This window comes from Electrona antarctica (genome assembly GCF_951216825.1).
Source record: "Electrona antarctica genome assembly, chromosome: 21".
NCBI classification, from domain to species: domain Eukaryota; kingdom Metazoa; phylum Chordata; class Actinopteri; order Myctophiformes; family Myctophidae; genus Electrona; species Electrona antarctica.
Genome location: NC_136802.1, coordinates 25,465,657 through 25,537,745, shown reverse-complemented (window position 1 = coordinate 25,537,745; position 72,089 = coordinate 25,465,657). Strand labels below are relative to the sequence as shown.

The following is a 72,089-nucleotide window of genomic DNA, read 5'->3' as shown; positions in this document are numbered from 1 at the left end:
GTGAAAGTGACTTTTTGATGTGCCATTATCTGCCATTGAGCCCCATTATAAATGTCTCAAATTTGAAAGCACTATATTTCTAAAACTATGAAACTTTTCAGAGATTCCTTTTCAGGCAAACATGTCCACCGTAGGATGAACCTAAATAGGTTTGAATGGGGTTTCTAGGTGTAAGTATGTAGGACTAATAGCATGCCAAAGTTTGTGCTATTGCCATAGAGAATGCATTGAGCGTTTAAGTTAAATAACTCAGAAACTACAAAACATTTCAAAGTAAAAAGTTCCAGCATGTGTCTCCACAGTAAGCTGAATTATAAAAAGTGTGAATGGAGTTTCTAGGTGAAAGTGACCTTTTGATGTTCCATTATCTGCCATTGAGCCCCATTATAAATATCCCAAATTTGAAAGCACTATATTTCTAAAACTATGAAACATTTCAGAGTTTCCTTTTCAGGCAAACATGTCCACCGTAGGATGAACCTAAATAGGTTTGAATGGGGTTTCTAGGTGTAAGTATGTAGGACTAATAGCATGCCAAAGTTTGTGCTATTGCCATAGAGAATGCATTGAGCGTTTAAGTTAAATAACTCAGAAACTACAAAACATTTCAAATCAAAAAGTTCCAGCATGTGTCTCCACAGTAAGCTGAATTTTAAAAAGTGTGAATGGAGTTTCTAGGTGAAAGTGACTTTTTGACGTGCCATTATCTGCCATTGAGCCACATTATAAATGTCTCAAATTTGAAAGCACTATATTTCTAAAACTATGAAACATTTCAGAGATTCCTTTTCAGGCAAACATGTCCACCGTAGGATGAACCTAAATAGGTTTGAATGGGGTTTCTAGGTGTAAGTATGTAGGACTAATAGCATGCCAAAGTTTGTGCTATTGCCATAGAGAATGCATTGAGCGTTTAAGTTAAATAACTCAGAAACTACAAAACATTTCAAAGCAAAAAGTTCCAGCATGTGTCTCCACAGTAAGCTGAATTATAAAAAGTGTGAATGGAGTTTCTAGGTGAAAGTGACTTTTTGACGTGCCATTATCTGCCATTGAGCCCCATTATAAATGTCTCAAATTTGAAAGCACTATATTTCTAAAACTATGAAACATTTCAGAGATTCCTTTTCAGGCAAACATGTCCACTGTAGGATGAACCTAAATAGGTTTGAATGGGGTTTCTAGGTGTAAGTATGTAGGACTAATAGCATGCCAAAGTTTGTGCTATTGCCATAGAGAATGCATTGAGCGTTTAAGTTAAATAACTCAGAAACTACAAAACATTTCAAATCAAAAAGTTCCAGCATGTGTCTCCACAGTAAGCTGAATTATAAAAAGTGTGAATGGAGTTTCTAGGTGAAAGTGACTTTTTGACGTGCCATTATCTGCCATTGAGCCACATTATAAATGTCTCAAATTTGAAAGCACTATATTTCTAAAACTATGAAACATTTCAGAGATTCCTTTTCAGGCAAACATGTCCACCGTAGGATGAACCTAAATAGGTTTGAATGGGGTTTCTAGGTGTAAGTATGTAGGACTAATAGCATGCCAAAGTTTGTGCTATTGCCATAGAGAATGCATTGAGCGTTTAAGTTAAATAACTCAGAAACTACAAAACATTTCAAAGCAAAAAGTTCCAGCATGTGTCTCCACAGTAAGCTGAATTATAAAAAGTGTGAATGGAGTTTCTAGGTGAAAGTGACTTTTTGACGTGCCATTATCTGCCATTGAGCCCCATTATAAATGTCTCAAATTTGAAAGCACTATATTTCTAAAACTATGAAACATTTCAGAGATTCCTTTTCAGGCAAACATGTCCACCGTAGGATGAACCTAAATAGGTTTGAATGGGGTTTCTAGGTGTAAGTATGTAGGACTAATAGCATGCCAAAGTTTGTGCTATTGCCATAGAGAATGCATTGAGCGTTTAAGTTAAATAACTCAGAAACTACAAAACATTTCAAAGCCAAAAGTTCCAGCATGTGTCTCCACAGTAAGCTGAATTATAAAAAAGTGTGAATGGAGTTTCTAGGTGAAAGTGACTTTTTGATGTGCCATTATCTGCCATTGAGCCCCATTATAAATGTCTCAAATTTGAAAGCACTATATTTCTAAAACTATGAAACTTTTCAGAGATTCCTTTTCAGGCAAACATGTCCACCGTAGGATGAACCTAAATAGGTTTGAATGGGGTTTCTAGGTGTAAGTATGTAGGACTAATAGCATGCCAAAGTTTGTGCTATTGCCATAGAGAATGCATTGAGCGTTTAAGTTAAATAACTCAGAAACTACAAAACATTTCAAAGTAAAAAGTTCCAGCATGTGTCTCCACAGTAAGCTGAATTATAAAAAGTGTGAATGGAGTTTCTAGGTGAAAGTGACTTTTTGATGTGCCATTATCTGCCATTGAGCCCCATTATAAATGTCCCAAATTTGAAAGCACTATATTTCTAAAACTATGAAACATTTCAGAGTTTCCTTTTCAGGCAAACATGTCCACCGTAGGATGAACCTAAATAGGTTTGAATGGGGTTTCTAGGTGTAAGTATGTAGGACTAATAGCATGCCAAAGTTTGTGCTATTGCCATAGAGAATGCATTGAGCGTTTAAGTTAAATAACTCAGAAACTACAAAACATTTCAAAGCCAAAAGTTCCAGCATGTGTCTCCACAGTAAGCTGAATTATAAAAAGTGTGAATGGAGTTTCTAGGTGAAAGTGACTTTTTGACGTGCCATTATCTGCCATTGAGCCCCATTATAAATGTCTCAAATTTGAAAGCACTATATTTCTAAAACTATGAAACATTTCAGAGATTCCTTTTCAGGCAAACATGTCCACCGTAGGATGAACCTAAATAGGTTTGAATGGGGTTTCTAGGTGTAAGTATGTAGGACTAATAGCATGCCAAAGTTTGTGCTATTGCCATAGAGAATGCATTGAGCGTTTAAGTTAAATAACTCAGAAACTACAAAACATTTCAAAGCAAAAAGTTCCAGCATGTGTCTCCATAGTAAGCTGAATTATAAAAAGTGTGAATGGAGTTTCTAGGTGAAAGTGACTTTTTGACGTGCCATTATCTGCCATTGAGCCCCATTATAAATGTCTCAAATTTGAAAGCACTATATTTCTAAAACTATGAAACATTTCAGAGATTCCTTTTCAGGCAAACATGTCCACCGTAGGATGAACCTAAATAGGTTTGAATGGGGTTTCTAGGTGTAAGTATGTAGGACTAATAGCATGCCAAAGTTTGTGCTATTGCCATAGAGAATGCATTGAGCGTTTAAGTTAAATAACTCAGAAACTACAAAACATTTCAAAGCCAAAAGTTCCAGCATGTGTCTCCACAGTAAGCTGAATTATAAAAAGTGTGAATGGAGTTTCTAGGTGAAAGTGACTTTTTGACGTGCCATTATCTGCCATTGAGCCCCATTATAAATGTCTCAAATTTGAAAGCACTATATTTCTAAAACTATGAAACATTTCAGAGATTCCTTTTCAGGCAAACATGTCCACCGTAGGATGAACCTAAATAGGTTTGAATGGGGTTTCTAGGTGTAAGTATGTAGGACTAATAGCATGCCAAAGTTTGTGCTATTGCCATAGAGAATGCATTGAGCGTTTAAGTTAAATAACTCAGAAACTACAAAACATTTCAAAGCCAAAAGTTCCAGCATGTGTCTCCACAGTAAGCTGAATTATAAAAAGTGTGAATGGAGTTTCTAGGTGAAAGTGACTTTTTGACGTGCCATTATCTGCCATTGAGCCCCATTATAAATGTCTCAAATTTGAAAGCACTATATTTCTAAAACTATGAAACATTTCAGAGATTCCTTTTCAGGCAAACATGTCCACCGTAGGATGAACCTAAATAGGTTTGAATGGGGTTTCTAGGTGTAAGTATGTAGGACTAATAGCATGCCAAAGTTTGTGCTATTGCCATAGAGAATGCATTGAGCGTTTAAGTTAAATAACTCAGAAACTACAAAACATTTCAAAGCAAAAAGTTCCAGCATGTGTCTCCACAGTAAGCTGAATTATAAAAAGTGTGAATGGAGTTTCTAGGTGAAAGTGACTTTTTGACGTGCCATTATCTGCCATTGAGCCCCATTATAAATGTCTCAAATTTGAAAGCACTATATTTCTAAAACTATGAAACATTTCAGAGATTCCTTTTCAGGCAAACATGTCCACCGTAGGATGAACCTAAATAGGTTTGAATGGGGTTTCTAGGTGTAAGTATGTAGGACTAATAGCATGCCAAAGTTTGTGCTATTGCCATAGAGAATGCATTGAGCGTTTAAGTTAAATAACTCAGAAACTACAAAACATTTCAAAGCCAAAAGTTCCAGCATGTGTCTCCACAGTAAGCTGAATTATAAAAAGTGTGAATGGAGTTTCTAGGTGAAAGTGACTTTTTGACGTGCCATTATCTGCCATTGAGCCCCATTATAAATGTCTCAAATTTGAAAGCACTATATTTCTAAAACTATGAAACATTTCAGAGATTCCTTTTCAGGCAAACATGTCCACCGTAGGATGAACCTAAATAGGTTTGAATGGGGTTTCTAGGTGTAAGTATGTAGGACTAATAGCATGCCAAAGTTTGTGCTATTGCCATAGAGAATGCATTGAGCGTTTAAGTTAAATAACTCAGAAACTACAAAACATTTCAAAGCAAAAAGTTCCAGCATGTGTCTCCACAGTAAGCTGAATTATAAAAAGTGTGAATGGAGTTTCTAGGTGAAAGTGACTTTTTGACGTGCCATTATCTGCCATTGAGCCCCATTATAAATGTCTCAAATTTGAAAGCACTATATTTCTAAAACTATGAAACTTTTCAGAGATTCCTTTTCAGGCAAACATGTCCACCGTAGGATGAACCTAAATAGGTTTGAATGGGGTTTCTAGGTGTAAGTATGTAGGACTAATAGCATGCCAAAGTTTGTGCTATTGCCATAGAGAATGCATTGAGCGTTTAAGTTAAATAACTCAGAAACTACAAAACATTTCAAAGTAAAAAGTTCCAGCATGTGTCTCCACAGTAAGCTGAATTATAAAAAGTGTGAATGGAGTTTCTAGGTGAAAGTGACCTTTTGATGTGCCATTATCTGCCATTGAGCCCCATTATAAATGTCCCAAATTTGAAAGCACTATATTTCTAAAACTATGAAACATTTCAGAGTTTCCTTTTCAGGCAAACATGTCCACCGTAGGATGAACCTAAATAGGTTTGAATGGGGTTTCTAGGTGTAAGTATGTAGGACTAATAGCATGCCAAAGTTTGTGCTATTGCCATAGAGAATGCATTGAGCGTTTAAGTTAAATAACTCAGAAACTACAAAACATTTCAAAGCCAAAAGTTCCAGCATGTGTCTCCACAGTAAGCTGAATTATAAAAAAGTGTGAATGGAGTTTCTAGGTGAAAGTGACTTTTTGATGTGCCATTATCTGCCATTGAGCCCCATTATAAATGTCTCAAATTTGAAAGCACTATATTTCTAAAACTATGAAACTTTTCAGAGATTCCTTTTCAGGCAAACATGTCCACCGTAGGATGAACCTAAATAGGTTTGAATGGGGTTTCTAGGTGTAAGTATGTAGGACTAATAGCATGCCAAAGTTTGTGCTATTGCCATAGAGAATGCATTGAGCGTTTAAGTTAAATAACTCAGAAACTACAAAACATTTCAAAGTAAAAAGTTCCAGCATGTGTCTCCACAGTAAGCTGAATTATAAAAAGTGTGAATGGAGTTTCTAGGTGAAAGTGACCTTTTGATGTTCCATTATCTGCCATTGAGCCCCATTATAAATATCCCAAATTTGAAAGCACTATATTTCTAAAACTATGAAACATTTCAGAGTTTCCTTTTCAGGCAAACATGTCCACCGTAGGATGAACCTAAATAGGTTTGAATGGGGTTTCTAGGTGTAAGTATGTAGGACTAATAGCATGCCAAAGTTTGTGCTATTGCCATAGAGAATGCATTGAGCGTTTAAGTTAAATAACTCAGAAACTACAAAACATTTCAAATCAAAAAGTTCCAGCATGTGTCTCCACAGTAAGCTGAATTTTAAAAAGTGTGAATGGAGTTTCTAGGTGAAAGTGACTTTTTGACGTGCCATTATCTGCCATTGAGCCACATTATAAATGTCTCAAATTTGAAAGCACTATATTTCTAAAACTATGAAACATTTCAGAGATTCCTTTTCAGGCAAACATGTCCACCGTAGGATGAACCTAAATAGGTTTGAATGGGGTTTCTAGGTGTAAGTATGTAGGACTAATAGCATGCCAAAGTTTGTGCTATTGCCATAGAGAATGCATTGAGCGTTTAAGTTAAATAACTCAGAAACTACAAAACATTTCAAAGCAAAAAGTTCCAGCATGTGTCTCCACAGTAAGCTGAATTATAAAAAGTGTGAATGGAGTTTCTAGGTGAAAGTGACTTTTTGACGTGCCATTATCTGCCATTGAGCCCCATTATAAATGTCTCAAATTTGAAAGCACTATATTTCTAAAACTATGAAACATTTCAGAGATTCCTTTTCAGGCAAACATGTCCACTGTAGGATGAACCTAAATAGGTTTGAATGGGGTTTCTAGGTGTAAGTATGTAGGACTAATAGCATGCCAAAGTTTGTGCTATTGCCATAGAGAATGCATTGAGCGTTTAAGTTAAATAACTCAGAAACTACAAAACATTTCAAATCAAAAAGTTCCAGCATGTGTCTCCACAGTAAGCTGAATTATAAAAAGTGTGAATGGAGTTTCTAGGTGAAAGTGACTTTTTGACGTGCCATTATCTGCCATTGAGCCACATTATAAATGTCTCAAATTTGAAAGCACTATATTTCTAAAACTATGAAACATTTCAGAGATTCCTTTTCAGGCAAACATGTCCACCGTAGGATGAACCTAAATAGGTTTGAATGGGGTTTCTAGGTGTAAGTATGTAGGACTAATAGCATGCCAAAGTTTGTGCTATTGCCATAGAGAATGCATTGAGCGTTTAAGTTAAATAACTCAGAAACTACAAAACATTTCAAAGCAAAAAGTTCCAGCATGTGTCTCCACAGTAAGCTGAATTATAAAAAGTGTGAATGGAGTTTCTAGGTGAAAGTGACTTTTTGACGTGCCATTATCTGCCATTGAGCCCCATTATAAATGTCTCAAATTTGAAAGCACTATATTTCTAAAACTATGAAACATTTCAGAGATTCCTTTTCAGGCAAACATGTCCACCGTAGGATGAACCTAAATAGGTTTGAATGGGGTTTCTAGGTGTAAGTATGTAGGACTAATAGCATGCCAAAGTTTGTGCTATTGCCATAGAGAATGCATTGAGCGTTTAAGTTAAATAACTCAGAAACTACAAAACATTTCAAAGCCAAAAGTTCCAGCATGTGTCTCCACAGTAAGCTGAATTATAAAAAAGTGTGAATGGAGTTTCTAGGTGAAAGTGACTTTTTGATGTGCCATTATCTGCCATTGAGCCCCATTATAAATGTCTCAAATTTGAAAGCACTATATTTCTAAAACTATGAAACTTTTCAGAGATTCCTTTTCAGGCAAACATGTCCACCGTAGGATGAACCTAAATAGGTTTGAATGGGGTTTCTAGGTGTAAGTATGTAGGACTAATAGCATGCCAAAGTTTGTGCTATTGCCATAGAGAATGCATTGAGCGTTTAAGTTAAATAACTCAGAAACTACAAAACATTTCAAAGTAAAAAGTTCCAGCATGTGTCTCCACAGTAAGCTGAATTATAAAAAGTGTGAATGGAGTTTCTAGGTGAAAGTGACTTTTTGATGTGCCATTATCTGCCATTGAGCCCCATTATAAATGTCCCAAATTTGAAAGCACTATATTTCTAAAACTATGAAACATTTCAGAGTTTCCTTTTCAGGCAAACATGTCCACCGTAGGATGAACCTAAATAGGTTTGAATGGGGTTTCTAGGTGTAAGTATGTAGGACTAATAGCATGCCAAAGTTTGTGCTATTGCCATAGAGAATGCATTGAGCGTTTAAGTTAAATAACTCAGAAACTACAAAACATTTCAAAGCCAAAAGTTCCAGCATGTGTCTCCACAGTAAGCTGAATTATAAAAAGTGTGAATGGAGTTTCTAGGTGAAAGTGACTTTTTGACGTGCCATTATCTGCCATTGAGCCCCATTATAAATGTCTCAAATTTGAAAGCACTATATTTCTAAAACTATGAAACATTTCAGAGATTCCTTTTCAGGCAAACATGTCCACCGTAGGATGAACCTAAATAGGTTTGAATGGGGTTTCTAGGTGTAAGTATGTAGGACTAATAGCATGCCAAAGTTTGTGCTATTGCCATAGAGAATGCATTGAGCGTTTAAGTTAAATAACTCAGAAACTACAAAACATTTCAAAGCAAAAAGTTCCAGCATGTGTCTCCACAGTAAGCTGAATTATAAAAAGTGTGAATGGAGTTTCTAGGTGAAAGTGACTTTTTGACGTGCCATTATCTGCCATTGAGCCCCATTATAAATGTCTCAAATTTGAAAGCACTATATTTCTAAAACTATGAAACATTTCAGAGATTCCTTTTCAGGCAAACATGTCCACCGTAGGATGAACCTAAATAGGTTTGAATGGGGTTTCTAGGTGTAAGTATGTAGGACTAATAGCATGCCAAAGTTTGTGCTATTGCCATAGAGAATGCATTGAGCGTTTAAGTTAAATAACTCAGAAACTACAAAACATTTCAAAGCCAAAAGTTCCAGCATGTGTCTCCACAGTAAGCTGAATTATAAAAAGTGTGAATGGAGTTTCTAGGTGAAAGTGACTTTTTGACGTGCCATTATCTGCCATTGAGCCCCATTATAAATGTCTCAAATTTGAAAGCACTATATTTCTAAAACTATGAAACATTTCAGAGATTCCTTTTCAGGCAAACATGTCCACCGTAGGATGAACCTAAATAGGTTTGAATGGGGTTTCTAGGTGTAAGTATGTAGGACTAATAGCATGCCAAAGTTTGTGCTATTGCCATAGAGAATGCATTGAGCGTTTAAGTTAAATAACTCAGAAACTACAAAACATTTCAAAGCAAAAAGTTCCAGCATGTGTCTCCACAGTAAGCTGAATTATAAAAAGTGTGAATGGAGTTTCTAGGTGAAAGTGACTTTTTGACGTGCCATTATCTGCCATTGAGCCCCATTATAAATGTCTCAAATTTGAAAGCACTATATTTCTAAAACTATGAAACTTTTCAGAGATTCCTTTTCAGGCAAACATGTCCACCGTAGGATGAACCTAAATAGGTTTGAATGGGGTTTCTAGGTGTAAGTATGTAGGACTAATAGCATGCCAAAGTTTGTGCTATTGCCATAGAGAATGCATTGAGCGTTTAAGTTAAATAACTCAGAAACTACAAAACATTTCAAAGTAAAAAGTTCCAGCATGTGTCTCCACAGTAAGCTGAATTATAAAAAGTGTGAATGGAGTTTCTAGGTGAAAGTGACCTTTTGATGTGCCATTATCTGCCATTGAGCCCCATTATAAATGTCCCAAATTTGAAAGCACTATATTTCTAAAACTATGAAACATTTCAGAGTTTCCTTTTCAGGCAAACATGTCCACCGTAGGATGAACCTAAATAGGTTTGAATGGGGTTTCTAGGTGTAAGTATGTAGGACTAATAGCATGCCAAAGTTTGTGCTATTGCCATAGAGAATGCATTGAGCGTTTAAGTTAAATAACTCAGAAACTACAAAACATTTCAAAGCCAAAAGTTCCAGCATGTGTCTCCACAGTAAGCTGAATTATAAAAAAGTGTGAATGGAGTTTCTAGGTGAAAGTGACTTTTTGATGTGCCATTATCTGCCATTGAGCCCCATTATAAATGTCTCAAATTTGAAAGCACTATATTTCTAAAACTATGAAACTTTTCAGAGATTCCTTTTCAGGCAAACATGTCCACCGTAGGATGAACCTAAATAGGTTTGAATGGGGTTTCTAGGTGTAAGTATGTAGGACTAATAGCATGCCAAAGTTTGTGCTATTGCCATAGAGAATGCATTGAGCGTTTAAGTTAAATAACTCAGAAACTACAAAACATTTCAAAGTAAAAAGTTCCAGCATGTGTCTCCACAGTAAGCTGAATTATAAAAAGTGTGAATGGAGTTTCTAGGTGAAAGTGACCTTTTGATGTTCCATTATCTGCCATTGAGCCCCATTATAAATATCCCAAATTTGAAAGCACTATATTTCTAAAACTATGAAACATTTCAGAGTTTCCTTTTCAGGCAAACATGTCCACCGTAGGATGAACCTAAATAGGTTTGAATGGGGTTTCTAGGTGTAAGTATGTAGGACTAATAGCATGCCAAAGTTTGTGCTATTGCCATAGAGAATGCATTGAGCGTTTAAGTTAAATAACTCAGAAACTACAAAACATTTCAAAGCCAAAAGTTCCAGCATGTGTCTCCACAGTAAGCTGAATTATAAAAAGTGTGAATGGAGTTTCTAGGTGAAAGTGACTTTTTGATGTGCCATTATCTGCCATTGAGCCCCATTATAAATGTCCCAAATTTGAAAGCACTATATTTCTAAAACTATGAAACATTTCAGAGTTTCCTTTTCAGGCAAACATGTCCACCGTAGGATGAACCTAAATAGGTTTGAATGGGGTTTCTAGGTGTAAGTATGTAGGACTAATAGCATGCCAAAGTTTGTGCTATTGCCATAGAGAATGCATTGAGCGTTTAAGTTAAATAACTCAGAAACTACAAAACATTTCAAAGCCAAAAGTTCCAGCATGTGTCTCCACAGTAAGCTGAATTATAAAAAGTGTGAATGGAGTTTCTAGGTGAAAGTGACTTTTTGACGTGCCATTATCTGCCATTGAGCCCCATTATAAATGTCTCAAATTTGAAAGCACTATATTTCTAAAACTATGAAACATTTCAGAGATTCCTTTTCAGGCAAACATGTCCACTGTAGGATGAACCTAAATAGGTTTGAATGGGGTTTCTAGGTGTAAGTATGTAGGACTAATAGCATGCCAAAGTTTGTGCTATTGCCATAGAGAATGCATTGAGCGTTTAAGTTAAATAACTCAGAAACTACAAAACATTTCAAATCAAAAAGTTCCAGCATGTGTCTCCACAGTAAGCTGAATTATAAAAAGTGTGAATGGAGTTTCTAGGTGAAAGTGACTTTTTGACGTGCCATTATCTGCCATTGAGCCACATTATAAATGTCTCAAATTTGAAAGCACTATATTTCTAAAACTATGAAACATTTCAGAGATTCCTTTTCAGGCAAACATGTCCACCGTAGGATGAACCTAAATAGGTTTGAATGGGGTTTCTAGGTGTAAGTATGTAGGACTAATAGCATGCCAAAGTTTGTGCTATTGCCATAGAGAATGCATTGAGCGTTTAAGTTAAATAACTCAGAAACTACAAAACATTTCAAAGCAAAAAGTTCCAGCATGTGTCTCCACAGTAAGCTGAATTATAAAAAGTGTGAATGGAGTTTCTAGGTGAAAGTGACTTTTTGACGTGCCATTATCTGCCATTGAGCCCCATTATAAATGTCTCAAATTTGAAAGCACTATATTTCTAAAACTATGAAACATTTCAGAGTTTCCTTTTCAGGCAAACATGTCCACCGTAGGATGAACCTAAATAGGTTTGAATGGGGTTTCTAGGTGTAAGTATGTAGGACTAATAGCATGCCAAAGTTTGTGCTATTGCCATAGAGAATGCATTGAGCGTTTAAGTTAAATAACTCAGAAACTACAAAACATTTCAAAGCCAAAAGTTCCAGCATGTGTCTCCACAGTAAGCTGAATTATAAAAAGTGTGAATGGAGTTTCTAGGTGAAAGTGACTTTTTGATGTGCCATTATCTGCCATTGAGCCCCATTATAAATGTCCCAAATTTGAAAGCACTATATTTCTAAAACTATGAAACATTTCAGAGTTTCCTTTTCAGGCAAACATGTCCACCGTAGGATGAACCTAAATAGGTTTGAATGGGGTTTCTAGGTGTAAGTATGTAGGACTAATAGCATGCCAAAGTTTGTGCTATTGCCATAGAGAATGCATTGAGCGTTTAAGTTAAATAACTCAGAAACTACAAAACATTTCAAAGCCAAAAGTTCCAGCATGTGTCTCCACAGTAAGCTGAATTATAAAAAGTGTGAATGGAGTTTCTAGGTGAAAGTGACTTTTTGACGTGCCATTATCTGCCATTGAGCCCCATTATAAATGTCTCAAATTTGAAAGCACTATATTTCTAAAACTATGAAACATTTCAGAGATTCCTTTTCAGGCAAACATGTCCACTGTAGGATGAACCTAAATAGGTTTGAATGGGGTTTCTAGGTGTAAGTATGTAGGACTAATAGCATGCCAAAGTTTGTGCTATTGCCATAGAGAATGCATTGAGCGTTTAAGTTAAATAACTCAGAAACTACAAAACATTTCAAATCAAAAAGTTCCAGCATGTGTCTCCACAGTAAGCTGAATTATAAAAAGTGTGAATGGAGTTTCTAGGTGAAAGTGACTTTTTGACGTGCCATTATCTGCCATTGAGCCACATTATAAATGTCTCAAATTTGAAAGCACTATATTTCTAAAACTATGAAACATTTCAGAGATTCCTTTTCAGGCAAACATGTCCACCGTAGGATGAACCTAAATAGGTTTGAATGGGGTTTCTAGGTGTAAGTATGTAGGACTAATAGCATGCCAAAGTTTGTGCTATTGCCATAGAGAATGCATTGAGCGTTTAAGTTAAATAACTCAGAAACTACAAAACATTTCAAAGCAAAAAGTTCCAGCATGTGTCTCCACAGTAAGCTGAATTATAAAAAGTGTGAATGGAGTTTCTAGGTGAAAGTGACTTTTTGACGTGCCATTATCTGCCATTGAGCCCCATTATAAATGTCTCAAATTTGAAAGCACTATATTTCTAAAACTATGAAACATTTCAGAGATTCCTTTTCAGGCAAACATGTCCACTGTAGGATGAACCTAAATAGGTTTGAATGGGGTTTCTAGGTGTAAGTATGTAGGACTAATAGCATGCCAAAGTTTGTGCTATTGCCATAGAGAATGCATTGAGCGTTTAAGTTAAATAACTCAGAAACTACAAAACATTTCAAATCAAAAAGTTCCAGCATGTGTCTCCACAGTAAGCTGAATTATAAAAAGTGTGAATGGAGTTTCTAGGTGAAAGTGACTTTTTGACGTGCCATTATCTGCCATTGAGCCACATTATAAATGTCTCAAATTTGAAAGCACTATATTTCTAAAACTATGAAACATTTCAGAGATTCCTTTTCAGGCAAACATGTCCACCGTAGGATGAACCTAAATAGGTTTGAATGGGGTTTCTAGGTGTAAGTATGTAGGACTAATAGCATGCCAAAGTTTGTGCTATTGCCATAGAGAATGCATTGAGCGTTTAAGTTAAATAACTCAGAAACTACAAAACATTTCAAAGCAAAAAGTTCCAGCATGTGTCTCCACAGTAAGCTGAATTATAAAAAGTGTGAATGGAGTTTCTAGGTGAAAGTGACTTTTTGACGTGCCATTATCTGCCATTGAGCCCCATTATAAATGTCTCAAATTTGAAAGCACTATATTTCTAAAACTATGAAACATTTCAGAGATTCCTTTTCAGGCAAACATGTCCACCGTAGGATGAACCTAAATAGGTTTGAATGGGGTTTCTAGGTGTAAGTATGTAGGACTAATAGCATGCCAAAGTTTGTGCTATTGCCATAGAGAATGCATTGAGCGTTTAAGTTAAATAACTCAGAAACTACAAAACATTTCAAATCAAAAAGTTCCAGCATGTGTCTCCACAGTAAGCTGAATTATAAAAAGTGTGAATGGAGTTTCTAGGTGAAAGTGACTTTTTGACGTGCCATTATCTGCCATTAAGCCACATTATAAATGTCTCAAATTTGAAAGCACTATATTTCTAAAACTATGAAACATTTCAGAGATTCCTTTTCAGGCAAACATGTCCACCGTAGGATGAACCTAAATAGGTTTGAATGGGGTTTCTAGGTGTAAGTATGTAGGACTAATAGCATGCCAAAGTTTGTGCTATTGCCATAGAGAATGCATTGAGCGTTTAAGTTAAATAACTCAGAAACTACAAAACATTTCAAAGCAAAAAGTTCCAGCATGTGTCTCCACAGTAAGCTGAATTATAAAAAGTGTGAATGGAGTTTCTAGGTGAAAGTGACTTTTTGACGTGCCATTATCTGCCATTGAGCCCCATTATAAATGTCTCAAATTTGAAAGCACTATATTTCTAAAACTATGAAACATTTCAGAGATTCCTTTTCAGGCAAACATGTCCACTGTAGGATGAACCTAAATAGGTTTGAATGGGGTTTCTAGGTGTAAGTATGTAGGACTAATAGCATGCCAAAGTTTGTGCTATTGCCATAGAGAATGCATTGAGCGTTTAAGTTAAATAACTCAGAAACTACAAAACATTTCAAATCAAAAAGTTCCAGCATGTGTCTCCACAGTAAGCTGAATTATAAAAAGTGTGAATGGAGTTTCTAGGTGAAAGTGACTTTTTGACGTGCCATTATCTGCCATTGAGCCACATTATAAATGTCTCAAATTTGAAAGCACTATATTTCTAAAACTATGAAACATTTCAGAGATTCCTTTTCAGGCAAACATGTCCACCGTAGGATGAACCTAAATAGGTTTGAATGGGGTTTCTAGGTGTAAGTATGTAGGACTAATAGCATGCCAAAGTTTGTGCTATTGCCATAGAGAATGCATTGAGCGTTTAAGTTAAATAACTCAGAAACTACAAAACATTTCAAAGCAAAAAGTTCCAGCATGTGTCTCCACAGTAAGCTGAATTATAAAAAGTGTGAATGGAGTTTCTAGGTGAAAGTGACTTTTTGACGTGCCATTATCTGCCATTGAGCCCCATTATAAATGTCTCAAATTTGAAAGCACTATATTTCTAAAACTATGAAACATTTCAGAGATTCCTTTTCAGGCAAACATGTCCACCGTAGGATGAACCTAAATAGGTTTGAATGGGGTTTCTAGGTGTAAGTATGTAGGACTAATAGCATGCCAAAGTTTGTGCTATTGCCATAGAGAATGCATTGAGCGTTTAAGTTAAATAACTCAGAAACTACAAAACATTTCAAAGCCAAAAGTTCCAGCATGTGTCTCCACAGTAAGCTGAATTATAAAAAGTGTGAATGGAGTTTCTAGGTGAAAGTGACTTTTTGACGTGCCATTATCTGCCATTGAGCCCCATTATAAATGTCTCAAATTTGAAAGCACTATATTTCTAAAACTATGAAACATTTCAGAGATTCCTTTTCAGGCAAACATGTCCACCGTAGGATGAACCTAAATAGGTTTGAATGGGGTTTCTAGGTGTAAGTATGTAGGACTAATAGCATGCCAAAGTTTGTGCTATTGCCATAGAGAATGCATTGAGCGTTTAAGTTAAATAACTCAGAAACTACAAAACATTTCAAAGCAAAAAGTTCCAGCATGTGTCTCCACAGTAAGCTGAATTATAAAAAGTGTGAATGGAGTTTCTAGGTGAAAGTGACTTTTTGACGTGCCATTATCTGCCATTGAGCCCCATTATAAATGTCTCAAATTTGAAAGCACTATATTTCTAAAACTATGAAACATTTCAGAGATTCCTTTTCAGGCAAACATGTCCACCGTAGGATGAACCTAAATAGGTTTGAATGGGGTTTCTAGGTGTAAGTATGTAGGACTAATAGCATGCCAAAGTTTGTGCTATTGCCATAGAGAATGCATTGAGCGTTTAAGTTAAATAACTCAGAAACTACAAAACATTTCAAAGCCAAAAGTTCCAGCATGTGTCTCCACAGTAAGCTGAATTATAAAAAGTGTGAATGGAGTTTCTAGGTGAAAGTGACTTTTTGACGTGCCATTATCTGCCATTGAGCCCCATTATAAATGTCTCAAATTTGAAAGCACTATATTTCTAAAACTATGAAACATTTCAGAGATTCCTTTTCAGGCAAACATGTCCACCGTAGGATGAACCTAAATAGGTTTGAATGGGGTTTCTAGGTGTAAGTATGTAGGACTAATAGCATGCCAAAGTTTGTGCTATTGCCATAGAGAATGCATTGAGCGTTTAAGTTAAATAACTCAGAAACTACAAAACATTTCAAAGCAAAAAGTTCCAGCATGTGTCTCCACAGTAAGCTGAATTATAAAAAGTGTGAATGGAGTTTCTAGGTGAAAGTGACTTTTTGACGTGCCATTATCTGCCATTGAGCCCCATTATAAATGTCTCAAATTTGAAAGCACTATATTTCTAAAACTATGAAACATTTCAGAGATTCCTTTTCAGGCAAACATGTCCACTGTAGGATGAACCTAAATAGGTTTGAATGGGGTTTCTAGGTGTAAGTATGTAGGACTAATAGCATGCCAAAGTTTGTGCTATTGCCATAGAGAATGCATTGAGCGTTTAAGTTAAATAACTCAGAAACTACAAAACATTTCAAATCAAAAAGTTCCACCATGTGTCTCCACAGTAAGCTGAATTATAAAAAGTGTGAATGGAGTTTCTAGGTGAAAGTGACTTTTTGACGTGCCATTATCTGCCATTGAGCCCCATTATAAATGTCTCAAATTTGAAAGCACTATATTTCTAAAACTATGAAACATTTCAGAGATTCCTTTTCAGGCAAACATGTCCACCGTAGGATGAACCTAAATAGGTTTGAATGGGGTTTCTAGGTGTAAGTATGTAGGACTAATAGCATGCCAAAGTTTGTGCTATTGTCATAGAGAATGCATTGAGCGTTTAAGTTAAATAACTCAGAAACTACAAAACATTTCAAATCAAAAAGTTCCAGCATGTGTCTCCACAGTAAGCTGAATTATAAAAAGTGTGAATGGAGTTTCTAGGTGAAAGTGACTTTTTGACGTGCCATTATCTGCCATTGAGCCCCATTATAAATGTCTCAAATTTGAAAGCACTATATTTCTTAAACTATGAAACATTTCAGAGATTCCTTTTCAGGCAAACATGTCCACCGTAGGATGAACCTAAATAGGTTTGAATGGGGTTTCTAGGTGTACGTATGTAGGACTAATAGCATGCCAAAGTTTGTGCTATTGCCATAGAGAATGCATTGAGCGTTTAAGTTAAATAACTCAGAAACTACAAAACATTTCAAAGCCAAAAGTTCCAGCATGTGTCTCCACAGTAAGCTGAATTATAAAAAGTGTGAATGGAGTTTCTAGGTGAAAGTGACTTTTTGACGTGCCATTGTCTGCCATTGAGCCCCATTATAAATGTCTCAAATTTGAAAGCACTATATTTCTAAAACTATGAAACATTTCAGAGATTCCTTTTCAGGCAAACATGTCCACCGTAGGATGAACCTAAATAGGTTTGAATGGGGTTTCTAGGTGTAAGTATGCAGGACTAATAGCATGCCAAAGTTTGTGCTATTGCCATAGAGAATGCATTGAGCGTTTAAGTTAAATAACTCAGAAACTACAAAACATTTCAAAGCAAAAAGTTCCAGCATGTGTCTCCACAGTAAGCTGAATTATAAAAAGTGTGAATGGAGTTTCTAGGTGAAAGTGATTGTTTGACGTGCCATTATCTGCCCCCATTATACATGTCTCAAATCAAAAAGCACTATATTTCTAAAACTATGAAACATTTCAGAGATTCCTTTCAGGCAAACATTTCCACCGTAGGATGAACCTAAATAGGTTTGAGTGGGGTATAGGTGTAAGTAGTAGGCGTTTAAATTAAATATATCAGAAACTACGAAACATTTCAAAGTAAAAGGTTCCAGCCTGTGTGTCCACAGTGAGCTGAATTATAAAAAGTGTTTTTTAGGTGCCATTGAACTCCATTATAATTTTCTCAACTTTTGAAGGATTATATTTCGAAAACTATGAAACATTTCAAAGATTCATTTTCAGGCAAAATGTCAACAGTAGGATGAACATTTAAAAGTTTGAATGGGGTTTCTAGGGGTGTAAGTATGTAGGACTATAGTAGCGTGCCAAAATTTGTGCTATTGCCATTGACAATGCATTAGGCGCTTAAAGTTTCTAGGTGAATTTTCTTTTTTTTCTTTTTGTCATTTGTTTTCTGGGGTGCCAAATATTCAATTGGGTTCTATTATATTTTTCTCAACTTTTAAATGGATATATTTCTGAAACTATGAAACATTTCAAAGATTAATTTTCAGGCAAACCTTTAAGTGCATTATCAAAGGCATTTTGAGTTGCCCGTGTTTATTTCTGCCTTACTCCTGTACTTCATTGAACTACGAGAGGACGGGGATTTTAAACCTGGAACCTGGAAAGTCAGATCATTAGCCCACAACGCTATCTCTAGTTTAGAGCACAATGGAAACAGACCTCTGGCTTTTGGTGAATCCATTTGGTTTCTGATGAGTTACAAGTTCAATAGCTCACTGTGTAAACTTAGTCTACATCCACAGTTCATAGGTTAAAATCCAACAATTAGCTAATTTTGAAGAATCTTCGCCAGCTACCCAATTAAATTGTATACAAAACATAAATATTATGATCAGCATCTACAGTATGCATCTATGTAAACATTTCTATAAGAAAACAGAAGTTCAGGTGAGGTGATTTGAGCCATCAGCTTCTTGAAGTGAAAAAAAGTGAATTTGTTAACTTATGTGACCATTCGATTGAGTGAGAACATTTCAGGTAAACATACAGCAGGACAATGGTGAAACAGCCAGTGGGCACCGCAGGGAGTTGAACCCTGTCCCAGTAAACCAGGAGTACCTACTACCAGAGCCTTTTTTAGCTTTTTGACACCATGTCTTTTACTGTAAAGGATGAATAACCAGTGTTGCAGGGACTTGTTAAAGAACCGTCACAGCTCTCCTTCAGTTTTTACTGATGGACCTGTAATCAAAGCTTACAACAGCAGTTCTCTAGCCTGAATCGCTGCGTTCCGTGAATCAGTTTTGTCACTTCGCTACTCAGTCTGGAAAGGGTCCTATCTCCAAGGTAGGCGGGAAATGTAAACATCCAACATACATATTTTGTTTTTGTACTACTGAATCTAACATAGTGGACTACTGAATCAAACTAGAAATGCACTCTGTCGAGGTGCCAACTTGCGCCTTGCACACAAGTAGGCCATACATGGCATACTTGTGCGCAAGTACTGCTACTCACTAATGTCTCAACTGCTGTTCTAAATCCTTTACAATTTTATTTATACATTTTCAGGTTTAAAGACAAGACATACTTTACAAACATTCACATACACATACACACCCCATTCAAAGGAAAGAAAAAGGAAAAATAATACACTTCTAGCAGTGCAGAAACAAAAACAAAACGTACACAAATGAAAATAATACAATAGATCACAGTTAAGAGTTTTAGAAAATAAAAAATAAAATACTCATGTGCATACATACTTCAGTCTGTTTGTTCTAAATCCTTTAGACCCGTTATTGACCTTATACCAACCTTGAAACGTACCTTAGTTACGTCACCATCATCACCACCATCATCATTCTTACCCCGACATACATACATACCCAGCCGATCACCAAATGTACCTTAGTTACATCATCAAGAATGGTGGTCCCTTATTGGCCAGTGACAACACCGACAGCGGTGGCCGAACGGATAGCGGCGCGGTCTAGATACCGGAAGGTTCCCAGTTCGAATCAGCCGTCCGACACGTTAAAATTACCACCGCTGAAATGCCCTTGAACAAGGCATCAACCACTACGATGAAATGTGTTCTATGAGCAGGGCCTGGCTGGAAACAAGTTCTTGAGCTTAGCCCAGATACCCTGGGTAAATATAGATTTCATTTCATTTCATTTCATTTCATTTCATTTCATTTCATTTCACATACATACATACTTATTGGCCGGTGGACAACACCGACATACATTCATACTTACCCTCCCAGTTGATTTCGTCGAGTAAAACTAGGAAGAAAAATGTTCGCCGACTACCTTTTGTCACTGACGAAAACTAACTAAAACCATGACTAAATATATTGACAATTTCACCAACAGATAAAAACTACAGTAGACTAAAATGTTAATATGTAATACAAGTCATTTCATGTTTAGTTATGCTCGGGTGTTGTGCTCTGAAAAGAGCAGATCTACAAGCTCACGTGTTGCACTGCGACGCGTTGTGAGCTTGTATATCGCTTTTTTCAGCATGTGTAAAATAAAATCAGCCATTATTTACAATATCAAGGCATGAAGGCAGGGGAGGCTTTAGCCCCCTCTTGTGGAGGCTCCCCACAAACAGAATTGACTGACTCCTATGACTTCTATGTAAACCTAAATGCAGTGGTTCTCAACCTGTGGGTTTTTTGGGTTCCCCAGATGACAGTGAAGTGTCATCATGCTTGGGCATTGCTTGTGGAGTCCCCCAGGGGTCGGTATTGGGTCCTAAACTGTTTATTATGTATATAAATGTATATAAATGATATGTGTGATGTGTCTAATATATTGAAAATGGTAGTTTTCGCAGATGACACTAACATTTTTTGTTCCGGAAAAAATCTACATGAGCTATTGGACCTGGTCACTTCAGAATTATGCAAGTTAAAAAGGTGGTTTGATAAGAATAAATTGTCACTAAATCTGGCTAAAACAAAACTAATGATATTCAGTAATTACAAAATAGATAATCAAGTAAATATAAAGATAGATGGTGTTGAAATTGAGAGAGTTTCTGAGAACAAATTTCTTGGTGTAATAATTGATGATAGAATTAACTGGAAGTCTCATATTAAATATATATATAATAAATTATCTAGAAGTCTTTCAGTTTTAAATAAAGCAAAGCACCTTTTGAACTATAAGTCACTACGTATGCTATACTGTTCCCTGGTTTTGCCGTACCTAAACTACTGTACAGAGGTTTGGGGGAATACTTATAAAACTTCACTTAATGCAATAACTATACTTCAAAAACGAGCTATAAGAATTATACATAATGCTGGATATAGAGATCACACTAATATATTATTTTTAAACTCATATCTTTTAAAATTCATGGATATAATAGAATATAAAACTGCCCTTATAATGTACAAAGCAAGGAATAATCAACTCCCTGGAAATATTCAGGTGATGTTCTCTGATAGAGAGGGGGGCTATAATTTAAGGGGGGAACTAAATCTAAAAACCAGAGTGGCTCGGACAACACTAAAATCATTTTGTATTTCAATATGTGGAGTAAAACTATGGAACAGTATGCATGTGGAACTCAAGCAATGCCCAAGTGTGAACCAGTTAAAAAAAAGATATAAAGAATGCATTATTATGAGGTATAGAGATGAAGAGTTACAATGACACAGATAATTATAATATATAGATAATATATAATATATAGATATAATTTAGATAATTGTACTTGTATATATATATATAAGAATATATATATGATGTGCCGAATGTATGTATTATATGGAATATATAGAGTATTTTGTATTGATAATGTTATATAGAATTGAATACCTATTTGATTTAGTTTATACCATGTTGGTATTTATGTAATGACGTCAATGACGCTGAATTTAAGTTATCAAGGGGTAGGGTTTTATAAGTTTTCTAACTTCTCCCTACTCCTTTCCGAACATATATAAAAGTAAAAAAAATAAATAATAATAATAATAATTATACTTGCAGCCAGTGAGGCTTGGTTTTTTGTTGTTGTTGTTTTTTTTGGAATATTATTTTATTTGTTCTATATTGAACTTATTTTAATTCTTTGACTTTTGTCAATTTTTTTATAATGTTCGGAATAAAGTTTTTCATTCATTCATTCATTCATTCATTCATTCATTCATTCAAAAACTAGGCTAAACCAAGTGATAGGCTAAATAAAAAGAAATCACTGAAAACAACCACGTCTGTCTCTGGGGGCATTGTGATTTGTTGTCCCTCTGCAGAGCCTGAGCAGGTGGTGAAGGCCAGTTCTGCAGCGGATGTGGTCTGTGCAGTGGGACTGACTATGGGCACTCTGGCCGCAGCAGGGGGAATGTTCCTCCTGGTCAAGAATGGCTGTGTGTGTCTGTCCAGCATCAGAGGTGCTGTGATGTGGAATGGTGCATTTTGAGCTTGTAGGTCTGCTATTGTCAGCACACAACACCATCATACAACAGAGCATAAATTACACATTTTGAACGTTTATGAAGAAGAATCACAGCGGCCTGCATTATCCCTAAAATACTTTAGTACTGACTGGTATGACAATCTCAGTGTCGCACTGCACTTTCCAGTCAGATTACAGAAAATGGTAAGACAAACAAAACATAGGATTTATAATAAAGGGTCTTATCTACAAGGGTGTTCTACCCCTTGAAGAAACGGTTGTTGCAGTGATGTTTCTCTGTGCTGGAGCTGGAATATTCTTGTTTCTATAACTTCTACCAACTACCTGCCACTTGATGATAGGACTACAGGAGCAGAGGGGCTGTACAGTAGGGTACCTAAACAATCAATGCAATCAATCAATCCTTTGTAATTGCCACACTCAGAATGCCCCATCACACCAGTGTACACAATCATCTATGACCCATATATTGTAAATCTGTATGGAACTTGGTATTACTACGGCAGTTACTAGTATTACAAGAAAGAATATTTCTACACTGGGAAAACTATGAAAATTGCTTGTACGATTGCAAGTAGTATTCATAAAAATAAATAAAAACTTGCATTACCAGTATTGCTAATAAATTATATATATTGATTATATACTATATTGAAATAAATGAATACAGACAGAGTTTTATTAGATTTTCTCCATCTAGCCTGTCAGTACTAAAAAGTACCTCTAGACTCTAGAGCCTTTAATATTGCTAACAGTAAAAGCCAATACTAACAATATTACACTGTAAATTATAATATTAAAAGCAATAGAGATAATAGTATATAATTATAAGACATTGTTATTATAATCATCGTTTTCATAATGATAATAAATAATAATGGATTCAGGTTTGTTTAGAGTGACCCCATGGACATTCCTGATTCTCCTTCCAGCTCGCACCATCGTCCTCGTATACCTCCTGCACACACACACACACACACACACACACACACACACACACACACACACACACACACACACACACACACACACACACACACACACACACACACACACACACACACACACACACACACACACACACACACACACACACACACACACACACACACACACACACACGTGTAGAAAACACATTACTACTATTATACTATTTACTGTACATTAATACAACCACTGACTGTTGTACTACTATAACTACCATAGTTAGTAGTGATCTTCTTAGTAATTACTCTGTTATCAATTACTTTATTGATTAACCAAGATTCTATTTATTTTACATTTTTTACACAAATTGCCCCTCAAACTTCTACAGAAATTGATCATTGTTTTTGCACTGTCAATAGTGTCATAGTGTAAATCGCTGATCTTCAATATTCTTTTAAGCAAAATCAATTAACTCAAATCTTTGCTTTTGGGGGTCCCGCAACAACATCTTTTGAGATGGGGGTCGGCGACCAAATACATATATTTTGAGGGGCCCAAGAAGGTGTGAGCACCACTGATAATAGAAACATGAGGTGTTTCAGAAAACTGTTAGGATTTAGAAGACATTTCAGGTACTAATTTACTAAACTAGTACACCTAGTGTACATTACTACTAAACTAGTAGAGTATGAATCACTGTACTCCTAGTACACCTGTACATTACTACTAAACTAGTAGAGTATGAATCACTGTTCTCCTAGTACACCTGTACATTACTACTAAACTAGTAGAGTATGAATCACTGTTCTCCTAGTACACCTGTACATTACTACTAAACTAGTAGAGTATGACTCACTGTTCTCCTAGTACACCTGTACATTACTACTAAACTAGTAGAGTATGAATCACTGTTCTCCTAGTACACTTGTACATTACTACTAAACTAGTAGAGTATGAATCACTGTTCTCCTAGTACACCTGTACATTACTACTAAACTAGTAGAGTATGAATCACTGTTCTCCTAATACACCTGTACATTACTACTAAACTAGTAGAGTATGAATCACTGTTCTCCTAGTACACCTGTACATTACTACTAAACTAGTAGAGTATGAATCACTGTTCTCCTAGTACACCTGTACATTACTACTAAACTAGTAGAGTATGAATCACTGTTCTCCTAGTACACCTGTACATTACTACTAAACTAGTAGAGTATGAATCACTGTTCTCCTAGTACACCTGTACATTACTACTAAACTAGTAGAGTATGAATCACTGTTCTCCTAGTACACCTGTACATTACTACTAAACTAGTAGAGTATGAATCACTGTTCTCCTAGTACACCTGTACATTACTACTAAACTAGTAGAGTATGAATCACTGTTCTCCTAGTACACCTGTACATTACTACTAAACTAGTAGAGTATGACTCACTGTTCTCCTAGTACACCTGTACATTACTACTAAACTAGTAGAGTATGACTCACTGTTCTCCTAGTACACCTGTACATTACTACTAAACTAGTAGAGTATGAATCACTGTTCTCCTAATACACCTGTACATTACTACTAAACTAGTAGAGTATGAATCACTGTTCTCCTAGTACACCTGTACATTACTACTAAACTAGTAGAGTATGAATCACTGTTCTCCTAGTACACCTGTACATTACTACTAAACTAGTAGAGTATGAATCACTGTTCTCCTAGTACACCTGTACATTACTACTAAACTAGTAGAGTATGAATCACTGTTCTCCTAGTACACCTGTACATTACTACTAAACTAGTAGAGTATGAATCACTGTTCTCCTAGTACACCTGTACATTACTACTAAACTAGTAGAGTATGACTCACTGTTCTCCTAGTACACCTGTACATTACTACTAAACTAGTAGAGTATGAATCACTGTTCTCCTAGTACACTTGTACATTACTACTAAACTAGTAGAGTATGAATCACTGTTCTCCTAGTACACCTGTACATTACTACTAAACTAGTAGAGTATGAATCACTGTTCTCCTAATACACCTGTACATTACTACTAAACTAGTAGAGTATGAATCACTGTTCTCCTAGTACACCTGTACATTACTACTAAACTAGTAGAGTATGAATCACTGTTCTCCTAGTACACCTGTACATTACTACTAAACTAGTAGAGTATGAATCACTGTTCTCCTAGTACACCTGTACATTACTACTAAACTAGTAGAGTATGAATCACTGTTCTCCTAGTACACCTGTACATTACTACTAAACTAGTAGAGTATGAATCACTGTTCTCCTAGTACACCTGTACATTACTACTAAACTAGTAGAGTATGAATCACTGTTCTCCTAGTACACCTGTACATTACTACTAAACTAGTAGAGTATGAATCACTGTTCTCCTAGTACACCTGTACATTACTACTAAACTAGTAGAGTATGAATCACTGTTCTCCTAGTACACCTGTACATTACTACTAAACTAGTAGAGTATGAATCACTGTTCTCCTAGTACACCTGTACATTACTACTAAACTAGTAGAGTATGAATCACTGTTCTCCTAGTACACCTGTACATTACTACTAAACTAGTAGAGTATGACTCACTGTTCTCCTAGTACACCTGTACATTACTACTAAACTAGTAGAGTATGACTCACTGTTCTCCTAGTACACCTGTACATTACTACTAAACTAGTAGAGTATGAATCACTGTTCTCCTAGTACACCTGTACATTACTACTAAACTAGTAGAGTATGAATCACTGTTCTCCTAATACACCTGTACATTACTACTAAACTAGTAGAGTATGAATCACTGTTCTCCTAGTACACCTGTACATTACTACTAAACTAGTAGAGTATGAATCACTGTTCTCCTAGTACATGCACCTGTACATTACTACTAAACTAGTAGAGTATGAATCACTGTACTCCTAAACTAGTAGTACCTTTTTCCAGATGGGGACAGTAGATTTCAGAGTATTGATGCAGTACTGGACAGCCTGAAGGGAGTCTTGACGATGGGGTGACGATATCGCTATGACAACACTGGCCTCGCCCACTGGCACGATGCTGGACACACACACACACACACACACACGCATATAGTATATATATCGTTTCTACCCGCCAGTGACGATACGATAGCTAATATAATCAATCAATACCCCAGTCTGTGATGGATGCAGATGTGTCTCACGCCTGGCCACGCCTCCCTGGCGCCTCGGCAGACCTTCCTTAGCTCCGATTGGGCCATGGCCTCATATGCCTCATACTCCAGGCGAATCACACGCCTCCCCTCGAATGTGTCCCTCGTCGTGCCTGGAAGTGACTAAAATGTGACTAAAACCAAATTAAGTTTCATTCCAAAGACTATGACTAAACTAAAATAGAAATGTGCTACCAAAAACAACACCGCACACACACACACACTCCGACACTGACACACACACACACACACACACACACACACACACACTTTGTGCAGTACCTATAAACATAGCGATGGCTCCACAGCCTTCGTCGCCGACGAGGCGTGTGGCGTCGTCCACCGATAGCAGCTCGCTCGTCAGTTTCAGCCAATCGCTGCCCTTCCTCTCCTCCATCGCTTGTTCTGCACCTCCGTTCTCATCCCTTCGCTTGGCGTTCTTCTCCTCCTCCACCTCCTCGGCTGAGCTCATCAGCAATAATGATGATATTCTGATCGGTGTTCATTTTCACAGTAATATTTTATTTAGTTTCAGTCATATTTTCGTTTTAGTTGATTAGATCTAGTTGCTTTAGTCGACTAAAATGTATTTTGATTGGCTGTGATGACCAAAAACCATTTCTTATATAAGTATAGCATTATATCTAATCTTTGTATATTTAAGGTATTTGTCATACCTGCCCTGTGCAATATTTGATTATGAAGCCTTCAAAGGCAGACAGAAAATACATTTGTATTCATATGTTCCAATGTTCAATGCCAAAACCACAATTAAATCGTTAAAACCCTTTTTACCTTTTTACTTTTGGAAAGCCCAAAGCTTATTGATAATGGGTACTCAATAAGCTTGTTATCAGATCTTTTGGGGTATCAGGTTTCAAGCTCCATCCATTCCCACCAATGGGGGACATGTGGAAAAGGACTTTACATTTGAATTTTGAAAACAAGTGTCCCACCTTGGGTTCCCCTCTAGCCTCCACTGACGGGTGTGATGACAGCGACCTCCTCGCCGTCCGACAGCGTCACCGCCTGGTCGCCCACTTCCACGTACTGCTGGCCCACTGCCAGGACCACCTGGTCACTCAGTATGTCCAGTCTGGAGGACGAGAGAGAGAGAGAGAGAGAGAGAGAGAGAGAGCTTTGTGATGTTAAAAAAAAATGGGTGACACAATGTCGATGTGGAATGATTTCTTTGCCATATATGCTATGTGCTGTTTATCTTTCCCGAAAGACAGAGAGAGACATAGCAAGAGAGTATAGTATAACCCAAAATGTCAGTCTGTTCAAGTAGTATTTTTGTTGTTTTATATTTATATTTCATTATTTCCATGCCATAAATGCTTGCTTTGCCAATATTATTTTTGGTACATTCATGCCAATGAAATATCTTGAATTGTACATGAGAGCGCAGGAGAGGGAGAGAAGAGCAAAACATGTTTTGTTGTTTGATGCCAATAATCACATCAATAATAACTACAATAATAATTAGGGCTGTCAAACGATTACATTATTTTATCTGATTAATTACAGCTTAAAAATCAATTCATCCTGATGAATCACCATTTGAACTATGTCCAAAATATGCCATGTTTTTCTGTATATTGTTTTGGGAATGCAAAGATAAATAACAGAAGGCAGATATATAGATTTTACATACTGTACGTATGTATGTTTTATTCTTTATAACAAATCCAGTGTGGTAGGATGGTGTCTCTCACCCCGTTGTCGTGCTATGCGATTTGAGCTACTGCCTATGTAAATTGTGCAGCCTTTTAAGGCAATAACTGACTCTTTCCCCATCCAGATAAGGGTAGATAGTGCAGAGTGGATGGGATTATGGGATGTATGGGGTGGGTCATCCAAGCATGCATTAATTGCGTAAAAATAAAAATCAAATTAATTTCACAAATTAATTAACTCAGTTAACTCAGTTATTTTGACAGCCCTAATAATAATATATTGATAATATTAATTATACTGCATTTACCGTGGGTGTCGCAGTACCAGCTGTTGCCACAGGAGGCTACTGGAGAGCTGTGCAGGCAGAGTCAAGGTCTCTGACCTGAGTCCAGCTACCTCTGCACTCTGTGCAAAATACAACACCAACACCTGAGAGAGAAGAGAAATATAGAGATAAATACAACACTTACAACCATGCAGAGAGAGAAGAGAAATAAATACAACACTAACAACCATGTAGAGAGAAAAGAGAAATAGAGATAAATACAACACTTACAAACCATGCAGAGAGAGAAGAGAAATAGAGAAGCTTAAGTCCTTAACGCTATGGTACTTTCAACTTCCTGCGCACGCATGAAACTGAAAATAAAATGACACTGCCTGTGTCGACTGCTAAAAAAAAAGAAAAAAGAAAGACCACTTTTTGGACAGAAAATAAAATATTTCACCGGAAGAAAAGAATATGATTTAGTTACTCCACTGTGTCAATAGAAAAATATTTTATTTTCTGGCCAAAACGTGCATTTCATACGTGTGGTGTGGTGTGGTGGGGGGCTCAATGCTATTTTTTGGCGAGGTTTGGTGGTCCGTCTTACTAAGTATAAGAATAGAATAGAATAGAATAGAATAGAACTTTATTGTCACATCACATGAATTACAAGTAAGACAGTGGGTGAAAAGCATTGTAGTGCAGCTTGAAACAACAGCAGTTGAAAGTGCAAAAAAGTGCAAAAAAAACCTTAAGAACGTTTGATTACAAACGACACTCATATTTAATAAATAAATAAAGATAAAAACGATAGTTAAGTCCAGTGTGTCCTACACTACTGCTTATTTAGCAGTCTCACTACCGTGGGGTATACTATAGAGGTTTCAACTGAAGTGACAAGACATTGACAATGTCATTGTGATGACTGATAATAATCTCAATTACAGAGGAAAGCAACCAATTGCCAGGATAAACCATGGATGACAGCGGGAATTTAGAGGATATGTCATAGTTGAGGAAATGGTGGGGAAGCTAAAAATGCAGTGCATACCGGCAACTTCTCACACGTTTAGTTACATTTGTTTTGCATGGCCACAAATGTTAGGAATGCTATTTGTTTTAGACAGGTGCAAGGTTTGAGTTCACCTGGTATAGTTATTTTGAGGCACTACATCTGACTAGTGCTATACTTTTTTTTACAGTTATGACATACTACCTGTATGTCTCTCTGGATGATCATCTGCTAAATGCCTACATTGTAAATTACATTACTGTTATGTTACTACTACTACTACTAGTGTTCGTACTGTAGATCATACCAGTGGTTCTCAAACATTTCAAGGTCGTCCCTTAACTCTGACAGTGTACAAATGGAACCAAATGGTACTCGTTGGTTTCATTTGTTTCAGACTTACAACCTCCTAGCAGGGGTGCCCAGAAGGTAGATCGTGATCTACCAGTAGATCACAAAGGCTGTGCATGTAGACTTCATGACATGCCCTAAAAATATATTATTTAAATGTAACAAATGTGTGTGACTTGATTGATTGACATTAAAAGGGCCTGTCATCTTAAACCCACAATGCAGTAGCCTGGTTAATAAACCAGACCGAATCAGCCGCTGGCAAAAAAAAATTGCCTACCAGCGGATTATGGTCTGGCGAGGCTCAGTAGCACGCCTCTTTCCTACAACCGAGAACAGGTCGGACCAATCGGGACACGGTATGCAATATGGGCGGGCTTTGGTACAGTGACGTTCAATGCTTGAGACTTTTGACTGACAGTAGCTCTGACCAATTGCGTCAAAGAGAAAATGTTTGAACCCGCCCCCCGGGAAATGAAATCCAAGTGGAGCCAGCCCAGACTAATATACCGCGACAGTGTTGTGTGATATTAGTCTGGCTTATTAGCCAGGCTAACAATGCAGTACTTTGTTTTCAAGTATTGTATGACAAACATCAGTAAAGCAAAGTTACAAGAAAACCCCTACCAATTCAAAATTTCATCCTGTATTTCCCATGCCAAGTGTGTTTGTCTTATATGTAATGCCATCGCCACTATTCCAAACTAAGCCCCCTCAGGTACATTGTTTAACTATTTTCAGCAATTGGATTTTTCTTTTCTTTTCTTGTCATTTTGAAAGTAGCTCTCAAGTCAAAAAAGTGTGGGCACCTCTGCCCTAAAGGAAATAAGGAACCCATATATTCCTTGGAATTTTACCTTGCATCGCAGCACATTATAATGTACAGTTTTGTACACACCGGCTGCATAGTTGGATCAGAAGTTCTGTACAGACAGGAACAGTCCGACAAAAATAGGTGACAGTCAAACAAATAGAGGGAAGAAACATTCATAAGAAGGTGACGCTAACGGGTCCATTTGGTTCCATTTGTACACTGTCAGTTTCAGACTTGTAAGGGTCCATTTAGAACCCCCTAAAGGCCTAGCCCGTCTCCGGACCCGCCGGATTGAGCTCCTTTGGACCCCTACCCAAAGTCATCAAAATGTCAGAAACTTTAACGTAGGGTTCCGAAAGGAGCTACTAAAGGCCTAAACTTTAGGGGGTTCTAAATGGATTGGGTTCCTTTAGGGCCTATCCTGTGTTGGTTTCCTTACCTCTCCTGCAGCTTTCTACTCTCACCAAAACTACAAAATGATCCATGAATAAAAAAATGTTTTACTACTAGTACTATAGTCTACTACTGTTAGTAATACTATTACTAGTACTACTAATACTAGTATTGATTGGTGTAATACTTTATCAAAGTTCATTGGTTGCTTTCCTCTGTAATTGAGATTATTATCAGTCATCACAAATCACAATGACTAGATCTCCTCACTGGTCAACAAAAACATATTGAAGACCCTAACTGGAGCCCTCGCATGCACCTCTTGGTACCACAGCACCTCAAAGGCCCTTAAAACAAGGCTCCAGACTTCCCAAGAAAAAGTACATAAAATGATTCAATACTATTGCTGTTATCAGTCCTCCAACCACTACTAAATAACCAATAATACTACTATTAGTGCTGACACACCACACAGAATGAATATTCATGTATCTTACCTGCGCCGTCATTAATAATCTCTATGAAGTTTTGGTAGAAATGTTTTCCTATATTATATTATATATATTTGGAACTTTCTCCAACGTTCCTTCTACATCTTCCGGGTTGCTTGCTGCGGCCGTTTGCTCATTGGTGCAAAGGGAGAGGAGTGTTTCTTACCCCCGTAACGTGATTGGTTGGTTCTGGTCACAATGTGAGAGCCGTGTAAGAGGGTCACGTGACATGCACGCACACGCGCGCGCACACACACACACACACACACACACACAAACACACAAACACACACACACACACACACACACACACACACCCCCCCCTCTCTCTCTCTCTCTCTCTCACTCTGCACCAAGTGACATGAATATAGGCCTACTCACCATCGAAATGTTAAAATGTATAGCAGCATACTGACAACTTATACCATGATTTCACAAAAACAGGAAAAGTCAACAACTTCCACAGTATGGACCTGTCACCATAGAGTATCCTGTCACCCATGAAAAGTGTGTGGCTGTGTCTCTGGGAAATAGCGTTATAGCGTTTGTTCACCACCAAGTGTCACTGTTGCACAGCCTAAGGCGCGATTCATACTCCTATTTTAGAGCCGAATAAAAGTCGGTTCGGCTCTGTAGAGCCTACAATGTGACGTCATTTGAGGTTCGGGGGGGCGGGTACCGTCCTAAAGTCGGCGCTTCGGTGCTACTGAAAATTTCTGACGAGCCGAAATCATTTCGGCACTACAGCGCCGAAACAGCGGTCAGAAATTTCGTCAGAAATTTCAGAAATTTTCAGTAGCACCGAAGCGCCGACTTTAGGACGGTACCCGCCCCCCCGAACCTCAAATGACGTCACATTGTAGGCTCTACAGAGCCGAACCGACTTTTATTCGGCTCTAAAATAGGAGTATGAATCGCGCCTAACACAGATACACAGACAGGCCAGGGAGGAGGGCTTCCCCGGCTTGCACAGTACAGTACAGTACAGTACAGTACAGTACAGTACAGTACAGTACAGTACAGTACAGTACAGTACAGTACTACAGTACAGTACAGTACAGCACCACTCTTTTTTTTTTTTTTGGCAGGCAATCCTCGAATGGCAACAAAGCGCTCTCTTCACATTGAAAAGTATTGGCAGAATCCGCCCGCTTAGGCAGAATCAAGGTTCAGTGTGACTGCACCCTTGAATGATTTTCAGAAACTGAAAGCGACACTATTATTTTTATGTTTTTACATAGTATAATGGCTTCAGAAACTTTATAAAATCAACATATTATACTATGATTATGTACTTTTCTGCTAATGGTTAATAAAGTATTCAATCAATCAATGACTTCCAAATATTGACTTGATAGTCAGCATACCACCAGTAAGCAACCCTGAGGGTGAGAAGCGGCGAGTTTGTGTGCACGCATCCGCCTGGGTGACGGCAGACTGCTGGGTGAGCGCTGGCGCTTTAGCATGGGGGGTCAGATCAATATACCATGGAATTCATTCTGTACTAGCCATATATGGAGCGTGTCTTGAGTGTACAGGGTTTGATGAGGTCAGATCAACATATGGAACATCATAACAGGAAGGACAGGTGGGGGAGGGTCAACATGCCAGAACAGGTAAGCTCCATATATGGAGATCTAATATATGCACTTATGCAGATCTAGGTGATGATCCAGTCTTCTCCATGTATGGTTATCCAGGGTTAGAAGAGGTCAGTGTCGTGATCTTCATATACGGAGATGGCCATATATGGTGGCATGACGTGTCACAACGACGCACCATAAATGGAGATCTAAGGGTCTTTATGAATCATGATGTCATGTGATGTCACGAGGCGTGACCATATCATATATGGATGCATGGGTGGGTGACAGACGGACGGGAGATGCAGGTTTTCATAGTAAATGTGACCTACAGTCGCAACAATAATGTATAAAGAAAAATAAACACACACACACCAAGGCACACACCAAAATAATGTCACAAACTCAATGTTTAATGAAAATAAAAATGGTACAAGAAACCACACAGACAAGAGACAACTCTAGAACAAAAAGGAGCAAAACGAAACATACTGTAACATCAAAACAAATTATGCAACAATAAGAAAGTTACGAAAATCTAATTCATGTTTCAATAAGCAATACGTTTAATAATGCATACAACTTTATTTCATGTCCCTTATAGATTCCAACAAGCAGTTCTGTAGAACAGCATTATCCTCTTCAAGTTAAAAAATATGTTGAATTTGTAAAAGGCAGACATACAGCAGCAGCTGGTCAATCACTCAGACAGCACTCAAAACCACACACTTAAATAGCAGCACATACACAACCAGCAAAATTACAATATGGGAAAATATGGCTGGGGCTAAACGAAATTTATTTTTGACCAATTACCTCAGTGGTTTTCAACCTTCTTATCATCAATGTCAAATTATAATTTTAGGCATTTGAGCCACGGACCACCATTTGATGAGATTTATCCTCTCAGACCCAAGACTTAAAATGGTGTTGTCGTTGGATGAGATTTTGTCCACAATTCCATACTGTATTGATGTGGTACCATAACAGGCAAACATTGATCAAAATAACAATTCTTCTACATTCTCTAATTGTGTGGACTTCTTGTAACTCTAATGCAAATCTAATCATTTCCCACTGTCAACAGTTAAAGATTTATAAGTGTACATTTGGTTACCAAATCTGGGGACCACCTGGAAACACCTTAATCCATTGAGACCTGGAACGCATCCATGTCACGTTAGCGTTTAACCACATTAACCATTAACCCATTTTGGGGCGGGAACCCGTTTTGGTGTTTTAAACATTGTTATAATTTAGCTATTGAAAAATAGCAGATCTACAAGCTCATAGCGCGCCACTCGGTGGCGCGCTATGAGCTTGTAGATCTGCTATTTTTTTTAAATCGTTAAAATGTGCCTCAAATCTTTCCGAAAATTGTCATGATTTAGAAAACTTTTTTTTTTAATTTCGACGTCAGGCCTGAATGGGTTAAGGACCACTGGTGGTCCCCGGCCCACTGGTTGAAAAGTGAAAACCACTGAATTTCCTCAATAATCGATAGTGACGATAATATTGTATTGTGACGAAAATAAAACATTTTCAAAAATAGCAAATCTACATGTGCTATTTTTGCAGTATAAAAAGTCATTAAAACCAGGAAAAGACAACACCCATGTCATGTCATGATATTACGACATGCAGTCTCAATCTAGTTCCATATCACTATATAAATTTGTATGAATATACTGCACAGCCCTACATGAAAATGTTTTATATTTCAAAAGACAGGCCATGGTATACACCCGTTGTAAAGTTGCTCAACTCCAATTTTATAAATTAATACAATATTATTGGTCAAGTTTCACAGTTTAAAACTACTGCATATAATCAAGTTGATGATCAAATTATTTAAATGCAGTTTGGTAATAACACTGGACCTGACAGGAATGCAAAAGAAACGGTATAGGATTGTAACAAAGCACAGACTGAACAACACTTCACATTATGATAAGGGATAAATGAACCGGTACTGTCATCCCTTTTTATGATAATTATACAACATAAACGGGTCCAAATAAAAAAAATAAAAAAGGGGACATATATTTCCAGATGCATGTATGCTAGTCCAGCTCCAGTCCCCATACTAGTGATGCTTTTTTCTGGACTTCACTGTTCACTGGGTGAAAGCGCCTGCGTCCGTGTTTAATTACCATTAAAACAAGGAAGATAAGAGAATTTAATGATTGAATTTCCTTGCATGCATGTTCACTACTTTTGTTTATTACACGGCTTGGTTGAATGCTCGATTCTGACGGGTTGATCACTGAATTCAGCGGTGTGGTATTTCTGAATGACCGATGAGCTCTATGACAGACCACCGTCTGATCAAAGACTCAGAGCACCGTACCCGACATGGCAGTCATGTGAACAAAAGCACAGTGCAATTTACAGCTAAACATTGCTCTCAGGAATGTTTCTGAAACCATTTGAAGCGAGAAGTAGACAATGCAGTAACCGAAAATTGATTCTATTTGATGAACACTTCCTTGTTTTTCTGAGGCAACAGTGTTTATACTATGTAGGGTATCATGCAGAAGTGAAGAAAAATCGATCAAAAAACCTAATGTGTTGTGGTGTGTTGTCGGCACATCTTTCCATCTAGTATAGAAAAGTAACACATAAGTAGAAAGGAACACGGATCGCTAGCAGTACAGATAATGGTGAATTAAAATGTACGATCCCAATCATTATGTATCGCTGGCCTGTCACAATTACTTAATCACCTACTTGCAATTATTTGATATAATCTCAATTATTTTGCATAATTGTCAGTAGAAAAGTTTCAAACATTTTCCAAAATTTGAAATGGCTGATCTACAAGCTTACAACACATCACAAAGTGACAGGTTGTAAGCTTGTAGATCAGCTATTTCCGCTATTGTTTTATAGTATAATATTCTTAAACGTGACGCATTATTATTATTGTTTGTATGTTTATGTTTGTCATATCTGCCCTGTGCAATTTGTGATTGTGAAGCCTAAAACATTTAAAAAAAAATTAAGTTCCATTGTTCAATTCCCCAAACACAATTAAATCATTATAATCGCAATTATTTTGTGAGACAATCAATTGTCTACTTCAATGTGTAATCGCGACAGCATTATCATTAGGCGGAGGTCGGGCTCAAAGTGTGGCCAGAAGAGACCACGTGAAAGCCAGTAGACATACCAGCTAAAGCCTAGATCTCTGACATGAACAGGAAGCCTGGGTCTCTGGGACCGGAGCTTTACAACCACCTTCCTAAAAGGGGTTGTATGTCCCATTCCTCTGATGGGGGGGGGGGGGTAAATGTTTACCGGCAGCTTCTTCTTCGCGCTCTGATTGGATAACACTGATAAGCGAGGACAATCTCAGTGCCATGTAGGAAACGGGGACGTGTTCATTCATACAGTACATCGGAAACGAGCTGTTCTGTATGGTCTGTCCAGGGGGATCACAGCTCTGTCTTCTTCCCAGGAAGGAATGCCTTCCCCTGGATGTCTTCGTCCGAGGACAAACCCCCTCCTCCTCCTCCTCCTCCCTCCGTCTTGTGCACAGGGTGTTTGCTCTTTTTCTTCTTCTTTGCCTTCTTTTCCTTCTTCTTCTTGCTCGTCTTCTCTCCGTCCGTGCTGCCCTCCTCTCCATTCTTGCCTTTGCCCTTCTTCGCTCCCTTCTTCTTTTTCTTCTTGTCTTCCGACAGTGCGGCCGGGTCTCCTTTCTTCTCTGGCTTCCAGTCCTCACTCAGACAGGCTGGATGGAGCGAATAAAGTATTCCCATTAGGCCAAATTTACCATTTACGCAGACTGGGAAGTGAATTAAGATCATAAGTGATCTATCTGGCAAGAGATTATGTATACACATTATGCCCCAAAAGTCAGTGACGACCCGTTGAATTAGTGTTCTTGGGAATCTTAAAAACGTGAACACTAGTCTAGCATGCCTAGATGCTGAGGGCGAATATGCTACAGTATATACTATAAAAACTGGTCAAACATTGACCAAATTGTCAAATAAGAAAAAGGCAGAACAAATTGAAAATAGCTGATCTACAAGATCACAACGCCTTGCGTCCCACAAATTGAGACCCTGTCCCACATTGTGACTGACAGGCTCAAATGCTCCAATATAGCTAGTCCCCAAATAGTTGGCATTCTGTCGTAAAGCTCTCTAATCGTCTCTTTTCCACCAAGATTTATAAAGGCATGTTAAAATAAAATCAGAAATATTCCTCTAGGGCTAGCTACAGTACTAAGTCGCCCTATACCACCCATGCACAAAATTTGCATTTTAAAACAAAATGTGAGAGTCAGAGGGGTTTAATAACAAAATGATAGGCAATATTAGGACTATGGTCGAATATGACATTAAGACATTTAATAGCAACTTAATAAGTTGCTAACCCCGTCCCGTCCCACAGAAGCGATACTTCTGTCCCTCAAATGAACTCTGGTCACCCTATAGGTTCAAGTCATTAACGCCAGGACTGTCACTCCGTTCGTGGCAGCGGTGGCCGAACGGATAGCGGAGCGGTCTTGATACCGGAAGGTCGCCAGTTCGAATCAGCTGTCCGACACGTTAAAATTACCACCGCTGAAGTGCCCTTGAACAAGGCATTGAACCACTACGATGAAATGTGTTCTATGAGCAGGGCCTGGCTGGAAACAAGTTCTTGAGCTTAGCCCAGATACCCTGGGTAAATATAGTAATCATTTCATTTCATTTCATGCGTCTCGTCTCGGCATATCATTTCTGCATGGGGAAGACCGCTTCCCGTTTCACGCCAAAGACAATCCCCACGAATGTCATTCTGAAACAGGAAGTGGCCTCCTGCAAACCGTTGCCACAGAATTGGAAGCACACGCTTGTATAGTCCATGTCATTGTGGCTGTAGCAATAATAAGAAACACCAACTAGAAAAGGGTTTTCTGGTCATACAGTGGATTATAATATCCTGAACAAATCACAGAAGCGGGATATGAGAGAGAGTGTGTGTGTTGTGTGTACCTGAGTCCTTTCCTTTGAGAACATGTTTCTCACACAGATAGGAGGTAAGGTCCTCTTCTTGACTGCCCTTGTACCAGTCCTCAATCACTTCCTCATACTGCTCCACCATAGTGTCACACTGTCCCGCACACACGGACACACACACGGACACACACATACACACACAGTTAAAATGTCGTTTTTATGTGGGCACCCCCACCAGTTCATTAAGTATGCTTGGTTTGCCTGGTGGGTGGTGATCCACCTGAACTTAAGCCACACCCACAGCTGTAGTTGTATGATAAAGGGGGAGGGATTAGGGGAGGGGTTTATAATGTGATCTCACTATATTACTGTTTTTTTCATTGGCACGTTTGACTGTCAAGGGTTCAGCCTCCAGGACTAAACCCTAAATACAAAGGGAATACATCATTGCACATAAAAATGACTCCACAGGGCGTCTAATGAAGTACCTCATAGACACATGAAAAACTGGAAAAATACAAAGATTGTGGCACTCCATCTTTAAGACTTCTGGTGCCGGGAAATCTTAGGTGAAAATAAAAATAATCTTAGGTGAAAATAATAGGTGCTAGAGTGCCAAGCATATGAGGGAGATTTTATTCTGAAAACGCCCGGCTTCTCTTCCCCCCCCAAAAAACATGAGACTTACTACATGGCGCTAGTCTGATCTCATAGCACAGATTTATTTAATGAGCTCCTAACATCGACGTTCTGTTCAAAAACGTCAATCTGAGCCTCAATTCCGAGATAACAATATTTTGAGATGGGTGTCGGAGGCCAAATACAAATACTTTTTCACATCACAATAGTACAAGTTGACCCATTCAGGACGGGAACCCCTTTTGGTGTTTTAAGCATTATGTTATACTTCGTGAAAATGGGGCACAAATCTTTGAATATATATTCTTTCGTTTTTAACTCAAATCTTTGCTTCCGGAGGGTCCCTGGAACAACATATTTTCAGACGGGGGTCGGCGGCCAATTACATTATATTATATATATATTTTTGGGGGTCCTTGACATGAAAATGTTTGAGAACCACTGACATATGGGTTTTTCATAAAACCAGGATTTAGAAGCCATGTGTAGAATCGTCCTCAGGTTTAAATGGGTAAAAGTTACCATTACATAATTTACCTGCTTTTTTAGGTCGGCCACCTCAGCAGACGTCTCGTTCCACAGCTCATAGGGAATATCCATGACTACCTTCACTCCTTTATTCACCAGACCATGGAGGGTGGAGAAGGTCTCAGACATCCCCTACAGAGAGACACACACTTCTATTATAAATTGACTTTGATTCAGGGTTGTGTGCAAGAGCAGTCCATTAGTGTATTAACTAGGAATGGGACGATAATTGCGACCGAAGGTCTCAGTTAACTACGAAACCTTGTGTTTTTTTGTCACGTCACGTCACTCACAATCCCCAAATTCCCCATATATGGGGAAAACCCATATATTGTGCCCAGCCTAGGTCTTGTGACATCACTATGACACCAGGGATGATAGTAAATCAGGGATCACATCATAGTAAATGTGACCTGCTGTCGCAATTAAGCACATATATGGAGATCCCTGATGTCATCAATATTAGTATATGGATTTATGTCAGAACCTGTTCTGACATTCCATATGTTGATCCTTCCCCATCCATCCTTCCTGTTCGATGTCTCCCTTTTGACTGATACCTGTCCATTTAAACTCTAGACGGGCACGTCCCAAAGTTATTAGTGCAGCCGCGCCCGGCAGCCGGCAAAACTAGAGTTCTCAACAGGCCCGAAAATTAAGGCCCGGCCCAACCTGCGCCCTCATCAAACCCTGTACACTCAAGACGCTGCCACCCTTAGATCTCCATATATGGAGCTGACCTGTTCTGACATTCCATATGTTGATCTGACCTCATCAAACCCTGTACTACTACTCAAGCCCTTCGCTTCTCGCCCTCAGGCGTCTTACTGGTAGGTATTATCGTTTGTTGTGATAAAGAAATGCTCTCAACAATCGGATCGCAGAGATTTAAATTCATCGTGAAATTGTCCTCCGTCACACACTAGGATGAATTTGCTTTTGTTGAGCTGCAATTCAGTACCACTTAAACCCTCTATACCAGTAAGACGCCTGAGGGCGAAAAGCGACCTTGCACTAAACACACACACACACTTGCCTTGGCAAAGCGGTTGCTGCCTGACCGCTCCTTGTGGAGGCTGTACTCTGTCAGTCTCTGACACACGTTCTCCACAACCTCAATAAACCTCAGGTCTCTATGAGAGAGAGAGAGAGAGAGAGAGAGAGAGTTATTCAGTTAAACATTCACAGCTGAAAGCAGAAGTGAAAGCCTTCACACACACATGGTAGGGGATGAATGGTGAGAAAGTAGGAAACAGAGGACATTGCATGGAAAAAGTGCGCAGACTAGTTCTCCACATCAATGAACTCTGCCTCCTGGTGGCGCTATAAGTTCCCTCTCTGCTTTCAATGAGATATAATCAAGAATAAACAAACTCACAGTTATGGTGACAAAGAGAGAAACATCAACAATACATCTTCTACAAATACTAAAACATCTGCTCTCACATGCACACACTTTATCTCTCGCATGCACAAGTGTGCACACACACACACACACACACACACACACACACACACACACACACACACAGTACAACTTCTCTATTCTAGAAGAAATACCATCACCCCCAGAGGAAGACTTGTGGAATATGTTCTGTATTTGAGATACAAAAGACACCTACAGTACAGTATGTAGGTATCGATCAATCTAGTATCAAGCCATTCATCGGTCCCTTTTCAAGTTGAATGTACTAGTCACAAGCCATCTGCCTGGTTTATTCTTAGCAACAGGCACATTTGTAAGCACCCATTGAAGTTTATTTATTTTTATTTTTTGTATTAAACGTGCCAGTAATTGTTTTAGGTTATTTGTCATATCTGCCCTGTGCCACTTCAAAGCCTAAAAGCCAAACTGAAATGTAAGTTGTATTCATATGTTCCAGACTTCAACAACACTGTAGCATGTGATTTGATTGAATACTTGTATTAGTCAGAACATGGCACAGCAAGACATTATCAAGGCTATAAGGATAACACAAAAAGGTCCTGGGTACTTGTTAGTGTGGTTGCCTATAGGAAGCAGACTATTGTTATTGCACTCCATCGCCGTTTAAAAACACTTCATTGTGCAATAACTCTATAGATTCTCCTCTCCGATTGGCCAGCGATTCGGAACTCTTGCCAAGGCTTTTGTGCGCTTCGCCCTCATCTGATTGGACAGTATACTCTTTCTTTTGCCTATAATAGTGTGGTTTCCTATAGAGATAGGCAACCACACTCGCAATTCCGCAGGATTGCATCTTTCTAGTTTCCATTGTGGTTCAACGTATACAACTGATCAACGTAGCATCTATCCACCTCTCAACCCATCAACCACCCCAACCATCATCACAAACACTTACGACTTGACATATTTGATTGGCGGCGTTCCCTTGTTGTCGTCTATGAAATTGTAGTTTGTCCCCAGGAGCTCCTTCTTCTTCCCCGTCTCAACGAACGCCGACTTCATCTCTATGGACACAAACTTGCACACTGGACACGGACACACACACACAATGTGAGAACAACACACACAATGTGAGAACAACACTAATATTGTTAACAATCTGCTATTATTGGAAGATTGCCCAATAAGGAAGAGTTGGCACCTCAAAGTAAAATTGGCTAGTTTGTCCAAAATGTTAAAAAGGAAAATATTTGGAAAACGGTCATAAGTAAAGTATACATGATTAGAATATGATTGAACATTTGACAATAATAGCTCCAATATGTCTGCAATTGCAACACATTGCTTAATATATGCCAAAACAAAACCCACGTCAAAACTGTTCCTGTGTGTGGGGAGGAAGGGGAGAATGTTTAGGCCTGTCACAAAGATGCAAAACGATATTATACTATATATCTGATTTACTTTTATACCACTTAAATGGTATAAAAGATCGGTTTCTCCAGATCGGGTAAATTACAGATCACCGATCGAGTCATTTGGAGTGAATATCAGCCGATCACTTCTAATTCATACTGTATGCCTGGGGGCTGGGGCCCTGGGCCATATAATAGTTAGTAGTATATGACTACTTTGACTAACTGGGACAGCTTCTATGATGGACCAGAGAATAAACAATATTGTGTTGTATTGGCTAATAGATAATAACCAAGGGAAATAACTGAAGTCGGGAGATAGTATTATGATCCCATCATGTTTAGAGTTGGTCAAATATCCTTTAAGCAAGATGGGTTCATCTGAAATTAATAATAATAATAACAGTTCTCTCAACAGAAAAACAGGGGGTACTCAGAGTTATTACAGGGGGGGGCGCCAAATCTTTGTGAGTTTGGATTTTTCTTTTCTTTTACACTTGAACCCCAGCATCCCTATTCTGAGGAGAACGTTTGCCAAAAACAGCAAATTGGCTATTTTCAGCAAAGAGGTTTGACTCGACTCAGTCTCACCAGAGGGAAAGAGCAGACCAAGTACAGACTACAGAGCCAATAAAAGGTCAAGTTTACTAAGTATCAAGTGGTGAACCGTCTGAAAATACCACATTAACATGAATCCACAACGCTACATATTGACAGCGCTGTCAAACAAGTCTATGAAGCTATCCATGACATCTATGAAAATGTTTAATCTAACACAATATCGTGGGGGTCCCTGTTCAGCTCTCTCTCAACTAAGGGGTCCACTCATTGGCCTGAAAAGAAAACCCATTGAAAACCCCAGCCACATTATACAGCAACATACATATGAAATCGCCTGTGGAGGCCCAGGGTTTTCCTCCAAGTAAGATTAGGTTGTCTATTATAGGGATACAGTTATAAGGGCAGGCCGCCTCAGAGATGCTGCCCTATGCGGTACATTTGACCTAGATTATCATCATCATCACACACAGACGAGATAAAGTTAGAAATCAAACCACAACATCAACTGTAACTGAATGCTGATTTCAAATTGTAACTGCATGGTCTTAACCGTCTTATTAACGTCTAAGCTTAACACCAGAATTGACCCCCCCCCCCCAATCCGAACTGTATACATTATGTTGATGATGTCTGATATATTATTGTATGTCTTTAATGTCTATATGAATTGAATGCACAGCCTACAATGTAAACACGTTTTTACCACTAGTACCACTATACTATTGGCAACCTGTTAAGTATTCAATAAATCAATAAAAAAATAAACGTTTGTACGACGAAACACAAACGGATGTTGATTTCAACTCAAATGTGCATCACTGAGAGATCGAATGTAACGGTAACCCTGTGACAATGTGTGACATCATGAGCAGACAAGCTCGCCGCGCGTTGTGAGCTTGTAGATCTGCTCATGGCAGCTTGTATGTTCACGTAGAAAGTAGTCATTTTGTGTAATAATAATAATTCTTTACCTTCGCATCTGTTTGGCAGGTGGACCCACTCGTCGTCAGCAGCCACCGCTCCGACGTCCTTCTTCCCGGCGGCGGTAGCCGCTGGGGCGACCTGCAGCCACACCGTGAACAACACCACCGCGGCGATCATTATGTCGCGTGCATGAAAAATACAAAATAATGCCTTAAATATGCCGTTTTTTCGTTTGATTTACGCCTGCATGTCTCCTGCCTCTGCTCTGCCCTCCATCCACTCACTGACTACACTCACTGTATTACAGTTGTTCACCGCTCACTTCCGTGTTGTTGTGGGCGTGTCGTCTAGTGTGGACCAATCAGTGAGGGAGAAGTGGCAGCCCCTTGTCGCGAGCGAGCGAGCTGCGGGAGGGGGGAGTTGCAGTTACACGCTGCAATGATGAGCAGCGTCCAGTAGATGGCGAGAAAGATCAAATCAAACGAGGAACTGAATAGGAGTATGAGTTTGTTTTTGTTAAAATATTTTAGCTTAATCACTAAACTTGGCATCCCTCTTTTGTTCATGTGATAAAATGAGAATTTCAATTTGTATTTAGTCATTATTATTCTGACTATTATTATTGTTATGATACGGCCTGCCTGACTCAGTGACAACACATTTATCTGCATAAGCATATTGATAACCATGACATGATGATTGTCTACTACTGCATCAGAGGGACTGACTGTATGATTCAGTCAGTGTATTACAATTATTAGGAATTATGTATTATTATTTACAAATTGCGTATACAGCAGATCTACAACTACAAGTACAATGTGATGTGTGGCTGGCTTAGCTATCCGTATGAAGCTGGGCTTTATTTTGGGCTTTATTTTAGCCCACATTGTTTTTTTTTAAAAAGTCAGTAGTCTCAGAGACATCATATATTGTGCCCAGGTCTCGTGACATCACTATGACATCATCAGGGATGATAGTAAATCAGGGATCATAACATATAACAAAAAACATTGCATGGATGCACCTAGGACGTATCCTCAGTGATGTATCCCAAGGTCATCAGGGTTTCGGGTCTCTCGAACATCATACCTCTCACTCAGGCGACCCAGCCGGGGTGATCAAGTCCCGACTTACATCCCAGTAGCTACCCTCGGCCAGTCCCATTAGGGAAAAACCAGGGCCACACAATCCGTTGGAACTACTCCAGAACTACTCTGCCAGGGCTGGGAGGGACGCTTCTGGCGCATGGAAGGACTAGGCTCTGTGGGTCGACTCCTGTCCCGGCCCCTCCTACGTCTCACCAGGTCCACTCCTGCTCTCACCAGGTCCAGGACCCATCATATCATAGTAAATGCGACCTATTGTCGCAATTAAGCCCATACATGCATGGAGATCCCTGATGTCATCAATATTAGTCCTATGGATTTATGTCAGAACCTGTTCTGACATTACATATGTTGATCCTTCCCCATCCATCTTTCCTCTTTGATGTCTCCCTTTTGACTGATACCTGTCCATTTAAACTCTAGACCGGCCTGCCCTAAACAGTTATTTGTGTTGACCTGTTCTGACATTCCATATGTTGATCTGACCTAATCACACCCTGTACACTCAAGACACGGCGGCCAGTGCACGCAAGCTTCTCGCCCCCCCCCCCGGCGTCTTACTGGTAATAATAGAATAACTATAGTGACAAAAACTGAATGAATAGGCCTACATATTAAACTATTTAAAAAAAAATATGACAAAGATCTGTCTTCATTTTCACAAACACATGCAGTGGCATCACAACACATGCAGCCGGATAATCACCCAGTCAGCCAACACAACTGCGGGTTATGATGGAACCCAGGAAAAGCACATGGTGTGTGTGCGTGTGTGTGTGTGTGTGTGTGTGTGTGTGTGTGTGTGTGCGTGCTCGCGCGCGTGCGTGTGCGTGTGTACGTTATGTTTGCTGCCAATGTCCTCAAATGACAGAAAGGGGGGGGAAAAAAACATATATAAAAAACAAAAAAGGAAGAAAAAACAGTGGTGCGCGCGGGCAGAAGTGAAGTGAGGAGGAGGGCCAGTCTGCGCAGCAGTGCGCGTGGTGGTGGAGGAGACGCAGGAGGAAGAGAAGAGGGAGCGGCGATGGCAGGCAGCACAGTCACAGACTCACACATACACCCACAAACCAACGGACGTTAGATAAGATAATACCTCATTTATGAAGTCTTCTCGTGAAACCAACCACTTTATTTATTCTACACGCGTCTTTAACTTTTGGAGAGCGGCGAAGTTAAAGAAAAAACAACAACGGGGAAGTTGGTGGAGGTGGTGGTGTGACATTATATTATGAAACATAAAACCACGTTTTATTTTTCCATCTAAGGTGAAGTTGAAGTTGAAACCCTCGATCGAGATCTCGGCAGAGTCCAGAGAGGGGCCGGGAGGAGTGGAGGTTTTGTTTTTGTTTTTGTGTGAGGAGGGGGATGGATACCCACGTCAAGGAGGGACAACTTTATGTGCAGCACCAGAAGTTTGGAAAGGTAAGTCCAAATGTGGAAGATATTTCTGTTCGTGTGGCCCGAATCGGTCCCGATGGACTAAATTACGGTTCTGCTTTTCCGAAAAGCAACTCTGTAGCCAGGGACCGCTCTGCGTCACGACAAATAGCTCACATATTGATGCAATTACAGGCAACTCATTGTGTCCAGTTGCTTCAAAGACAGACCTACACCAGACCTAGATGAAAGACTTAAATCAGACTGCTTCACTGGTCTGGTCTCACTCTGATGTTGGCTGTTGTGTCACTGTGCACGCACGCACGCACGACGCACGCACGCGCGCACACACACACACACACACACACACACACACACACACACACACACACACACATGCCTTGCCCAAGGGTATATAGGCTATAGCCTGCTGCCTGCATCACTGGTTGTTGAACTTGTTGTTGAGGGGATAGGGAGGGATTTGAGGCAAGCATACGGTCTGCTACCCTAGAGTCCACTCTATTTCAACCTGTAGTGTACAGGATTTGCTTTCACAAGTTTACGACCAGAAACGTGAATTTATTAGGCTAGACCAGCTGCTTCTCAGAGTGGGGTCCGCCGTCCGGGGACCCCCAGCAGGGGTTCAGTCCTAATGGGCATTTACAGGTCTGTAACTCTCTGAGTTGTGTGGGCATAATAATGCATACCAAACTGGGCTGCCAGACTATTATGACATCAACTGAATCACAAGAATCACTGGTTTCTTTCAAAAAGCATCTGTCAGAAAACTACTACTAAAATAGATATTAAATCCCCATTGAGGGGTCATACACTGGCACTGATGTTCCTTTTCCCCCTTTCTCATGATCTGTTACTCATCTGTAAACATTTGTATGACATATTACATAATACTGTAATAGAGATGGGAGTAGAGACCAAAATAAGGCTGACACTCTACCTGACCCAGCGAAGCAAGGGCAAGTGGTTGTGTGTCAGTGTGTGTGTGTGTGTGTGTGTGTGTGTGTGTGTGTGTGTGTGTGTGTGTGTGTGTGTGTGTGTGTGTGTGTGTGTGTGTGTGTGTGTGGCAGGTATAATCTAATGGTTTAGGGTTAGACTTTGTTGTGGCATGCCTGGAAGGCTGGCACAAAGAGTGTGTGACAGTGTGTGTGTGTGTGTGTGTGTGTGTGTGTGTATCAGTGTTAATTCTTGGCCTCAGTGCAACCTTGTCACAGAGCACAGGATAAGAAGTCAACTCATCTGATTTGTAAAGGGCTCTTTGTCTCTCTCTCCCGCTCTCGCTCGCTCTGTCTTTCCACCTCTTTCTCTCTCTCTCTCTCTCTCTCTCTCTCTCTCTCTCTCTCTCTCGCTCTGTCTGTCTCTTTCTGGTCATATGACATGGGCAACAAAACATCCAGGCTTCATTTCCTGCTCTGAAACAACCAGCCCAAGTGTCGTGTCAGTACAGAAACATGTCTCCATGCTTTTATTTGGAATACAATAAACTAGACTCGAGAGCAAAGTGGAGTAGAATGATTCTACACTATAATACATTTAAGTGCATTTTAGAGTGAGTCGAACTTAGAGTGGTCATACATAACATACAGTACTGTATATCCAAAACTTATATTTTTAAGATTTCAAATAAAATAAAATAAACGCAAAAGTAGCATCTCAAATCCGTTGTCTCCCCGGTGCCCAAGCGTACAAAAAATACATTATGAATTAACCTGAAAGCTAAAATAGCTGAAGATCTACATGCTTACAATGCATATTGTGAGCTTGTCCTCAATTGTCACTATTTGAAAAGTATATATATATATATTAGAAATTATATTAGAAAATGGCTGGCTAATGCTGGATTAGACTGTGTGTAGAAAAGAAAAGGTAATCTGAATGTCAAAGTGTCAACATTCTGGTTAAGAATGCAGCAGGACCAATTATACTAACTTTTATGGCTGTCAGTGGACAAAACACACACACACTCACACACACACACACACACACACACACGCCTGTTCCCACGTGTCGGAAAATGTGACTTAACTGAGTAGCCGGCTAGCCGCCACGTCCAACCACAGTTTCTGTTTGTGAAAGTCTGACTTTATGACAGCAAGTGAACAAATGGCCTGGGCTATGGGGTCAATGACAAATAAAGTTTCTCAAAACGTATTTGTTAAATTCTTCAAAATTGATCTAAAGCATGTTTTTGTCTGGAACAATGTGCTAATTTTAAATGAAATTATCATTTTTATTACTAGTATTTTTAACTCCTTCGCCCAAATAATGTCAGGTGGCGCAACCTGTTTATTCTATAAGTAAACTCTTTGGCAAGTATCCCTTAAGCCTTATGGGGCTAACATATGATTTTGTGGGTGTGGTTTATATTGACAATAATTTAAGATTATTGCGTTCTAGTGGCCAGGTATTTACAGCAGTGCAGTGTTTTTTTGCATCTGAAAAGACAGAACAAATATTACACAAATATACAAATGAATGCATTCAAATTCACAACAGCTATTCACAGTCACACCTGACCAAATTATGACGTGCCCTGGCCTGAGTAGGGAGGGACGCTAGTAGGGTGCTGGTTATTTGATCAGAAAGAAAGGCTCAGCTTACCTGGAGTTAAGTTACCTGGAGCTCACTGAGTAATGGACATTAAACAGAACTGGCAGCTATGTTTTTAAATTGGAGACTGTACCGTAGCTATAATATGATAATTTCATGGTTTTATAGTTCTTGTCGAAGCTGATTACTTTGCACTGAGGACATGATCAAATTGAATGCATACTTAACTAGAAAAAGTGCCCTTCTGGGCACAGGTCTCCACCAGGAGGATAGGAGTGTGAGTGTGATGTTTGGCAAAATGTTTAGGAGCAATATAAACGTGTGTGTGTGTGTGTGTGTGTGTGTGTGTGTGTGACGTGGCTTGGCCTGTTGTAGCGCCACCATGAGGCTGATTTGAAAACTGTCAAGTGGAATTTCTTCCAAAGCCTAGTGGGAATACGCATGCACAGTTTCACCACAATCGGACGCTGCGTTGAGTAGTTGTGGCGATTTGTACAAAGCAAACAAAAGGGCTACTCCTGAAAAGTTTATTTCACGGAAATCACACAATGTGTTCATGATTTGCAGCATTTTGTTTGAAACTGAGCACTCCTGCGAACTTTGGAAGCCAATCTTAGCCAATCAGGATTGGATCAGGAGTCTGAGAAATCTGAAAGACCCGTTTCGTACTGTCCAAAAACTTGTTTTGCACAAAGCGGCCTCCTGGTGGCGCTATAACAGGCCGTTCTGGAGGTTCATCGTTGGCATCCAGGGAGTGTGTGTGCAAAATTTGGCATCGACCGGGTTAACGGTGCCGGAGATTAGCTGGTCACAGACGGATGGACGGACGGACACACGGACACAAGGACGGACGGAGTGCAAAACATACTCTCTCCCCATGCCTTCGGCCTGGTGGAGACAAATATCAAACGTGCTAGATGTTCAGAAATGGTCGGGGAGGCGTCGGCGAGCGCTTTTATCGGCGCTGGATCTTCTCGCAGCTCCTTTCACACACAGCGAGCAAAAGTACGCCGATCAAAGCCCGATTTTACGTCAGATCGGGGGTTTTGTCGGCGAGCGCCAAAAATGCTCCCCGACAGCATAATCGGAGCAAATATCGTGTGTACGAGCCATTAGGGGCAACATTTCAAAGTCGACTTTGAAAGTTCAAAGTCAGAGACAGTCAGAGACAGTGACGCAGAGAGAGTGACGCAGAGAGAGTGACGCAGAGACAGTGACGCAGAGACAGTGACGCAGAGAGAGTGACGCAGAGACAGTGACGCAGAGACAGTGACGCAGAGAGAGTGACGCAGAGACAGTGACGCAGAGACAGTGACGCAGAGAGAGTGACGCAGAGACAGTGACGCAGAGAGAGTGACGCAGAGACAGTGGCGCAGAGACAGTGACGCAGAGACAGTGACGCAGAGACAGTGCCCATGGACTTGTAATACACACACGCACGTGCGCACACACATACACAGGGCACAGCAGCGCGGTACAGCACAGTATGCTACAGTACAGTACAGTACAGTACAGTACAGTACAGTACAGTACAGTACAGTACAGTACAGTACAGTACAGTACAGTACAGTACAGTACAGTATGGAACAGTACAGTATGGGACAGTATTGTACAGTACAGTATTGTACAGTACCGTATAGTACAGTATGGCACAGTTCAGTACGGTACAGTACAGTACAGAAGAGAAGAGAGCAGAACAGAGGAGTACAGCACAGTGGAGTACAGTACAGTACAGTGAAGTACAGTACAGTACAGTACAGTACAGTGGAGTACAGTACAGTACAGTGGAGTACGGTACAGTACAGTGGAGTACAGTACAGTACAGTACATTACAGTGGAATACAGTACAGTGGAATACAATACAGTGGAATACAGTACAGTACAGTGGAGTACAGCACAGTACAGTGGAGTACGGTACAGTACAGTACAGTACAGTTCACAGACGGATACACGGACACACGGACGGACGGAGTGCAAAACATACTCTCTCCCCATGCCTTCGGCCTGGTGGAGACAAAAAGCTGGGAGTACAGTACAGTATTTCTATTATCTACATTTAAGTGATAAAGAAAACGTGCAGTATTAAAAAATATGCATAAATCACAAAATAATTTTGAATATGAATATTGACAGAATCGCAATTAGTATGGAACCTCACCCAAAGTGTCCATATTAATGTTGTGTCACTGTCAAGGGGTTCCTATACCAATTCCCAACCAAAAAAAGAAATAAGATTTCAGATCAAATGTTGACTGATATCTCAGGGTGTTGTTCATCATTTACTCAGCAAATCATAGTCTTTAACAAAGCTTTGCCTGCTACTTTGTAAACTAATCATGTCACCTCACCACCCCATTTTCTCAATTTTCCTCAGTCTCCCCACCTCCATCCTAATCTCCACCTGTAGACTCTGATTCTGGATTTCCCTGGGGGATTTTTTCTATTATCACAGAGACTCTCTTTCTTCTCTCATTTGCTAAGCTTTAAGGTATAGCAGCAAAAATGTCAATGCCTAGACACCAAAATAAACTATACTACCGGTATTAATTCTCAATAAATCTGATGTATGACTGAACGTTTCCTCATCTCTATATTTACTAACCGTTGCTATTAATAAATGTATTCATGCATTACATCAAATCAAATCCATATAAAATGAATGAACAGTCCTATAAATTAGTTCAACTTGCTGAGGAGTTTCCTTTAGCTTTCTCTCTCTCTCTTTCACAGACACGCATGCATGCACAAATGCATGCACGCAGTCGCAGGCACACACACTTTTTACTTCCCTGAGGCTACCTAAATCATACAAACAGACTAATGTAATGTGGTTTCATCTAATAAAATGCTTTGGGGAGGAAACTTATTTACAGTGAGTTTAGGCAGGCCTTGGTGGAAATTTGGTGCACAGCACAATCATGTCTCATCTCTTCTTTGACACTATAAGCTAACTGAACGACCTTCAACTCGTTTTCCAGCTGAAAATACGTCTCGGTCTCAGTCTCAGTCATACAACAAAGTATTGTGGATATAAGGGCAGTTACAATTTACAAGTTTAATTCTTGCATGAACTGATTGGAACTGGACGTTCTTGTGAACCATCCAGGCACCCATGGCATTCTACCGGACTTGTGTAACTGAATTGCCTCATGATTGTCCTTCCGTGTCCTTGTGTGCAGATGAAATTCATGCATTCAAGTTCGATGTTAACATTAATCCACAGACCTTTTCCACTGAGGCCATCTCCAAAGGAGAAACCCAGGTCCTTTGTCTAGTTAGTTACTGCGAGAGTGAGGTCTAGCCAACACCAACTCAGGACTCCTGGATCGCTGCTCTCCACACTCTCCTATCTAACATCAGGTCCTTATGTTAGATAGAAGGCACAGTGCGTCTACTGTACTGTACGTAGGTGGTGCACTTCTTTCTTTCCCCTCCTGGCTTTGCCCTGGGTTGGCTGGCTCCCATAGAGTCAATTTACTTGCCTCAAGTTCTGGGTGCCTGACGCAGTGCCCTGCCAGCCTCATCCTTCTCTCTCTGATTTCGCCTGTGACCCGTGGTAGGTCCCCATAGAGGTCCACATTTCTGAAATTCTGATGTAGTCCGTCCATGTGACACCTAGTGCCATTCGTAGCATTCTTGTGTAGACTCCATCCAGGACTCTTTCCTGTTGTGCTGTGAGCGTCCAATGATGAGGTGCATGATGATGAGGTCCATGATGAGGGTCCTTGATCTGGATAAAAGTTTCAACACTATAATAATCGCACATGGAAACTCCGATCTGCAAGCTCACAACACTGCGTCGCAATATGCCACGTTGTGAACTTGTAGATCCAGTATTTATTTTTGGAATGCGACAAACGCACGCTTCAGTCTGACTTGAGTGTCACTTCATTTGGAGTGGGGTGGGCTTAGAGATAAATAGAATGAACATGAATGCATGTAAACAGTGCCCTGCATGCGCTCGCTGTGTTGACCTCTGCACTACAGTGCAGCACAAACTACCACTGGTTCCTCAGGATGATGACATGTTGGTTTGGAGGAGTAGCATAAGTAGGGGAAGCTCTGAGGTTACAGCAGCACATGTGGTCAAAGCAGCGGTCTGTCCCTGTACCGCGCACACACACACACACACACACATACACGCACACGCACACGCACGCACACACACACACACACACACACACACACACACACACACACACACACACACACAGAGTTTGGTCTGTCTGTGGCGGCAGGAGACGTGGTATAGGCTGGTGTGGTTTACATGGGAACATGACAGACAGTGTGTGGATAAACGTGTCCATGCGTCAGACCTTCTTTCTGTTTCATCCCAAAGGAATGACTGAGAAGTTTTCTCTTAAAGCCTGATCTATATTACATACTGTAGTTGCATGCCGGTGTCATGCTCAGTAAATAGAAGAAATACAAGCTCACAGCTCATCACAAAGTTAATCGATTTAATTGGTTATAAAAAAACAATCAATTATAATAAAATAGTAGATTTTCAAATAACAGATTCACAATAGATGGGCTATTTTTGCTATTTTGTTTTAGCATGACACCATTGTACAACAAAGGATACAACATTTAAAGATGAAAACATGCACACACACCCAAACTTAATCTAAAAAGTTATCAAATATGCTAATTAGAAAAATAAATATTAGAAAAAGATGAGCAGCATGATTGAGCATGCAGTTCAGTAACATCAACAACACTGTTCTGTCTTATCATCTAATCAGGAAGATTACTGGTTAGCTGATAAGACAGAACGGTGTCTTCTAAGTTGAACATGAACTTTGGGGGCAGTCATGGCTGAATGGCTGAGAGCCCGCCTGGGAAGCCAGAGGTCCTGGAGGTCCAAGGTTCCATTCCAGACCTCAGCAATGTGTCAGGAGTGTCCCTGAGCAAGACACTTAACTGTGGGCAGTACTCAGCTGGGCGAAGCCGAAAACCGAAGTTCCCACTTGGGATGAAAAAGGTCACACACAAAAGAAACGTAAAGGCCAATGTCATTATACTGAAAGTTATTTATTGTTTTCTAATGTCACAGCTGCACAAATGGGGAAATTAACATAATATACATGCACACACACACACACACACACACGCACACACGGGCATGAGCAGAAGAAGGGTAGTTTAAGGAAGTCTCTCTCGCTCTCTCGGTGGTGTGTCTACTTTGCATAATTTCCACTCATTGTATTGCTGCTTGATAACGGTCTTTTACCTTATTTGGGATAGCTTTAGATATGTCTTGCCCAAGCAACGGTATATGGAGCAATAAAAATGTTACACAAACCTGGCTGAACCTACACAAGCATAAACACATGCACATGTGTGCAGACAAATACTGTACACACTCTGGAGTCATTAGCGGGAAACAAAGAGGATCCTGGGTAATGACGGTCCCACACATTTCCTGTCCTTTTTGGCAGTTACTTTGCATTTGTGTGTCTGTGAGGGAGTGTTGTATAATTGTGTGTGTGCTTGCATGTGTGTGCCTGTGCGTGTGTTCGAGAGTGACTTTGTGCAGCGTGCATATTACATAGGGCTGCAACTATCTTCTGAGCTAAGTCATTGGTTTTAACCAGTGTTATTTTTGGCCATCATCAGTTTAAAAGTGCTTTATTTATAAAACACATAAAAGGTGTTAGGATATATATAGAACAAACCAAATGTAGCGTAGTTACTAGTTACAGCATGAACAAAATCCAGCAGTAGGCCTATTTGACCGACCCAATAGTGGTGGTCCCCAGGTTGCTCTTAGTCAGGATGGTGGTCCCTGGGTCAAAATCAGTTGAAAAGTAAGTGATTATTGCGACCGAAGGTCATGTTTACTATGAAAACCTGCATCTCCCGTCCGTTAGTTAGTTAGTCACCCACGTCTCCATATGGTACCGTGACATCGTGACATCAAGGAGACACTTATATCTCCATATATGGATCTGACCTCGTGACAACACGTGACATCATGGAGAGTTGGAGACCCTTAGATCCCATATATGGAGGTCAGTCCATCATATGTCAGTCTGACATCATCAAACCCTCTACACTCAAGATACGCTATATATGGCCATGAACACTGGCCATGAAAATTAACCTTGGCCATACCTGTTTGTGCATTTTTTGGTTAAAGTTGATCCCATGCGGCCCAGACGGTTAGCTCAACCGTCTGGGCTCCTAGTGACGGCGTGCCACAGGTTCGACTCCCGAGCCCGACGGCCTTTGCTGCATGTCGCCACCCCCATCTCTCTCCCACTTTCCTGTCTGTCTACTGGATCCCATGCCAAAGCGACAGCACTCGCCCAGCAGTCTGCCCCCCCTGCGGATGCGTGCACACGCTGATATATGGGATGCCCAAATATAATCCCTGTTATGCAAATATATGGAGATCCCTGATGTCATCAATATTAAGGCTATATATGGGAATGTCAATATATAATAATAATAATAATAATAATAATAATAATAATAATAATATATTGTTGTTTAGTTTCAGGCCTGAAAACGTCAATTAGAAAAAAGAAAAGAAAAAAAGGTCCATATATGGGCATTCCCAGATGACGCCCTAATACAATCCCTGTTATGCCCATATATACGCCCATATATACGGTATGGAGATCCTTGGTTTGTCATCAATATTAAGCCCATATATGGGAATATATGGCCATACTGTGACAGTCTCATAAACAATACACATTGCCAAGTTCAGGATGCCAAATGGATTTAAATTCAAGTTTGATGCCACACCACAAGATTATAGGTGTAAAATAGTCTGTGAAATAATTATCCGTAAAGCTTGCAGTTACAGAAGATAATCATCATGAGAAAAGGAAAATGGCAAGTAAAATAACAAAACAACAATATCAAATACGCCTAAGGCCTATAATAAAATAGGAAGAAGGCAAAGTAACAGATATCACTTATCAGCAGATATCAAGTGATATCATGTGTGGAACGATTATTCATAGTCATATCACAGTCTTATACATAAAGTGATAATGCCACTTTGACGGCAGTGGAGTGTATTCATCATAGTCTATAATTTACAGAATGTGTGTGTGCGTGTGTGTGTGTGTGTCTATCTGTGTGTCACACAAAATCTGTCCCTGGCATAACTCGGACATCGTCCGACCATCCGGTGCCAAACTTGGCATGTGTGTGTGTGGGCAATTCAGACTAGGACGACACCCTTCCTCCCTAGCATACATAAAGTGAAAGTGCCCGTGTGATGGCCTGTAGTGCAGAGACTGGCATGGCGACAGGTCTCAGAGATTGTGTAGGTTACAGTATACATTACATACAGGGACAGTAACATATGTATGTATGTATGCCCCCGTGGCTATATGATTAGAGCATCAGTGCATGCAAATAACACCTCTTTTGTTCTGCCTCTTCCTCTTTTCAATTTGCATGGCTTGAATGCAAGCGATATGTTTGCACAGCTGTCATGCTGTATGACGTTATTGTCTTATAACTGAGCTTATTTTTAGCTAAACACACACACAAATGCTGCACGGATGGACGGACGGACGGATGCACGCACACATGCTCGCACGCGCACACACACACACACACACACACACACACACACACACACACACACACACACACACACACACACACACACACACACACACACACACACACACACACACAGAATATAAGGCCTCATCAGTTCCAGGATCTTGTATTGTGTGAAGGATATGGCAGCATGTTTGTTCAGTGTCACAATGAAAAGAGATTTAAGACAGTGCAGTCTGGTACCAGTTTGGCAATAATAACTTCCTTTTCAACTCTTGCCCTCCTGTTAGCATTCGTGTTGTTGAGTACATGATGGTGTAAGAGAGGTTATTGTTGGGTTAAAGTTGAAGAGGTCCTTACTGTGACCTATATAATCAAATGATCAGGCTATTTGATGGTAACATCACCCATAATGAATATATACTGCATACAGTATGTAGCAATATCACACAAGAGGGATTGCTTTCACACTGTAACGGTATATCAGCATGACGGATTCAGTCATAGATATGAGGCTGCAGGTCCACAGGGGTCCATTCTACTCACTGAGGATTTTCCTGTGAACTAACATGCTGTAGCAGAAGCTAGAATGTGCTGTAAGTGACTTTCCACCTCTTTAGTAAATGGAAAATACATTCTCGGGGATACTGATGTCATCCAGTGGCAGCGTCTTTAGTGGCAGCGGTGGCCGAACGGATAGCGGCGCGGTCTTGATACCGGAAGGTTCCCAGTTCGAATCAGCCGTCCGACACGTTAAAATTACCACCGCTGAAATGCCCTTGAACAAGGCACCACTACGATGAAATGTGTTCTATGAGCAGGGCCTGGCTGGAAACAGGTTCTTGAGCTTAGCCCAGATACCCTGGGTAAATATAGATTTCATTTCATTTCATTTCATTTCCAATCTGTTGAGAAAACCATACAAAGGTAATTTATCAGCTTCAGTGCTCTGATTCCAAATCATTTTCTGTTTCATCACTTCTAGTTTCTCTTGTTTATCCTGTATGAGTTCTCTCTCCTTATTGGATACATTTGGTGTCAAAAATAATTTCAGAGACAGGGAACAGGACACTGTTAGTGCTGCACGATTCTTGCTCAAATGTGAATCTCGGTTTTCCTCCACAAGAATTGAGATCACGATTCTCACACGATTCTCACTTTTTCCATGAACATATTATTGTCTTTAGGCTGTAGTTGAACACCTGGAGCCAACTACTGTGGCTTTAACATCAAAGTGCTTGACTAAAACATCTCTTAAAAGTCTCTCTCCCTTGTAGAAAAAGTAACTAAAATGAATTGGACAGCCAACTAGTGCAATGATTCTTGCTCACATTTAGAAATGTGATTGTATAGGTGTCTGAATCTAGATTGCGATCCATTTTCGATGAATTGTGCGGCAATAAACACTGTCACTAAACAAACACTTTATAGCAATGATTGCTGTTGGAATATAGGCCTATTTAACAACACAGTATAACACTTTCAACCCCTCTAATGTTGTTGTATGTTAGGTTACATTGTTGGGATTATTGCATAATTACTCATCTTCCTGTGATTTGAATTGTCACAAATATCAATCGGGTTATTCATATACACATAGTGACAACACAGGTGTAACTATGGCCATTGTTAGCGCTAAACATCTCACGCACACACGCACAAGGGCCACAGCTGTATCCCCCTATTGCTTGGTGGCATTATTTGACATGTTGGTCATATCCCTGCCTGCGGCTCCCAGGGGAGGAAGAGGCTATTGTTAACTGGGACTTCCTTACTTCTGCAGCACTATACAAACTGTCAAGTTAAAGTGCAGCAAAGCAATCTCGCTGTAACAATGGTGCTCCATCCTCTCAAGCCACCCACAGCACACGTTGGAAAGACACAACAAGAAATCATGTGGTGATAGGGAAGGGGACGTGACCAAAATTAATAATTATTATATTTGTAATTTTTTCGATTTGTTCGGGGGCTTTGGTCTGCGTGTGTCTATTTGGGCTCTTTTCCCCTCATAATCGTTTTTCCAGCAGTGGTTGTTTAGGCCAACTGATACATTTTGGTCTCATGGTTTGTTTTGTTCCCCTTTGTGGTTTTATACGTGAATACTGAAACATGCTAACACTAAACATTGGCCCAGAAGCACTTATTTGGGGTATTGCCTCTAGCTGTAGCAGCAGTAGTGGCTAAATCTAGGCGACGGCTTTAGCCAAGGCCATATGCTGAATGAATGTACAGGAAACGTTTTGTAAAACTGTGTTAGATTTCTTACAGAATGAATGTTAACTTTTTATTTGGCATTCGTAATTTAAATAAAAAATAAAAAAATTACATAAAGGCTGTTTTGTATGTATATGATGTGCCACTGCATTACTAACTTTACTTTGTCTTATTTCTCCCCGTCAACCCCCCAACCCTCCCTCCAAGCAGAAATGGAAGAAGAACTGGTTCGTCCTCTACCCCGCCAGTCAGAACGGCATTGCCCGCCTCGAATTCTTCGACTCGCCGTCGGGCGCCGGGGGTGGGTCTGGCGGCGCAGGGGGAGGAGGCGGGACCAACGAAAAAACCCGTAAGCTGGACAAGAAGATCATTCGCCTGTCGGAGTGCATCTCCATCCTACCCGCCGTCACTGAGACCTGCCCCAAAGAAAACATGGCCGCCTTTTGCGTGGAGACGGTGGACAAAACGCATGTCTTTGCAGCGGAGAAGAGTGTGACTGCCCAGTGGGTGGAGATCATGTGCGATATTGCCTTTCAGGTAGATATTTTATATGCTTATTTAACTTGTTTTAACCCCTATTTTGGACATGTCAGCATAGGCTAGCATAGGCTGTTTTCACTATTCGTCATATGACATATAGATGTATATATAGGGCTCAAGTGGTTAAAAGGATCAAATGCTTATTGTCCATAGGGATTGGTTTTGGAAGGGAACTTGGAACATGGCTGCTCAGTCATGATGAGCGCTTGGTGCGGAGCTATTTTGGGCAGTCAGGGCAGGCCTATTCAACTAAATTGTTCAGGCCGGGAGGCCACATTGTCAGAAACCCATGGGGCTGAGGCCGGACTGCCAGTTGAACAGCCCCGCATTAGGGGTTCAGTCTGTTAGTGGTTAAGTGTTTTGCTCAGGGATATTTCGACACGTAGGCAAGAGGTGAACCAGTGACCTAATTAGCGGACAACACTCAGCGATGGACGCTACAATGATAGTATTAGTGACAGTTACACATGCACCATGATAAACTGTACAGACACTTATCAGATGTGGTGTATTACTGTAGTTTTACAGCTGAGCCTATACCCCCCAGGAGGGCTCAGGAAGTGTGTGGGACGATTCGTAAGCTCTGAGAAGATGGCATGAGATAAGATTGCATGCATGGAAAAAGAGATACCGGTACATGTGTGTGTGTGTGTGTGTGTGTGTGTGTGTGTGTGTGTGTGTGTGTGTGTGTGTGTGTGTGTGTGTGCGCACGTGCGCGTGCGTGCGTGTGTGTGCCGACTGACTATGATTCTTTCTGAAACAGTTAAATTTTTACTACGATTTGATTCAGTCCGATTCATTTATACTAATTCATTACATTGAATTCACAAATGAAACTGGATGTCCTGAGACCCATGGTATCAACACCTTTTGTGTGATTACACAAGGCAGAGCACATGACATTTGTGAATAAAGGCAAATGTTCCTTTGAAAACAGTGGATAAATGAATAAATGATGATGTTGATGAACAGTGGTTGAACTGTTGAACATGAACTGAATGGTTGAACAAAACCTAACTGTCTCTTCAGTGTGGGACCATTATGGAGCAACATTAGCTGTCTCTTCAGTGTGGGACCATTATGGAGCAAACATTAGCTGCAGCACAAGTCAAGTGACTTTGCCAAAACACTGCTGGCACATATAGTACAGGCTGACAGTTTACAATTTGTCATTTTCCAGTGAATTACTCTATCACTTGAAACTGCACTATGCAACTTTCCTGTTCTTCCCTAACCTGACTCCGCCAGATGGGGCAGCAGAGAGTACACTGGGTTCCCCCCTCCTGCTCCCATCTGGGAACTCTCAGGCAGACTTGATGCCCGGCCACAAAACGGCCTGGCCAATCAGCAGCAGCTTCTAGCAGCTTCTAGCTTCTAGCTGCTGCTGCGCAAACAAGTGCTAAAATGTTTACCACTGAGCTAATAGAGCCTGCCTGCTTGCTCTGGGGAGAAATAGAATTTTGACCTTCAGGTCAAAATGTCTTTGTCAAAACGTTTCCAACCTAGACAGTAGACACAGGATCTAAATGTCTCAATAGAAGAGCAGGGAGACCAAAACAACCCCTATTGTGTAGGTTATTGTTGTATTAACATACTTTATCATACAGATTGGAGAAAATTTAATTTTATTCACTAAGATTACTGAAAATTATTATTCAATATTCCGACCAATTTTCTAATTTAATTTCTAAGGAATGTTAACAGCTATAAAAAGAACAGACACCACTACCCCCAATACAGACACACTACACTACTGATGCTAATTACCATGCAGATGCATCACCACCTTAAAGAACCATAGAGAACCTTTGAAAGAAATGTCAGATCTAGTGGAAAGTTTTGGTGTAGAGGGAAAAAGGAGGGACCAATTATAGACCTCTGGGGGACTCTGGTCAATGTACAGTAGTATTGCGGTTAATGCATTGTGCAGTGTGTGCGTGCATGTGTGCGTGCATGCGTGCACACGTGTGTTCTGTAACTAGCATGACACAAACATTTTTTTTACAAATTTGCTGCTGAGTTGGAAGGGGTTCTGCTTGAGAAATATGATTTTCCCAATGACACATGTGTGGTGTGTATAGTGTGTATAGTGTGTGTGTGTGTGTGTGTGTGTGTGTGTGTGTGTGTGTGTGTGTGTGTGTGTGTGTGTACTGTTTTTACTGCCTGCTGATACTACTGCCAAAGTGATATCAGCTGGATCCGCAGTGGCGCACACACACACACACACACACACACACACACACACACACACACACACTAGGGTTGCATAATTCTTTCTAATTGTTTACATGTGGTTATCCTTGGTTAACACTAATACTTACATTTCATTTCATTTTTTTTTCTTCTAATAAAGTTGTTTTTATTTTGTTGTTACCTCTGCCCCCATGTAAAGCGTCTTTGGGTACTCAGAAAAGCGCTATATAAGTTTGAGATATTATTATTATTATTATTACCTACACACAGTACATGCATGCACGTGCACAGACACAGCGCACGCGCGCACACACACACACACACACACACGCGCACACACACACACACACACACACACACACACACACACACACACACACACACACTTGTGGACAGGCAAGCACACGGTGTACACAAAGGAGGAAAGCCACAGATGAACAGATGTGAATATGAATGTACATAGATAGAAGCCAGAGGGAATAAATGTACTTGGTGTAAATCAGTGTGGGAGCTATCATCACTCCACTTTGTTCTCTATAGGACACAACACATGTGTCTGCTGTCTAACAATGATCCTCTCACACCCTCTGTCTGTATTCCCTGACTGTCAAAACATCACAAGGAGGAGCCCGTGGTGGATACATGCTATTAACCACTTAACCCTGACATTCCTATTCTGGGCATGTCATAATAATAGACGAAAGTCTGCAAACATACGAATAAGATAAACGTTTGTAGATTGCCTGTTTCTGGCGAAGAGAAGTGGTGTACGGGGGGAAAGAAAGGAGGGGGCCTGTATAAGTATAGACCCTGATGGGTCCCCCGGTCAGTCTTTCCCTGACTTCCCCCGCCTCCTCGTTCCTGTCCCCACAGGCCCACACACACACACACTGACCTACAATATTCAAAACGAGACGACGGTGCATATTCCTACCAGTAAGACGCCTGGGGGGTCAGATCAACATGGAATTAATTCTGTACTGGCCATATAAGGAGCATGTCTTGAGTGTACAGGGTCAAAATATGGAATGTCAGAACAGGTGAGCTCCATACAGGATATGGAGATCTGGTAGTGGGGACATTCTCTTGAGTGTACAGGGTTTGATGAGGGCCAAGGTAGGGCTGGCTGGGCCTTAATTTTTGGGCCTGTTGAGAAATCTAGTTTTCCCCGGCTGCCGGGCGTGGCTGCACTAATAACTTTGGGGCAGGCCCATCTAGAGTTTGAATGGACAGGTGGGCCTGTTGAGAACTCTAGTTTTCACCGGCTGCCGGGCGCGGCTGCACTAATAACTTTGGGGCAGGCCCAAAGTTTGAATGGACAGGTATAAGTCAAAAGGGAGACATCGAAGAGGAAGGATGGATGGGGAAGGATCAACATATGGAATGTCAGAACAGGTTCTGACATATCCATATATGGAGATCTAAGGGTTTGAGTTTTAAGGTCTGATGTAGAGTTGCTGCCCAATGGAGGGTATGCACGTGACATCATCATCATACCCGGAAGTTATGCGGGAACGCCTACTGAGTGGCAAAAAACTACTTTCTGGCCTTGACAGCCCATACATCCAAACAGAAAAGTCCTATTTGATTGCATTAAATTACTTTAAACAACAATGAATTCACTTTGTCACTCACTTTGTCACTCGATTTGCCACTCGATCTGCCATTCACTTTATGCATGCGCATACCCTCTATAGTGATGACATCAGGGATCTCCATATATGGGCTTAACTGCAACAGCAGGTCACATTTACTATGACATCAGGGTCTCCACATCTCCATCCCTAATGTCACATGATGTCACGAGACCTGGGCACCATATATGGTGCCCGACACACTAACTGACGGGAAATGCTCGATTCCATAGTTAACTGCGACCTTCGGTCGAAATGACAACACATAACACACAAATCTGAATGCATACGAATTGTCATATTAATCCGTTGTCTAATATGGTGTGTGTGTGTGTGTGTGTGTGTGTGCGTGCGTGCGTGTGTAGGGAGGTGGGGGTAGTAAAGCTCCAGATTCTAACGGAGGGCCTCAGGACCTACAGATGTCTGAGAATCTCATCTACTACTCCAGAGAGGAGGGTAAGTACACACACACACACACACACACACACACACACACACAGACACAGACACAGACACACACAGACACACACACACAGACACACACACACGCGCACGCGCACACGCACACGCACATGCACACGCACACACACACACACACACACGCACGCACACACACGCACACTGAATCAGTCTTCACTTTAATGGCCTTTGTTTTAGACCAGGGGTTCTCAATGTTTTTGGCTGGGGAGTCGGGACCCCTGGAAATGCTTTGGCCATGTCTCGCGATATTATGTTTTCTGATTCTCTATTCAATTAAACAGACTTTTGTTGTTCTTCTCCTTGTGAAGGTGTTAGCTAACTCCTCCTCTCTCCTGCAGTGAATGAGTTCTGGGTGAGCGTCCAGCGCACCGAGGCGTCCGAGCGCTGCATCCTGTCAGGTAGTTACTGGCTGAAAGCAGACAGAGACTCCCTGGTCCTGAAAGAAGCCAAGACCAAAAGGAACGTTCTGGTCTGGCCCTACAAGCTGCTCCGGAGATACGGACGGGACAGGGTGGGTGCACATAAGACACACACAGCATTAAGGTCCTTTCAAACGGGCAGTGATTAACGCGCCTATTAATTAACTTTCAATGAGACCAGCGTATTTTTGAGTGGTGTAAACCACTCCTACAACTGGCTTTTTTGTGCAGAAAAAATGAGCATGGTTGCTATGTTCACCCTGTTGTAATGACGTAATGAAATCACACCCGGGTGAACAGGGTGAACATAGCAACCATGCTCATTTTTTCTGCACAAACAAAGCCAGGTAATGAAATCACACCCGGGTGTGATTTCATTACGTCAGACATGATTTCATTACGTCAGACAGACCTTACACCACTCAGTTCACACGGGTGTGATTTTATTTTCTGTACGTGCGGAGAAGTCGAGGGGCGACAATGTAAGCGTATGTACGTGGGCGCGGTCCCGTGAAATTGTCACGCACTTCACTTGCTCGTTTGGTGCACACGCCCGCGACTGACCTGACCAGAACTGGATTCTGTTGAGCTTCTTTTTTTTTTTACGCTTGCGTTGTCGCGCCCCTTGTGAGCAGACCTGTCGTTGATCCAGACGACAACGTCTGCATGAATCGATGCCCATCTGAAAGTATCTTTAGAGTGATTCAATGTTAGCAGTGGTGGAAAGTAACAAGGTATAAGTACTGGACTAAAGTACAATTTTGAGGTAGTTTTACTTAGTGTTTCCAATTTACAATAACACAATGTTTCTACATTGCAGTATTGATACTTTTACTTAAGTACTTTTCCCACCACTGAATATTAGAAATGATAGCCATAGCCGGCATTGTAGCATATCCAATGTATATGCCTGTCATAACAGCTAGTTAAAATGAACAAAAACATTTCATGACAGCCCTACTGTAAATACAATGACTACACTTGTGCTATTCAACATACAGTAAGACTCGCAGCACTGTGCACACCCACTCCCTTCACACATCTTGAAACACGCAACGCTGCATTTCTGAAGATAACGTTACATGCAATTTGGCATTTTTGTGTTGCTCATATTCATATGGCTACTGTATGATTGGTAATCCTTTATTTTATAGTCCCCTAATTATCAGGTCATTTAAGTAAGGAAAGTCGATGATAAACAAATATAGTCTGCAAAGTACTAAGAAATAAATAGTAAGTACTATTTAATTTCCTAGTTGAGTAACTACATGGAAACGTACTGGGATGATAAGTAAATAGATGGTAATAAAATGTATTAATTAAGCAATTTTAGTTAAGGTTAAGTACTGTTAGTATGGTTAACTTTAGGCATGGGTGTGGTGTGGTTAAAGGGATAGTTCCGAATTTTTTAACTTAATTTGAAGGAAATACTTGAAATAATTGATTGCCTGAGTCCCATGGTGGGAGTTTTGCTCTGGTTTTGGTGAATATTATTTAGTTCCGTTCATTTTGTGGGGAGCACAAAATGACATGTTTTGTGAATTCATTTACTTTTAATGCGTGGCCCCCACAAAATGACCGGAACTACTTAATATTTCACCAAAACCAGAGCAGAACTCCCACCACGGGCAATCAATTAATACAGTTGCAATTTAACCACTATATTAATGGCAAGTATTTCATACAGCGTAAATTAAAAAATTCTGAACTATCCCTTTAAAGGGTTAGGGTAAGGTTCTGAGAGGGCATAGTTAAGTCCACTTGTCACGCAAAGCACTGCCATTAACGTCCACCTCTAAATATTTGACTAATGTACGGCGCTAGTTAATTGTCTCCACAGAAGAGAGTATGTTTTGCACTCCATCCGTCCGTGTGTCCCGTCCATGTACAGCTAATCTCCGGCACCGTTGGCCTGGCAGATGCTAAACTCTGCACACTCCCTGGATGCCAACGACTAACCTCTGCCCTAAATTCTTCAGAACGGCCTGTTATAGCGCCACCATGAGGCCGATTTATGCTAAACACATTACGTTATAATACTCGTACACATTATATCCATACATCACGCAAATCGGTATACACTATCTCTATAGTCATGTGATCAACACGGATCTGTCCCATTTCCCATATTCCATCCCGATTGGCTAAGATTGCCTTCCAAAGCTTGCAGGATTGGTCCGTTTCGAACAAAATGCCACAAATCATGAACACAGCTTGCCATTTCCGTGAAATTATACATGCACATTCCTAATAGGCAGAGGACGGAATGTCACTTAATTTTTTTCAAATGAGCCTCATGGTGGCGCTATAACAGGCCAATTCCTGATTTTACCTATAACTGCAGCAATCTGTGTACAACTTTGTATACACGCTCCCTAGAGGCCAAGGAAAAACGTTTGCCCTGCATTTTTCGCATCTGCCTGATACAGCGCCACCATGAGGCCGATTTTTGCAAAAAACATTTCTCTAGCGTACACATTTTATCCATCCATCACACAAATCGGTATACACTATCTATCACAAACACTCATACCCTCCTGGTGGAGACCTGTGCCCCGAGGGGCACTTTTTCTAGTTGGAACTCTAACCCTCCACTCTGTATCTCCTCTTCCCAGGTGATGTTTTCCTTCGAGGCGGGTCGCCGCTGTGACTCGGGTCCCGGCAACTTCACCTTCGAGACCAAGCAGGGCAACGAGATCTTCCAGCTGGTGGAGCAGGCCATCAAGTCACAGAAGGCGCTGGCGGAGGAGCGTCACCTCAGCTGCCCCGTCACCTTTGACCCCGATTGCCCCACCTCGCTGCAGTACCTGCGCAGCATGGCTGGGATTGTCCTCGAGGGCAACAACATCGGCCGGGAGCCAGACGGGGATTCGGGAGGGAGCAAGCCAGGCTCTGCGGACGGAGTGATAGGGAGGAGAGAGGGAGGAGACGGGGGAGGTGGAGGGAGGGGGCAGGGAGGATTACACAAAGGGAGGAGTTTACCAGATCCGCCGTCCATGATGGGAGTTTTGGGAGGAGAGATCACACCCCCTAGGTCTCCCAGGCATGGTGCTGTGGGGGTGGGTAAATGTTCAGTGGAAGAACAATCTGGTGTGTATTCAGAACCGGCCGACTCGGTCCGCTTGCCTCCGCCAAGTGCTGACAGCCTCTATTCAGACCCTGTAGACAGTATCAAGAACCAAAACCTACCGGGCAGCAACCCGTCCGGTCCGATACCGACTCCCCGCCTCAGGCCCGTGGGAGACGAGGGCTTGGGAGGAGGCAACGACAACCAACGAAGGCAGTCGGCGGACCAGGTGTATTCTTACCTGTACGACCAGGTGAACTTTGAGCTGACCCAGATGACTGGTTCCCTGGATCTGGACAGTGATGGGACTGGAGGAAGCAGAGGGGGGAACAGTAATCGACGCCCCCCAGGGGGTCAAGCTGAAGGGGCCTCATCGCCAGTGCCACCCACTTCAGGTGAAGAACACATTTACGACGAACCGGAGGGCTGCGCCAAACCGAGAGCCACCTCACTAGCGATGAGCATCTACGATGAAGCCCGCCCCGAAGGCTGGAGAAGACCAGAAGAGCTGGCGCTAGCCTCTGGACAGGAAGGGAACTACAACCAGGAGAATAGCTACTCGATCCCTTCTGCTGGGAAACAGTACACACAGCCATACACGCAGCTCTCGCCATCTCACACACACTCTGAACCCCGGGCGCACTCCCCCTCACACTCCACCCCACACTCCCCCCCACACTCCACCCCAAACCGCGGCCCGCCGACAGCGCCGAGGTGGGCCAAGCCCACCACGGCGCCCAAGCCCAGCAAGGGCGCTCTCCCGCGGAAGGATCTGTTGCCACCGCCACCTGTGAGACCTGGGGGATCCGGGGGCAACGTAAACAATAACAATGGCAACACAGGCAAGGATCTCTACAGTAAAGTGTCCAAGATTAAGGTCCCACCTTCTAAACTATGGTTCAACCAGCAGACTAATAACCAACCTGTGCTGAGATCACCAGATATCATCTACGACAACTTGGGGGACCTTTGACTCCGCTCATTTTCATACTGTAAGCCAGATCTCAGTTGTTTCCGGGGGATTACAAGTAGATCCAATGTACAACTTCCTCGTTTGTCTACACACACTGGGCTGCTGTCGCTCTGCACAGTATAGAGGAATTAACTCCTGCTGTGCCGATTGAAGGACAGATGCATCAAGCCAGTGGTTCTGAAACATTTTCATAATCTACAAGCGCATAGCACGTCATTTTGTGCCGCACTGCAAGCTTGTAGATCTGCTATTTTTGAAAATCTTTGGAAAAATCATTAAAGTATGAGAACTACTGATTTAGAAGGAATTTGTAGAATCGGTTCCTCATTTAGCTGGGGACCCCCTGGAACCCCCTCAAGGACCTCCGGGAGTCCCCCACACAAGGCAAAAGGGAGAATTGTGTCAGGTGGACTCAAGGACTCACTCAGCCACAAACAACCCTGTGATCGATGTTTTCTCTCCTTCACCAGGACTACACTCTCTCTCCGCTGGGGTTTTGGATCAGACTCGTCTCATCTGCACACAATGGAATAATTGCTTGAAGAAAAGTCCATCCTGAGTGGATTAGCCCGAAATTGCGAGGAAAATAGTATAATTGGCTTGCTGTGTAGCATTTTAGGACAGCTAGCATATGGAGGGAAGGACCACCCTGCTCTTTGTGTGTATGTGTGTGTGTGTGTGTGTGTGTGTGTGTGTGTGTGTGTGTGTGTGTGTGTGTGTGTGTGTGACTGTGTGTGCGTGCGTGCGCTTGTGTGTGTGTGAGAGAGAGGAGAGAGAGAAATAGAGAGAGAGAGGGTTTGAATGTTTGTATGGTCAAACCCGTAATTGCCATACCAAGCCACAGTGTGGTTGGCTGGCCACTCAAACACACACACTCACACACGCACACACACAACCAATGGCTTTGCCAAAAAGTGACTAGTCTTACTGGCTGCACTTTAACAAGCTAGAAGGACGGCCTTGGCTTGGCTTGGATCGTCTAAAATGCTTGCCATGCTTATTCAGTGACTGGGCACTTAACTGGAACCTCAACAATGAGTTGTACTGCTAATGCTGGGTGAGTCCAGCCTGTGCTGTGGGACATCGTGATGACATCCATAGAAACAAGGCAACATTATCTTTGAAGTGATGTACTGTTGACATTCATAATGAGCGTGCCTTTGGGCTGAAGGGACCCTCCTGTGTTTGCTGGACTGATACATATCTCTTGTAACGGAACGTCTGGACACTAACTTGAGACATTACGTCAATCCCAGTCAATTGGAAACGGATTGGGGCTCTTTTATTTTTTGGGTTGCAGCAACTGCTCCATGACTTTGTATTTGAAGAAAGCCGTTTCCTGCTTAATTTATACTTTGTTTATACTTTGAATAGCAGGCCAACAGCTTGTATGTTGCTATTTTCGGTGCACGACACCGGCACACAACTATGTGTAAATCAAGCTAAAGAGTTTCTAATCTCTGTCTCATCTCGTCCTGTCTTCACCCGCAGCGTGGGAGGCCCCACGTGATGGCATGTGTGCAATGCCATCACATGGGGCCATGCGATTCTGAGGTGACCATGTTTCCGCTGATGAGGTTCTTGCGCATACTGTAGTACACAGATTAAGTAAAAATGTTGTATTATGGTCTGTGCATAGAAATATTTTAACTTCTAACTAATCAATCTCCTCCTGTAATATGCTGGTCTGTGTGTCAAAAGCAGCTGTGCTGTCTGTAAACATATCAAAAGCTTTATATAATAAAAAAGAAAAGAAAAGAAAAGGCTCAAATGAAGAAAACAAAAAACTACAAAAGCTGAAGTATTTCTTTTCCCCAATTGAAAATCATGATCCATCATAGAAGTTCTCCATCTAGCGTCTGTCATGCAGTACTCGGGCCAGCTCCAAGATGAACACTTTACCGTATCATTTTACAAAGTGTTCATCTTGGAGCTGGCCTAGTCGGTCCTTTAAGCACTTAAACATTATATACTGACCAGGATCCTCCAGGGTCGCCTCCTTTTTTCCGTGTACACTAAAATAGCTGTAGATCGTCTACTTTTGCAGAATGTTTGCCTAATGAGACATGCCCAGAATAGGGATGCTAGGGTTCATGTGGTTATTATGGGGAGACTTGTATGATGTGCAGCCTGCTTGTTTTCTCCACCAGTCTGTTTAGCATTTAAAAGACTTCCTGTTCTGGAGCGAATGTGACACTGAGGCGCTGTGACATTATCCTCCAGTCCTGCCTTTCAGCAACAAACACTGTGTTTTCACTGTAGTTTACGGTCCGCTTCCAACCACTTGATCACGCCACCACAAAGGGATCTCTCTCTTTCTCTCCCGTTTCTTTGTTTTCTCCAAGTCTTTGATTCGGTTGTATGGTTGCTGCAGTGACTGGCGTGTGTTTGACTCACTGTGCATTTTGAATAGCACTGAGACACGCACGCACGCACGCACGCACGCACACAGAGGCAGAGAGATGAGAAATAGTAGACGACAGGCAAATGGGCTTCATTAACATGCACAAGAATTCTGTCTACACAAAGAAAAGAAAAACAGTTGTAAAAAGAAAGAGATGCTGCTATCAACAAAAGTAGTAAGCCAGGTAAAGAGCTATGAAAAGCGGGGTGAGGGGACAGGTCATTGAAGACATTGGTGAATGTGACCAGAAAGAGAGAAAGAAAAGGGAGTTGAAAAAGAGGCTGACACCATGCTGGCTGGGTGAACTGATGCCTGGTTGGCTCACAGAACAGGTACATGCTGTTCACTCTAGGATGGCTTTCCTTCTCTCTCTCTCTCTGCCCTCCCTACCTTTCTCTCAGTGTCAGTTCGGTTCAAAGGCACACGTCAGTACTGCACAGCCTGCTGAGGGGATGGGAGAAGAGGAGAGAACAGTCAACAACTCAAAGTGTTCAGTAGGAATCAGGTGTCTCCTCTCTGGTTGGTTGGTCACGCATTGTGGCAGGACTATCAGGAGGCTGGTTCTGAAGTGCTGCCGGTCATCCTCGGCACAGTTTGGCTGCTGTCGACTTCTTCCGCCTCCTCCTCCTTCACAGTTTTTTCCACACTGTGTTTTTGCTGCTTCGTTTAGCACTGTTTGAAACTCACTCTGGCTTTAAGGCTTTGGGGAAACAGAAACTTCTCTTTTACTGAATGATTAATATTATTTATATACAGTTCACATCCCAATTTTGGACAATAAACATAAACACAGTTTAAAAAAATAGCACCATGTAAATGTTTAACCTGTTAAACGCATAGGGTTAAAAGTGGCAATCATGCAAAGTTCATATATAGGATTCCATATATTAGGCTTCCAGAATGACGTAGATTCATAACCATTTCAGAGGGTCCTATATAAAGCAATCTACTACGGCTTTAGAAAGTCTCATAAAACCAGAAATGATTCATAAGGAGAACGAGGCTTCAATATCAGCCATTCTATTTTCCACTGGATTCTCGTTCCTTCTCTCTTTCTCGTTCTTTCCTGGAAGAGTTCCTCTGACAGGGCTGAGGAGTACACGATTGCAATTGCATTCGCATTTGCCGTAAGTAATCTGATTACAATAAACACTGTCTATAAATTCATAACCGTTCCTGGAAGGAATATTTAATGACATTACAGATGTTCATTCTTCGGATTCCTCCCTGGGGGAGAAAGGTCGCTTCCAGATTGGATCGAGTGATTTCAAATGCGCTGTAGACGGATGGTTGTGTGTGTGTGTGTGTGTGTGTGTGTGTGTGTGTGTGTGTGTGTGTCGGGGGGGTGAAAACTTCTGTTTTTTGCATCAACCTACCAGTGAACCCACTGTAGAAATACACTGTTAAAAATACATGTCTGGTATTCAAACTTTACCTGGGTAAAAGTACCAAAGTAGTCACATTGAAATATACTGAATTACCTACTGAAAGTAAAAGTGCTCATTTTGCAGAATGTTCTGGTGTTGTTTCACAAGTTTCCAAACAACACGTCGCTTTACGACACGTTGTGAGCTTGCAGATCGTCTATTTTCAAATAGCCAAGCTATTAATCCAAATCTACAAAGTAACTAGTAACTAAAGTTGTCATATAATTGTAGTGAAGTAAAAAGTAAAATATTTGCCTCTGATGTGGTAGAAGTAAAAGTATAGAAAAATGGAAATATTCCAGTAAAGTAAAGTCCTACTTAAGTAATAAGTACAGTACTTGAGTATATGTATTTAGTTACTTTCCACCACTGGAACCTACTGGACGAATGTTTTATTTGTGGATGGGGCACATCTCTCTCTCCCTCGCTCTCTCTCTCTCTATCTCAACTACACACAGTGTGCACAGTGATATATTCATATGTATGTATATTGCCTCCAATGTTATTCTTTTCTGATTGGCCTGTGCTTACTTGTTCTTTGGAAAATTCAAAGAATGCGAACATAATCACCTGCCACCCACACAGTGTGTGATATGAGGGTGTATATCAAGTGCTTGTCATCAAAAGACCAAATGACTGGGTGAAACTCAATAACATGTCACTCATATCTCTAATGTCTTTACTGGCCATACAATGAGTGAGGTATTACAAAATCTTCCTTATTTTTGGCTAAATGAAAATGTGGTAAGAAAACACTGTTATCTTTTGTCCGGGCGAAGGTCATGTGAATCACATGTGGCCGTTTTACCCACACTATCTCAAAATGTTCTTTATTCATATTTGTCTAATTATGTACTTTGTTGTATG

General features: G+C 40.5%; 3 protein-coding genes across 4 annotated transcripts; 1 reads left to right on the top strand and 2 right to left on the bottom strand.

Annotated features, from left to right (window-relative positions):
- Positions 1-22,824: 22,824 nt before the first annotated feature.
- Positions 22,825-31,461, bottom strand: LOC306914039 (molybdopterin synthase catalytic subunit). Of its 2 annotated transcripts, none has more exons than XM_079490918.1 (7): positions 31,305-31,461; positions 28,277-28,398; positions 27,246-27,385; positions 26,572-26,780; positions 26,249-26,402; positions 26,030-26,153; positions 22,825-23,111 (listed from the first exon to the last, which is right to left on the bottom strand). In XM_079490918.1, exons 4-7 carry the CDS (start codon positions 26,759-26,761, stop codon positions 23,037-23,039), a joined length of 543 nt encoding a protein of 180 aa, XP_079347044.1. In that variant the 5' UTR covers positions 26,762-26,780; positions 27,246-27,385; positions 28,277-28,398; positions 31,305-31,461; the 3' UTR covers positions 22,825-23,036. The 2 variants fall into 2 exon arrangements, with proteins under 2 accessions (XP_079347044.1, XP_079347045.1); XM_079490919.1 differs by having other exon boundaries at positions 26,572-26,751.
- A 1,812-nt stretch (positions 31,462-33,273) lies between these two features.
- Positions 33,274-43,629, bottom strand: cnpy3 (canopy FGF signaling regulator 3). Its single transcript, XM_079490400.1, has 6 exons — positions 43,335-43,629; positions 41,343-41,472; positions 40,037-40,133; positions 39,010-39,132; positions 37,870-37,987; positions 33,274-36,614 (listed from the first exon to the last, which is right to left on the bottom strand). The coding sequence occupies exons 1-6, from the start codon at positions 43,462-43,464 to the stop codon at positions 36,319-36,321; spliced, it is 894 nt and encodes a 297-aa protein (XP_079346526.1). The 5' UTR covers positions 43,465-43,629; the 3' UTR covers positions 33,274-36,318.
- Positions 43,630-45,453: 1,824 nt separating this feature from the next.
- dok1b (docking protein 1b) lies at positions 45,454-69,142 on the top strand. Its single transcript, XM_079491061.1, has 5 exons — positions 45,454-45,818; positions 58,296-58,622; positions 62,818-62,908; positions 63,271-63,443; positions 65,967-69,142. The coding sequence occupies exons 1-5, from the start codon at positions 45,762-45,764 to the stop codon at positions 67,389-67,391; spliced, it is 2,073 nt and encodes a 690-aa protein (XP_079347187.1). The 5' UTR covers positions 45,454-45,761; the 3' UTR covers positions 67,392-69,142.
- The last annotated feature ends 2,947 nt before the right edge of the window (positions 69,143-72,089 follow it).

Coding starts and splice junctions, on each gene's coding strand:
- LOC306914039 (XM_079490918.1), bottom strand. CDS start 26,761: ATGAGCTCAGCCGAGGAGGTGGAGGAGGAGAAGAACGCCAAGCGAAGG. Junction 26,403..26,571: donor AGCCATCGCTATGTTTATAG/GTACTGCACAAA, acceptor AGTCACTTCCAG/GCACGACGAGGGACACATTC. Junction 23,112..26,029: donor CTGTCCCCATCTGGAAAAAG/GTACTACTAGTT, acceptor GTGTGTGTGCAG/GAGGTATACGAGGACGATGG.
- dok1b (XM_079491061.1), top strand. CDS start 45,762: ATGGATACCCACGTCAAGGAGGGACAACTTTATGTGCAGCACCAGAAG. Junction 45,819..58,295: donor AGCACCAGAAGTTTGGAAAG/GTAAGTCCAAAT, acceptor CCCTCCAAGCAG/AAATGGAAGAAGAACTGGTT. Junction 63,444..65,966: donor GGAGATACGGACGGGACAGG/GTGGGTGCACAT, acceptor TCCTCTTCCCAG/GTGATGTTTTCCTTCGAGGC.
- cnpy3 (XM_079490400.1), bottom strand. CDS start 43,464: ATGATCGCCGCGGTGGTGTTGTTCACGGTGTGGCTGCAGGTCGCCCCA. Junction 39,133..40,036: donor GCAGCAACCGCTTTGCCAAG/GCAAGTGTGTGT, acceptor GTCTCTCTGTAG/GGGATGTCTGAGACCTTCTC. Junction 37,988..39,009: donor TGGCCGACCTAAAAAAGCAG/GTAAATTATGTA, acceptor TGTGCGGGACAG/TGTGACACTATGGTGGAGCA.